Here is a 72,089-nt window from a genome sequence, read left to right as displayed (position 1 = left end):
ATATCATATTTGTGTGTGGATGATTTCCTACCTTTACTGTATGTTTGCCCTTTCTGGTGAGCTTTTTCATTTGTAATTTTCTGGTTTCTAGTTGTGGTCCTTTCTTTTCCACCTAGAGAAGTTCCTTTAACATTTGTTTCAAAGCTGGTCTGATGGTGCTGAATTCTTCTAGCTTTTCTTATCTGTAAATCTTTCGATTTATTCATCAAATGTAAATGAGAGCCTTGCTGGGTATGGCATTCTCAGTTGTAGGTTCTTTCCTTTCATCACTTTAAATAATCATGCCACTCCCTTTTGACCTGCAGAGTTTCTGTTGAGAAATCAGCTGATAATTTTATGGGAATTCCCTTGTATGCTATTTGTTGCTTTTCCCTTGTTGCTTTTAATATTTTATCTTTGTCTTTAATTTTTGTCAATTTGATTACTATGTGTCTTAGTGTGTTCCTCCTTGGGTTTATCCTCCCTGGGACTCTCTGTCCTTACTGTACTTGGATGACTGTTTCCTTTCCCATGTTAGGGAAGTTTTCAGTTATTATCTCTTCAAATATTTTCTCAGGACTTTTCTCTCTCTCTTCTCCTTCTAGGACCCATATAATGTGAATGTTGGTGTGTTTAATCTTGTCCCAGAGGTGTCTTAGACTATCTTCATTTCTTTTCATTTCTTTTTTCTTTATTCTGCTCCATGGCAGTGATTTCACCATTCTGTCTTCCAGCTCACTTATGCATTCTTCTGCCTCAGCTATTCTGCTATTGATTCCTTCTAGTGTATTTTTCATTTCAGTTATTTTATTCTTCATCTCTTTTTTTTGTTCTTTAGTTCTTCTAGGTCTTTGTTAAACATTTCTTTTATCTTCTAAATCTGTGCCTCCATTCTTTTTTCTGAGATCTTGGACAATCTTTACTTTCATTACTCTGAATTCTTTTTTTGGGAATTTTGCTCATCTCCACTTCAGTATGTTGTTCTTCTGGAGTTTTATCTTGTTCCTTCATCTGTTCATTCCTCTGCTGTCTCATTTTGTCTAACTTTCTGTGATTGCTATTTCCATTCCACAGGCTACAGTGTTGTAGTTCTTGCTTCTGCTGTCTGCCCCCTCATGGATAAGGCTGTCTAAGAGGCTTGTTCAAGCATCCTTATGGGAAGGACTGGTTCCTGCTTACTGGTGGGTGGATCTGGGTCTTGTCCCTCTGGTGGGCAAGACCATGTCAAGGTGTGTGTTTAGCAAATAGTTGTGTGCTTAAGAAGACCTTAAGGACCCTGTGTGTTGATGGGTGGGGCTGTGTTCCCGCCCTGTTGGTTGTTTGGCATGAGGTGTCCTAGCACTGGAGCCTACTGTCTGTTAGGTGCAGCCAGGTCTTGGTGAGAAAATGGCGGCCTCCAGGAGGGCTCACACCAATGAGTACTCCCCAGAAGTACCACTGCCAGTGTATTTGTCCTCACAGTGAGCCACAGCTGCCCTCCACCTCTCCAGAGCCTCCAATACCAGCCGGGAAGTCTGGCCCAAGCCCTAATGAGGTCACTGCTTTTTTCCCTGGGTCCTGGTGCACACAAGAACTTGTATATGCCTTTCAACAGTGGAGTTTCTGTTTCCTGTGGAATCCCTGTGGTCAAACCCTGCTAGTCTTCAAAGCCAGATTCTCTGGGGGCTCCTCCTCCCATTGCCAGACCCCCAGGCAGGGGAACCTGATGTGATGCTCAGAACTTTCACTCCTGTTGGAGAACTTCTGTGATATAATTATTTTCCAGTTTATGGGTTGCCCTTCTGGTGGGTATGGGATTTGATTTTATCACAGTTGCACCCCTCCTGCCATCCCATTGTGGCTTGTTCTTTGTCTTTCGATGTAGGATATCTTTTTGGTAGGTTACACTGGTTTTTTTTTGTTTGTTTGCTTTGTTTTTGTGGTATGCAGGCCTCTCACTGTTATGGCCTCTCCCATTGTAGAGCACCAGCTCCAGACGTGCAGGCTCAGTGGCCATGGCTCATGGGCCCAGCCACTCTGGGCATGTGGGATCTTCCTGGACCGGGGCATGAACCCATGTCCCCTGCATCGGCAGGCAGACTCTCAACCACTGTGCCACCAGGGACACCCTACAATGTTTTTTCGTCAATCATTGTTCAACAGTTAGCTGTGATTTGGGTGTTTTCATAAGAAGAGGTGAGCTCACATCCCTCTACTCTGCCATCTTGTGCTCTGGGCATTTATTTCTAATATTCCCAGTTTGAAATTCTGTCCTCTTGTCACATAAATAATTTCTAATTCTCATCATTAAGATCATAAATGTTATTTCCTTAATAGAGTCTTCATTGATTCTTCTAGACTATGGCATAAACACTTGACACCTCTAGACTCTATTCCTTCAGTATAGCACTCTCATATTTGCATTCAAATATCTATAATTCCAATTATATTACATATACAGGGAATGCAAGAGTAGGCTTTGTTTTATTGATCATTTATCTCTAGCATCTACCACAGATCCTGACATATATTTTTCATTCAGGAAATATTTGTTGTATAAACGAGGTTATGAATAAGGAAATGTTCATGCATTGCAGCAATAAGGTCTCTAGTTAAAACTATATGCACTCATCCATCTTGAGATTTGGTGTTTGCAAAAATAAACTCTAATTATTTTCGTTCTATGACCCCAGTTTTCATTAAAACAAGAAAAAAAGCAATTGCTTTATTGAGGGATCACAGACAAAATTACTGTATTTTTATATTTACAGCAAGTGAGGATTTTTTTCTTAGTAAGAATAATATGAATAATATAACATTGATATAAGAGAATCATGACACTGGATATTAGTTGATTTCTTACACTCAGTTTTTATTCAATGTCAACAATTTACTTTTCATATTCTACTTAATTTCTTTCCCACAAGTCAGGTTGAATGGTGAAGTTGCCTGCTAGTGAGCTCTAAAATCAATCTTCTGCCAAAACATATGCAAAAAACACTGGTTGAATGAGAGAATTTAAACTATAATGTAGAATTGTCTATGACCAGCAGCTATTATAAGAATGCAAGCCTCCTTCAAGATTATCTATCATGAAGTCACAGAACACAAAAGAGATAAAGATTGTAACCATCACTGATATTGTATTGCAATTACAGCCATAATGGTTGCTAAGAACAATGAAGAAATATGAAATCATTAACAGAGCATATCAACAGCCAGGATAAAAACTCCACAACATTAAGAAACATTCAGAGTCTTATTTGGAGTGCTACTAGTCAACAGAGTTGTAGAGAAACTAAGGGTTATGAGAACTACTCCATGTGGTACAGAAGATGGAAAACAAGAGCCAGTTGCCTGAGACTAATGCATTAAAGCATTATATTACACAAACGGTCTCATAAAAATTAAGATATCTTTGAATTTGGTAAGAATTAAAAGGCATGCCAATATTCAGTGTTAAGAAAATGATGCTAATGTACTGTATTTTTGAGTAATTAACTACTTTCATTTTTTCAAAACCATAAAAATAGGCATACTCCAGGCTCCTCAAATTAAAATCTAGGAATTTCTTCAATGGATGTGTGCAAAGCTTTTCCTATAGAAAATTTGCTGTGCCTCTACAATAGCAAGCAAAGCAAAATAAGTCAAAAAGGAACAAACAATATTTACAACCTAATGACCAATATTAGGAATACACTGAGTTTACTAATGTTGTACACAAGGATAGACAAATGAATAAGTGCATGGGTAGATATAAAATAGGTATCAAAAAATGTGAAAGATTATACTATAACAGTGGTTATTTCTGAATGGTGGGTATTTAGATTTTAATGAATTTTATTTTTATTTTATTTTCTAATTTAATATCTCTAATTTTAGTCTCCACCCCATATTGACAGCACCAAATTGACATAACACAATCTCAATGTTTTATGAGATAACTTCTAAGCTGAAAAATACTGTAATGATCTCCAACTCATTGTAAATTTAACCAGATGTAAATTTATTAATTGGAAAAAGTTATGAACCACTTATTATTTTCTCACTTTTGTAATAAAAGTATCATTTTTCTGTAATCTCATACATTCATTCAAATAAATCATTATTGAGGACCTGACAAGGCACTATCCTAAATTCAGGATATTTTCATTGATGAATGAGAAAGAGAAAATCTTTGCCTTCCTGACATTTATGGTCTAAGAAGTCTCTAACACTATAAATAACAACAAGATTTAGGGACAGTTATTACCAACACTGGAAACAAACTAAATGAAAATAAAGGTCCCAACCATACCTGGTTAACATAGCCCTGAAAACACAAATTCAAAATATTATAATATGCAGAATATAATTCAAAAAACAGTATCTTATTATAGCTTTTATAGTACAAATTGAAACTATTTTATTCCTTTCATGTACTGAATAAATATTTGTTGAATGACTTAGTGAATGGGAGAAAGGATACATCAATACATTTTTCTATTTATGTAGATACAGTGCTTAACCTCAGTCAGTGTGTTTCATCATCTGGAAATTAGTTATAATGCCTATCTCAAATATTTTTCTTAAAAATTACCTGAGATAATGTAAGGATTCTAATACAGTTGCCTTCTATAAATATTAGTTCCTTTACTTCATAATATACTTCTCTTTTTATGGAAACCAAGGATGAAATGGGAAGGAGATGTTTATATACACCCTAAAAAGCTTCTGACTGACAACTTTCAAGAGCATTAAATCGTTTCACCTCACTCTGAGAGTTGCTGTTAATCTTCAGGGCATGTTAAAATCTCATTGTGAAACTTGGCTTCAAGTGCATTGATTGCCCTAAAAATAAACTTGATATTACATTTCTGTACATAATTGGCTCTCAAGTTTGGTTGGAGTTTCAAATAGTATAGGAAAAGAGGAGTCTAAACTGCCAATGAGATCATATTCATAGGCTGAGGAATTATTTTACCACTTCCATCTGTGACCTCAGTTTCTATTTCATACTGTAGGTTCTGTGTAGCAAGAAGTAGAAAAGAAGAAACAGAATAATGTTTAGATGCATTGAATATTGCATTTATACCTGAAAAATTCTGTGATCACACAAGAACATTTTATACCTCAGTGAATCTCAGTATATTCCATTCTTAATTAAATTCTATTACTAAACAAACAATATGACTTCCTATATGATTATTATCAATCTACTCCAGAATGATATAGGGTATTTTAGCAATGAGATTGTTAGGTGAAAGCAAGAAAAATTTGTTTTGTATCTTTAAATACAAAAGAAATTTACTAGAGGATACTCAAAAAGTTTACAGAAATTTTGAACTTTCTAAAGAGCAGGTTTAAGGGTAAACTTTCAGGAAACATGCCATAAAACATTACAGATTGAGCCGGAGGAAAATACTGTCCTGCTGTTGCTCGGCAGTCAAGCTCTAGAGGAAGTTGCAGCCATGGCCTCCCCATGAATACCTTCTCTGCAAGGCATGAGGCTTTGCAAACTCTGATGCCCATTAATGCTCTATGCTCCTGCTGCCACTATAACCAGGAAAATGGATTAAGTCCCTTGTTTAATTCCCTCAGCTACTCACTTAAGGACTTAAAGACTCTAACAAGTAAGTCTTTTTGTTGTGTGTAGACTTATCTAACTGGGTACTACCTGTAAAGGACAGGAGTGAATTTCTGTTTTATCAAATGAGATCATGAACTTAAGAATTATTCAAATATGTGTAGGGTTTTAGAACATGTTAGGTAACCAGGAAACATGATAATGATTTTCTATTAATATTTCCAAAGAGTATTTATTTTGATAATATGGATTTTAAGCAGGAACTTGGTCAATTGAGGTGTGCCTTGTATTTATATTAGCAATTTACATTTTTGTCATATTTATCAAAAGCTAGGGCAAAAGGCTTCTACAATTCCTTAATTCAGGGTGCTTTGATGCTTGATATATCAAGAAGGACAATAACTGTGCATATTTTACCACTTAAAATTTGGCACAAAGTTAAACTATGCATTCATTAAGATAGCAGATCAAGAAATAAGATAGTATATAAGATATAGTTAATGAATTGAGAAATCAAATATTTTTAAAAATTATTTTGTTGAAGTATAGTTGGTTTACAATGTGTTAAATTTTTTTTTTCTTTTTTTTTGTGGTACGAGGGCCTCTCACTGTTGTGGCCTCTCCCGTTGCGGAGCATAGGCTCCGGATGTGCAGGCTCAGCAGCCATGGCTCACAGGCCCAGCTGCTCCACAGCATGTGGGATCCTCCTGGACCAGGTCAGAAACCCATGTCCCCTGCATCGGCAGGTGGACTCTCAACCACTGTGTCACCAGGGAAGCCCACAATGTCTTAATTTATACTGTACAACAAAGTAATTCAGTTATACATATATATACATTCTTTTCCATATTCTTTTCCATTATGGTTTATCACAGGATACTGAAAATAATTCCCTGTGTTATACAGTAGGACATCATTGTTTACCCTTTCTATATATGGTATCAATAGTCTGCATCTACTAATCCCAAACTACCTTTCCATCCCTCCCCCACCCCACTCTTTGCCTTAGCAACCACAAGTATATTCTCTGTGTCTGTGAGGCTATTTCTGTTTCATAGATAGGTTCATTTGTATCATATTTTAGATTCCATATTTAAGTGATATCATATGGTATTTGTCTTGCTTTTTCTGACTTACTTCACTTAATATGATAATGTGTAGGTTCATGCATGTTGCTGCAAATGGCATTATTTCATTCTTTTTTAAGGCTGAGTAGTATTCCATTGTATGTATGTACCACAACTTCTTTACACATCCATCTGTCAATGGACATTTAGGTTGCTTCCATGTCTTGGCTATCATAAATAATGCTGCAATTGACATTTGGATACATGTATCTTTTTATAGTTTTGTCTGAATGTTTGCCCAGGAGTGGGATTGCAGGATCATATGTTAATTCTATTTTTAGTTTTTTGAGGAGCCCCCATATTGTTCCCCACATGTTGAACCAATTAACATTCCCACCAACAGTGTAGGAGGGCTCCCTTTTCTCCATACCTTCTCCATCATTTGTTATTTGTAGACATTTTAATTATGGTCATTCTGATTGGTGTACCTAACCACATTGTAGTTTATATTTGTATCTCTCTAATAATTAGTGAAGTTGAGCATCTTATCATGTGCTTACTGGTCATCTGTATGTCTTCTTAGGTGAAATGTCTATTTAGGTCTTCTGCCCAGTTTTCTATTGGGTTTTTTGTTTTTTTGTTAGTCAGTTGTATGAGTTGTTTGTATATTTTGGAAATTGACCCCTTGTTGGTCACATTGTTTGCAAATATTTTCTCCAATTCTGTAGGCTGTATTTACTTTTTTAAAATGGTTTCCTTTGCTGTACAAAAGCTGGCAATTTTGATTAAGTCCTATTTGCTTATTTTTGCTTTTATTTCTATTTCTTTGGGAGACTGACCTAAGAAAATATTGGTATGATTTATGTTAGAGAATGCTTTCCCTATGATCTCTTTCAGGAGTTTTATGGTGTCGTGTCTTATGTTTAAGTCTTTAAGCCATTTTGAGTTCATTTTTGTGTATGGTGAGAGGGTGTGTTCTAACTTCAGTGATTTACATGCAACTGTCCAACTTTCCCAACACCACTTGCTAAAGAGAGAGTCTTTTTCCCAATGTATATTCTCGCTTCCTTTGTCAAAGATTAATTGATTTTAGGTGTGTGAGTTTATATCTGGGTTTATATTCTGTTCCATTGATACATATGTCTGTTTTTGTGCCAGTACCACACTGTTTTGCTTACTGTAGTTTTGTAGTATTGTCTGAAGTCTGGGAGGGTCATGCCTCCTGCTTTGTTCTTTTTCTTCAGGATTAATTTGGCAATTCTGGGTGTTTTATGGTTCCATATAAATTTTAGGATTATTTATTCTAGTTCTGTGAAAAATGTCATGGGTAATTTGATAGGGATCACATTCAGTCTTAGATTCTTTGGGTAGTATGGCCATTTTAACAATATTAATTCTTCCAGTCCAAGAGCATGGGATATCTTTCCATTTCTTTGAATCATTTTCAATTTCCTTTATTAATGTTTTATGGTCCTCATCATATAAGTCTTTCACCTCCTTGGTCAGGTTTATTCCTATTTTTTGATGTGATTTTAAAATGGATTATTATTTTTTTACATTCACTTTCTGATATTTCTTTGTTAGTATAAAGAAATGTGACCAATTTCTGTATGTTAATCTTGTATCCTACTTTGCTGAATCTGTTTATCAGTTCTAGTCATTTTTGTGTGGACTCTTTAGGGTTCCCTTCCAATTTGGATACCTTTTATTTTTCTTGTCTGATTGCTGTGACTAGGGACTTCCAATGCTATGTTGAATAGAAGAGGTGAGAGTGGTCATCCCCGTCTTGTTCTACATTTTAGTGGGAAGAAATCAAATATTATATTTTTCGAAAAATGGGTAGGATTTATTTATTTACTTATTTATATCTGAGTATAGTTGAATTACAACGTTCTGTTATTTTCAGGTGTCCATAAAAGTGAATCAGTTATACTTATACATATATCCACTCTTTTTTAGATTCTTTCCCATATAGGCCATTACAGAGTATTGAGTAGAGTTCCCTGTGCTATACACTAGGTCCTTATTAGTTATCTATTTTATATATAGTAGTGTGTATGTCAATTCCAACCTCCCAGTTTGTCCCTCCCTCTTATCCCTGGTAACCATCAGTTTGTTTTCTATATCTGTAACTCTATTACTGTTTTGTAGGTAAATACATTTGTACCCTTTTTTTACATTCCACATATAAGTGATAGCATGTGAAATTTGTCTTTCTCTGTCTGACTTACTTCACTCAGTATGACAATCTCTAGGTCCATCCATGTTGCTACAACTGGCATTATTTCATTCTATTTTATGGCTAAGTAATTTTCCACTGTATATATGTACTACATCTTCTTAATCTATTCCTCTGTTGATGGACATTTAGGTTGCTTCCATGTCCTGGCTATTATAAATAGTGCTGCAGTGAACATTGGGGTACATGTATCCTTTTGAATTATGGTTTTCCTGGATATATGCCCAAGAATGGGATTGCTGGATCATATGGTAGCTGTATCCTCAGTTTTTTCAGAAACGTCCATACTGTTATCCATAGTGGCTCTACCAATTTACATTCCCACCAACAGTGTAGGAGCGTTCCCTTTTCTCCACATCCTCTCCAGCATTTACTATTTGTAGATATTTTGATGATAGCTATTTTGACCAGTGTGAGGTATACTTCATTGGGGTTTTGATTTGCATTTCTCTAATAATTAGTGATGCTGAGCATCTTTTCATGTGCTTTTTAGCCATCTGTAGGTCTTCTTTGGAGAAATATCTATCTATTTAGATATTCTGTCCTTTTTTTGATTAGGTTGTAGGTTTTTGTTTGTTTGTTTCTTTGTGTTTTTGGTTTTTTTTTTTTGGCATTGAGCTGCATGAGCTGTTTGTATATTTTTGAGTTTAATCCCTTGTTGGTTACCTCATTTGCAAATATTTTCTCCCATTCTGATGGTTGTCTTTTCATTTTGTTTATTGTTTTCTTTGCTGTGTAAAAGTTTTTAAGTTTAATTACGTCCCAATTGTTAATTTTTGTTTTTATATTCATTACTCTAGGAGGTGGATCAAAAAGATCTGGCTGCGATTTATGTCATAGCATGCTCTGCTTATGTTTTCCTCTGAGAGTTTTATACTATCTGTCCTTACTTTTAGGTCTTTAATCCAATTTGAGGTTATCTTTGTGTGTGGTGTTAAGGAGTGTTCTAATTTCATTCATTCACATGTAGCTATCCAGTTTTCCCAGCACCATTTATTGAAAAGACTGTCTTTTCTCCATTGTATATTCTTGACTCTGTTGTCATGCATTAGGTGACCATAGGTGCCTGGACTTATCTCTGGACTTTCTCTCCTATTCCATTGATCAATATTTCTGTTTTTGTGCCAATACCATACTGTTTTGATTACTGTAGCTTTGTAGTACAGTCTTATGTCTGGGAGCCTAATTCCACTAGCTTTATTTTTCTTTGTCAAGATTGCCTTGGCTATTTGGGATCTTTTCTGTTTCTATACAAATTTTAAGATTTTTTTGTTCTAGTTCCATGAAAAATGCCATTGGTAATTTGATAGGGATTGCATTGAATCTATAGATTGCTTTGGGTAGTATAGTCATTTCCAGAATATTGATTCTTCCAATTGAAGAACATGGTATATATCTCCAACTGTTTGTGTCATCTTTTATTTCTTTCATCAATATCTTATATTTCTCTCATTACAGGTCTTTTGCCCCCTTACGTAGGTTTATTCCCATGTATTTTATTGTTTGATGAGATGGTTAATTGGATTGTTTTCTTTATTTCTATTTCTGATCTTTCCCAGTTAGTTTATAGGAATGCAAGAGATTTCTGTGTATTAACTTTGTAATCTGCAACTTTACCGAATTCATTGATGAGTTCTAGTAGTTTGCTGGTAGCATCTTTAGGATATTTTATGTAGAGTATCATGTCATTTGCAAACAGCGACAGCTTTACTTCTTCAATATGAACTCCTTTTGGTTTCTTTTTCTCTTCTGATGGCTAGGATTTCCAAAACTATGTTGAATAATAGTGGTGAGAGTGAGCATCCTTATTTTGTTCCTGATCTTAGAGGAAATGCTTTCAGCTTTTCAGCATTGAGTATGATGTTAGCCTTGGTTTGTCATATATAGCCTTTATTATGTTGAGGTAGGTATCCTGTATTCCTGGTTTCTGGAGAGTTTCTATTATAAAGAGTGTTGAATTTTTTCAGAACCTTTTCCTGCATCTACTGAGATGATCATATGTTTTTTATTCTTCAGGTTGTTGGTGTGGTGTATCACACTGATTTGTGGGTGTTGAAAAATAATTGCATCCCTGGATAAATTCCACTTGATCATGGTGTATGATCCTTTTAATGTGTTGTTCGATTTGGTTTGCTCATATTTTGTTGAGGATTTTTGTGTCTATGTTCCTCAGTGATATTGGCCTGTGCTTTTCTTTTTTGTGGTATCTTTGTCAGGTTTTGGTATCAGGGTGATGGTGGACTCACAGAATGCATTTGGGAGTATTCCTACCTCTGCAGTTTTTTGGAATAGTTTCAGAAGGGTAGGTTTTAAGTCTTCTCTAAATGTTTGATAGAATTCTCCTGTGAAGCCATCTGGTCCTGGACTTTGGTTTGCTGGAAGATTTTTAATCACAGTTTCAATTTCAGTACTTGTGATTGGTCTATTCATATTTTCCATTTATTCCTGGTTCAGTCTTGAAAGGTTGTATCTTTCTAATAACCTCTCCATTTCTGCTAAGTTGTCCATTATATTGGCGTATTGTTGCTTATAGTAGTCTCATGATACTTTGTATTTCTGTGGTGTCATTTGTAACTTCTCCTTTTTCATTTCTAATTTTATTGATTTGAGTCCTCTTCCTTTTTTTCTTGATGAGTCTGGCTAAAGGTTTATCAATTTTGTTTATCTTCTCAAAGAACCGGCTTTTAGTTTCACTGATCTTTGCTATTGTTTTCTTCATCTCTATTTCATTTATTTCTGCTCTGATCTTTATGATTTCTTTCCATCTTCTAACTTTGGGTATTGTTTGTTCCTCTTCCTCTAGTTGCTTTAGGTGTAAGTTTAGTTTGTTTGTTTGAGATTGTTTTTGTTCCCTGATGTAAGATTTTATTGCTATAAACTGCCCTCTTAGAACTACTTTTGCTGTGTCCCATAGGTTTTGGATCGTCATGTTTTCATTCTCATTTTTGTCTAGGTATTTTTTTGATTTCCTCTTTGATTTCTTCAGTGATCCATTGGTTATTTAGTAACATATTTCTTAGTCACCATGTGTATGTGTTTTTTAAAGGTATTTTTTCCTGTAATCAATTTCTAATCATAGTTTTATGGTCAGAAAAGATGCTTGAAATGATTTCAATTTTCATATGCTACATTTGTGACTCAAGCTGTGATCTATTCTGGAGAATGTTCCATGTGCACTAGAGAAGAAAGTGTATTCTGCTCTTTTCAGGTGGAATGTCCTGTAAATATTAAGTCTATCTGGTCTAATGTGTCATTTAAGGCTGGTGTTTCCGTATTGATTTTCTATCTGGATGGTCTGTCCGTTGGTGTGAGTGGGGTGTTAAAGTCCCCCCCCCCATTGTGTTACTGTTGATGTCCCCTTTTATGGCTGTTACCATTTGCCTTATGTATTGAGGTGCTCCTATGTTGGGGGCATATATATTTACAATTGTTATATCTTCTTCTTGGTTTGATCCCTTGATCATTATGTAGTGTCCTTCCTTGTCTCTTGTAACAGTCTTTAGTTTACTAAAGTCTGTTTTGCCTGATATGAGTGTTTCTACTTCAGCTTTCTTTTGACTTCCATTTGCATGGAATACCATTTTCCATATTCTCACTTTCAGTCTTTATGTGTCCCTAAGTCTGAAGTGGGTCTCTTCTTGTTTTTGTATCCATTCAGCCAGTCTATTTCTTTTGATTGGAGCATTTAATCTATTTACACTTAAGGTAATTATTGATATGTATGTTCCTAGTGCCATTTTCTTAACTATTTGGGGTTTGTTTTTGTAGGTCTTTTTTTCTTTCCTTCCTCTCTTGTTCTCTTGTGGTTTAATGACCATCTTTAGTGTTGTGTTTGTGTTGCTGTTTTCTTTCTTGTGTGTATCATCTATTGTAGTTTTGTGGTTTGCATTTCCCATTTCCCCTACCGAGAGAAGTTCCTTTAGCATTTGTTGTAAAACTGATTTGGTGGTGCTGAATTCTTTTAGCTTTTGCTTATCTGTCAATCTTTTGGTTTCTCTGTCAAATGTGAATGAGAGCCTTGCTGAGTAGAGTATTCTCAGGGTTTTTCCCTTTCATCACTTTAAATAATCACACTATTCCCTTCAGCACTTCTTTTGAAAAATCTGCTGAATACCTTATGGGGATTCCCTTGTATGTTAGTTGTTGCTTTTCCCTTGTTGCTTTTAATATTTTTTCTTTATATTTAATTTTTGTCACTTTGATTAATATGTGTCTTGGTGTGTTACTCCTTGGGTTTATACTGCCTGGACTCTCTGCACTTCCTAGAATTGTGTGACTATTTCCTTTCCCATATTAGGAAGTTTTTGTCTATAATCTGTTCAAATATTTTCTCACACCTTATTTTTCTTCTTCTTTTGAGACACCTATACTGCAAATGTGTTTAATGTTGTCCCAGAGGTCTCTTAGACTGTCTTAATTTCTTTTCATTCTTCTTTCTTTATTCTGTTCCATGGTAGTGATTTCCACCCCTCTGTCATCTTCCAGGTCACTTATCCATTCTTCTGTCTTAGTTATTCTTCTATTGATTCCTTCATTGTCTCGTTCATCTCTGTTTGTTTGTTCTTTAGTTCTTCTAGGTCTTAAACATTTCTTGTATTGTCTTGATCCATGCTTTCATTCTTTTTCCAAGAATTTGGATCATTTTTACTATCATTACTCTGAATTCTTTTTCAGGGAGATTGCCTTCACCTCTTCATTTAGTTGTTCTTGTAGGTTTTTATCTTGCTCCTTTGTCTGTACCACTTTTCTTTCATGTCTCATTTTGTCAGACTTACTGGTTTGTGGTCTCTTTTTCACAGGCTGAAGGATCATAGTTCTTCTTGCTTCTGGTTTCTGTCTCCTGTTGGGTGACATTGGTCCAGAGGCTTGTGCCTTTATCCCCTTGATAAGGGGTTTGAATGGTGGTGGTGTGACTAGAGCCTCTACTGAATATTGAACAGGGCCTCCTCTTTGCTCTGCAGTTGCCAGTACCCTGTATGTCAGGAGCAGGGCCTGCTCCCTAGTAATTGGAGTAGAGGTGCCCAGATCCACTGAGGTCAGGTACCAGGACTGCAGTAGTCATGAACCTGGACCCACTGTGGTAGCTATGGAGGCAGCTCAGACTCTATCCTGGCCCAAACCGCCTGTGTACAGTCCCACAAAGCCCACAGCTGCTAAAGCCAGACCCATCTCAGCTGCAGGAGCACTATTCCTTTCAGATGTTTCTCAGATGCTGAATTTAGGAAGCCATCAGCAGAGGTGTAACTCCATGGTTCACACAGTCATGAGGAGAGATTTCAACTCTTCTTCCTTAGTCAGTCACACTGCCCCTGGTGCTCAGCTGTAGTTTTAGCCCTACCTCTGCTTGTGTTCCTCCTACTGCAGGCTGCTCCAGAGGTTACTGGAACACACTAGCCTGTCAGGCAGGAAGGAGGTGAGTTGGCAATCTGGGCTAATAGGCCACCGAGGTGGGATGGTGCTGGGGTAGCTAATGGAATGCACAAGCCTGTCAGGTTATGATCAGGGCCAGTTGGTTACCCAGGTGAGTGGCGGGTAGAGGAGGCAATGGCTGGGGCTCATGAGCCGGCTCAGCTGGGAGCCTTCCTTAATGCCCGTGGGGGCAGTGTATGGCACATGAGGAGAGAGAGGCTGCAAGGTGGCCCTGCCCTTTGTGCATCACTCAACAATGGTGCTTTGCTTCTGTGGTGCTGCAGGTTTCCTCCAAGAGCATGGAGCTCCTCACTCCCTTCCCCTCAGGCTGTCTCCTCATAGCTAACAGCAGTCCCTTCCCCAGGTCAGCTCTCCAGCACCCAGCTCCCATGCATGCTGGTGGACATGCATCTCAGGTTGTGGTGTGCATGGCTGTGGCAGGGACAATCTGTTTAGGTCTTACTCTGTCCTGCCTGTCACTGACCAGTTAGTGGGCTCTCCTCTGAGCCCCTGAAGCATCCCTTCTGTCCCAGCTTATGTCTCCACTGGTGAGGGGGGCTTCCCCATATGTGGGAACCTCTCCTCACCTTCAGCTCCCTGCCAGCCATGCAGGTTCTGTCCTGCTTCCTGTCCTCTTCCTTTTTCCTTCTTTCTTTTATCCTACCTGGTTATGTGGGGATCTTGTTTGTCCATTTAGGTGTCCAAGGTCCTCTGTTAGTGTTCAGCAGGTGCTCTGTGAGAACTGTTCCATTTGTTGATGTATTCCTGATGTGTATGTGGGGAGAGATGAACTCCCTGTCCTCCTACTTCTCTGCCATCTTGGAAAGCCCAGAAATCAAATATTTATTATTAATGAGTCATTTAATTAATATTAACAGTGTATTTAGAGAGCAGATCAAGACAGTGGACAGTAGGACAGGAAGCTTACATTCTCCCACAAATACATCAAAAATACATCTACGTGAGGGAGAAGCAAGAACTACAGTCTGGCAGCCTGCAAAATGGAAAACACAGAAATTTAGACAAAATGAAACAGCAGAGGAATATATCCCAGATGAAGGAACAAGATAAAACCCGAGAAAAACAACTAAGTGAAGTGGCTATAGGCAACCTTCTGGAAAAAATAATTCAAAACATTGATAGCAAAGATGATCCAGGAATGCAGAAAAAGAATTGAGGCAAGGATCGAGAAGATACAAGAAATGTTTAACAAAACCTAGAAGAATTAAAGAACAAACAAACAGAGATGAACAATACAATAACTGAAATGAAAAATACACTAGAAAAAAAAGGCAGCAGAATAACTGAGGCAGAAGAACGGATGAGTGACCTGGAAGACAGAATGGTGGAAATCACTGATGATGTGGAAAGAAAACTTCCTTAACATGGGGAAGGAAACAATCACAGAAGTCCAGGAAGTGAAGAGAGTCTCAGGCAGGATAAACCCAAGGAGGAACACACCAAGACACATAGTAATCAAATTGACAAAGACAAAGGAAAAATGTTAAAAGCAACAAAGGAAAAACAACAAATACCATGACAAGGAACTCTCATAAGGTTATCAGCTGATAGCTCACAGGAAACACTGAAGACCAGAAGGGAGTGGCATGCTATATTTCAAGTGATGAAAGGGAAGAACCTACAACCAAGAACACTCCACCCAGCAAGATTCTCATTCATATTGGATGGAGAAATCAAAACATTTACAGACAAGCAAAAGCTAAGAGAATTGAGCACCACCAGCCCAGCTTTATACCAAATGCTAAATGAACTTCTCTAGGTGGAAAAGAGACCAGAAACATAAAACAAACTAGTACATATATAGACTGCTATATCAATACCACATGGGACCCATGAGCAAACCCCAAAACTACAAAAGATACACACACAAAAAAGAAAAAGCAACCCACTAAAGACAGTCATCAAACCACAATAGATGAGCAGACGAGAGGAAGGCAAGAAGAAAGGTCTACAAAAACAAACCCCAAACAACTAAGAAAATGGCAATAGGAACATACATATCAGTAATTACCATAAATGTAAAGGTATTAAATGCCCCAACCAAAAGACATAGAGTGGCTGCATGGATGCAAAACAAGACCCATATTTATATGTTGTTTACAAGAGAAACACTTCAGATCTAGGTACACATAGAGAATGAAAGTGAGGGGATGGAAAAAGGTATTCCATGCAAATGGAAACCAAAAAAAGCTGGAGTAGCAATACTCATATGAGACAAAATAGACTTTAAAATAAAGACTGTTATAAGAGACACAGAAGGACTCTACATAATTATCAAGGGATCAATCCAAGAAGAAGATATAACAATTGTAAATATATATTCACCCAACATAGGAGCACCTCAATACATAAGGCAAATACTAACAGCCATAAAAGGAGAAATCAACAGTAAACAATAATAGTGGGGGACTTTTAAACCCCACTTTCATCAATGGACAGATCATCGAGACAGAAAGTCAATAAGGAAACACAGGCCTTAAATGATACATCAGACCAGATAGACGATATTTATAGAGCATTCTATCCAAAAGCAGAAGAATATACATTCTTTTCATGTGCACTTGGAACATTCTCTAGGATTGACTAGATGCTGGGCCACAAAGTGAATCTTGGTAAATTTTTAAAAATTGAAATTATATCAAGCGTCTTTTCCAACCACAGTTTATGAGTTTAAATTACAGAAAAAGAAATAAACTGTAAAAATCACAAACACGTGGGGTCTAAAAAATATGCTATGTAACAACCAATGGATCACCCAATGGATCACTGAAAAAATCAAAGAGGAAATCAAAAAATATCTACAGACAAATGAAAATGAAAGCAACAAGATATATAACCTGTGGAATGCAGCAAAAGCAGTTCTAAGAGGGAAGTTTCTAGCAATAGAAACTTACATCAGGAAACAAGAACAATCTCAAACAAGCTAACCTTAAACCCAAAGCAACTAGAGAAAGAAGAACAAAAATACCCCAAAGTAAGTAACAAAAAAACCCCAAAGTAAGTAAGTAGAAGGAAAAAAATCATAAAAATGAGACAGAAAGAAATGATATAGAGATGGAGAAAACAATAGATGAATGAAACAACAAAAAAAAAAGCTAGTTCTTTGAGAAGATAAGCAAAATTGATGAAACTTTAGCCAGACTCATCACGAAAAAAAGGGAGAGGACTCAAATCAATGAAATTAGAAATGAAAAAGAAGAAGTTACAACTGACACCACAGAAATACAAAGGATCATAAGAGACTAGTACAAACAATTGTATGCTGTATGTCAATAAAATGGGCAACCTGGAAGAAATGGACAGATTCTTAGAAAGTTACAGTCTCCAAACCTGAACCAGGAAGAAATAGAAAATATGAGCAGAGAAATCACAAGTAATGAAATTGAAACTCTGTTTAAAAAACTCCCAACAAACAGAAGTCCAGGACCAGATGGCTTCACGGGTGAATTCTATCAAAAAATTAGAGAAAAGCTAACACCTTTCCTTCCAAAAAATTGTAGAGGAATTAAAAGTAGCAAATGCATTCTGTGAGGCCACTATCACCCTGATATCAAAACCAGACAGATACCAAAAAAGAAGAAAATTACAGGCCAATATTACTGATGAACATAGATGTAAAAATCCTCAACGAAATATTAGCAATCTGTATCAATCAAAACATTAAAAGGATAGTCACCATGATCAAGTGGGATTTACCTCAGGGATGCAAGGATTTTTCAATATCTACAAATCAATCAGCGTGATACACCACATCAACAAATTGAAGAATAAAAACCATAAGATCATCTCAATAGATGCAGGAAAAGATTTTGACAAAATTCAATACCCATTTATGACAAAATGTCTCTAGAAAGTCAGCATACAGGGAAGCTTCCTCAACATAATAAAGGCCATATATGACAAACATACAGCTAACATCATTCTCAATGGTGAAAAGCTGAAAACATTTCCTCTAAGGTCAGGAAAAAGATAAGGATATCCACTCTCACTACTTTTATTCAACATAGTTTTGGAAGTCCTAGCTATAGCAGTCAGAGAAGTAAAGAAGTAAAAGAATTCAAATTGGAGAAGCAGGAAAACTGTCACTGTTTGCAGATGACATGGTACTATAAATAGAAAATCCTAAAGATGCTACTACAAAACTACTAGAGCTCATCAATGAATCTGGTAAAGTTGCAGGTTATAAAATTAATACACAGAAATCTGTTACATTTCTATACACTAACAACAAAAGATCAGAAAGAGAAATTCAAGAATCAATCCCATTTACCATCACAATAAAAAGAATAAAATAACTAGGAATAAACCTACCTAAGGAGACAAAAGACATTTACTCTGAAAATTATAAGATGCTGATGAAAGAAACTGAAGATGACACAAACAGATGGAAAGATATACCATGTTCTTGGATTGGAAGAATCAATATTATCAAAATGACTATACTACCCAAGGCAATGTACAGATTCAATGCAATCCCTATCAAGTTACCAACAGTATTTTTCACAGAACTAGAACAAAAGATGTTAAAATTTGTATGGAGACAAAAAACACTCCGAATAGCCAAAGCAATCTTGAGAAAGAAAAACTGAGCTGGAGCAATGAGGCTCGCTGACTTCTGACTATGCTAAAAATCTATAGTCATCAAGACAGTATGGTACTGGTAAAAAAAATAGAAATATAGATCAATGGAACAGGATAGAAAGCCCAGAAATAAGTCCAAATACCTCTGGTCAATCAATCTATGACAAAGGAGGCAAGACCATACAATGGAGGAAAGACAGTCTCTTTAATAAATGGTTCTGGGCAAACTGGACAGCTACCTGTAAAAAATGTAATTAGAAAATTCTTTAACACCATACACACAAAAAACTCCAAATTGATTAAAGTTCTAAATGTGAGACCGGACACTATAAAACTTTTAGAGGAAAACATAGGCAGAACACTCTCTGACATAAATATCTTTTTCAGTCTGTCTCCCAGAGTAATGGAAATAAAAACAAAAATAAAAAAGTAGAACTTAATTAAGTTCAAAAGCTTCTGCACAGCAAAGGAAACCATAACAAAATGAAAAGACAACCCACAGAATTGGAGAAGAGATTTGCAACTGATGTGACTGACAAGGGATTAGTGTCCAAAATTTACAAACAACCCATGGGGCTTAATATCATCAAAACAAACAACACAATCAAAAAATCAGCAGAAGACCTAACTAGTCATTTCTCCAAAGAAGAAATAGAGATGGCCAAGAGGCACATGAAAAGATGTTCATCATCAGTAATTATTAGAGAATTGCAAATCAAAACTACAATGAGATATTACCTCACACCAGTATCATCAAAAAATCCACAAACAATATATGCTGGAGAGGGTGTAGAGGGAAGGAACCCTTTTACATTGTTGGTGGGAAGGTAAATTGGTACAGTCACTGTGGAGAACAGTATTGAGGATCCTTAAAAAACTAAAAATAGAGCTAGCACACAATATTGAAACCCCATTCCTGAACATAAATCTGGAGAAAAACATGATCCAAAAGTATACATGCACCCCAGTGTTCATTACAGCACTGTTTACAATAGCCATAGCCAAGACATGGAAGCAACCTAAGTGTTTATCAACAGAGGAATGGATAAAGAAGATATGGTACATATATACACCTGGAATATTACTCAGCCATTAAAAAGAATGAAATAATGCCATTTGCAGCAACATGGATTGACTTAGAGACCGTCATACTGAGTGAAGTAAATCTGACAAAGAAAGAGAAATACGGTATGATATTGTTTATATACAGAATCTAAAAAAAATTGATACAAATGAATTTATTTACAAAACAGAAGCAGACTCACAGATTTAGAGAATGAACTTATGGTTATCAGTGGGAAGGTGGTGGGGAGGGATAGTTAGGGAGTTTGGGATTGACATGTACACACTGCTATATTTAAAATGGATAACCAACAAGGACCTACTGTATAGCACAGGGAATTCTGCTTAAGGTTATGTAACAGACTAAATGGGAAAAGAATTTGAAAAAGAATAGATACATATATATGTATAACTGAATCACTTTGCCGTACACCTGACACTAACACAACATTGTTAATCAACTATAGTCCAATATAAAATGAAAAGTTAAAGAAAATGCATCTACATGTCGATCGATTCTTACAGAATATCTACTGAACCCTGGCAGAAGACTTCAGGCTGCTAAAAGGGCAAGAAAATCTCTATGTAACCAGGTATGAAAAAGAAAAAAAAAAAAAAAAAACAAGAAAGTAATCGGGACAGGACCTGTGCCCTTAGGAGTGAGCTGTGAAAGAGGAAATGTTCCTGCACTCTGGGAAGCCCCCTCACTGGTGGGGAGATCAGCCGGGATAGAAGGGGATCTTCAGAGCTTCAGAGGAGAGCACAGAAACCAGTTTGTAGCAACCGGAGAGGAGGAAGGACTGCACAAATGATCAGTGCCACCACCCTGCTCTCCCCAGCCTGAGACATGTCCACCAGTTCGGAGAGGGGCTGGATGCTGGAACATGCACTTTGGAGATAAGAATGAGGTTGGCTTTGCAGAAACGGCCTGGGAGGGGGGCTGGAATCCAGTGCAACCACAATTGAGGGTGTATGCAGAGGAAGCCTGTGCCACATTGGAGGCCACTTGCCATTGTTTTGGGGGTGTGTGAGGAGAGGGGCTGGATCTGGCTGTAAGCCTTTTTCCCTATGTGTGTGCTCCCAGAGGGCAGGGCACTGCACACACAGGCTCCAGGGGCAGTTGTAAACCTTTTCTGCCTCCCTCCTGGACCTCAGGAATAATTTCAAGCCCCCTTCCACCTACCTCCTGGAACCCTGGACCTCAGGAATTGTTACAAGCAGATGATGCCTCCCACCTGGATGCCAGGAGTGGTCACAAGCTGCTGCTGCCACCACCATCCCAGACTCCAGGAGTCATCGTGAGCTGCCTATGCTCCCATCACATACTTCAGGGGTGCACCCACGCCACCACTGCTGCCACCAAGAACCTCAGGACCGGGTACCAGCCACTGCATGTGCACACCCCCTTTCCAGGGGATAACAACCAACACACACTGAGGAAAGAGGCAACAGGCATCCATATTATAGTCAGCCCTTGCAGAAAACATATTAAACCCACATGAGCTACACAAGGATGCTCCCAAATATAAATAGCCTTCCAAGACCACAGTACATAATTGTTTCTCCTAAACTCACAGAGTAAAAGAAATATAAGTAAAATGAAGAAGCAGAGGAACCACTACCAGTTAAAAGACAAAGAGAATTCCCCTGAAAGAACAAACAATAAAACAGATCTCTTGAGTCTAACAGGTACTGATTTCAGAAAGGAGAGAATGAAAATACTGAAAGAATTAAGAAAGGCTATCCACAGAAATGCAGAGTACTGTAAAAAGCAGCTAGAAACTATAAAGAGGAGCCAAGAAAAATTAGAAAACTTATTTGCAGAGACGAAAGCTGAGCTAAAGGCAATGAATAGACATTTCTCCAAAGAAGACATACAGATGGCCAAGAAACATATGAAAAGATGCTCAACATAACTAATTATTAGAGAAATGCAAATCAAAACTACAATGAGGTATTGTATCACAGTGGTCAGAATGGCCATCATCAAAAAATCTACAAACAATAAATGCTGGAGAGTCTGTGGAGAAAAGGGAACCCTTTTATACTGTTGGTGGGAATGTAAATTGATACAGCCACTATGGAAAACAGTATGGAGTTTCCTTAGAAAACTAAAATTAGAACTACCATATGACCCAGCAATCCCACTACTGGTCACATACTCAGAGAAAACCATAATTTGAAAAGATACATGCACCCCAATATTCATAGCAGCACTTTTCACAATAACCAAGACATGGAAGCAACTTAAATGTCCATCAACAGAGGAATGGATAAAGAAGATGTGGTACATATATACAATGGAATATTACTCAGCCATAAAAAGGAACAAAATTGGGTCATTTGTAGAGACATGGATGGACCTAGAGAGTGTCATACAGAGTGAAGTAAGTCAGAAAGAGAAAAACAAATATGTGTCAATGCATATATGTGGAATCCAGAAAAATGGTATAGATGACCTTATTTGCCAAGCAGAAATAGAGACACAGACATAGAGAACAAATGTATGGATACCAAGGGGAAAAGGGGTGGGGTGTGAGGATTTGGGAAATAGGGATTGACACATATACACTGTTGAGACTATGTATAAAATAGAGAACTGATGAGAACATACTGTATAGCACAGGGACCTCTACTTAATGCACTGTGGTGTCCTAAATGGGAGGGAAATCCAAAAGGAAGAGGATATATGTATATGTATGGTTGATTCATTTTGCTGTGCAGTAGAAGCTAACACAACATTTTAAAGCAACATACTCCAATAAAAAGAAAATTAAGGCAATGAATAGCAGAATGAATAATGCAGAAAAATAAGTGACCTGGAAGATAGGATAATGGAAATCACCCAATCAGGAGAGTAGACAGAAAGCCAAATTAAAAAAAAAAAAAAAGGAAGCAATGTGACCTATTGGATAATATAAAGCCTGTCAATCTATGCAGAATAGGGATTCCAGAAGAGGAAGAAAGAGAAAAGAGTATCAAAAATGTATTTGAAGAAATTATGGCTGAAAACTGCCCTAACCTAAAGAAGGGAACAGATATCCAGCTACAGGAAGCACAGAGGGCCCCAAACAATCTAAACCCAAACAGATCTACACCAAGGCATTATAATAAAAATGGCAAAAGTTTAAGAGAGGATTCTAAAGGCATCAAGAGAAAAACAAATAGTTTAGTAGAGGAGAACCCCCATAAGATTATCAGATGATTTCTCTACAGAAACGTTGCAGGCCAAAAGGTAGTGGCAAGATATATTCAAAGTACAGAAAGGGGAAAATCTGCAAGCTAGGATGCTCTACCCAACAAGATTATCATTTAGAATAGAAGGAGGGATAAAGAATTTCTCAGGCAAGCAAAAACTAAAAGAACACAGCAATACTAAACCTATCCTAAAAGAAATATTGAAAGGTCATCTCTAAATAGAAAAGATGCAAGAAGAAACAGGAAAGAGAAAATCACAACTGGAAAGTAAATCACTTAAATAAGCCAGTACACAGATCAAACAAACAAACAAACAAACAAAATATTCCTCCGGAAGTGATGATAACCACAATGAACAACAAATGGTGGAACATAAAGATGTAAAAGAGGACATCAAAATCATAAAATGTGGGAGAAGAGAGTAAGAAAATGTAGACTTTTTTCCCCCTAGAATGTGTTTGAGCCTATGTGGCTGTCTCTCTAAGGCAAATAGTTATAGGAGGGGGTTAACATACTTGAAAAACAGGGTAACCACAATTCAAAAATATACAATAGATTCACAAAAACCAGAAAGAAAAAATAAGTATAATATAAAAGAAAATCATCAAATCACAAAAGGAAAAACAAAAGGAAAGGGACAAAGAAGACATGTAAAATCAATGGGAAAACAAGGTTTAAAATGGCAATAAATACATATCAATAATTACCTTAAATGTCAATGGACTAAATGCTCCAATCAAAAGACAGAGTGGCAGATTGGATTCAAAAACAAGAGCCTACAATTTGCTGACTACAACAGACCCACTTTAGGGCAAAGGACACACATAGATTGAAAGTGAAGGGATGAAAAAAGATATTTCATGCAGACGGAAATGACAAGAGAACAAGGGTCACAATATTCATATCAGACAAAATAGACTTTAAAACAAAGGCCATAAAGAAAGATAAGGACACTATATAATGATAAAAGGATCAATACAAGAAGAGGATTTTACACTCATATTAGGGCATACACTACATGCCCTAATATAGGAACACCCAAATACATAAAATAAATAAAGACATAAAGGGAGATAGTGACAGGAGTACGATAGTAGTAGAATTTAACACCCTGCTTACATCAATGGAGAGATCTTCTAGACAGAGAATGAATAAGGCAACAGTGATCTTAAATGATATAATAGAACAGTTTAGACTTAATTGATATTTTCAGGGTATTACATAAAAAAAAAAACAGAATACACCATCTTTTTAAGTGCACGTGGAACATTCTCTAGGACTGACCACATAGTAGGGCAAAAAACAAGCCTCAATGAACTTAAGAGGATAGAATTTCTCTAAAGCATCATTTCTGACCACAATGGCATGAAACTAGAAACTAACCACAGAAAAAGAAATGAGGAAAAAATGATTACGTGGAGACTAAACTACATGCTACTAAAAAACCAATGGGTCAATGACAAAATCAAAGAGGTAATTAAAAACTACCTTGAGACAAATGACAGTAAAAACAAGACCATACAACATCTCTGGGATGCAGCAAAAGCAGTTCTTAGAGGGAAGTTCATAGTGATACAGGCCTTCCACAAAAAAAACAAACAAACCTCAAAATAACAACCTAACCTACCACTTAAAGAATTAGAAAAATAAGAACAAAACCTAAAGTCAGCAGAAGGAAGGAAATAATAAAGATCAGAGAGGAAATAAATAGAATAGAGATTAGAAAAAAAAGTAGAAAAAAAATCAATAAAACCATGAGCTTGTTCTTTGAAAGGATAAACGAGATTGACAAACCTCTGGCCAGGCCCACCAAGAAGAGATAGAACCAAAATAGAATAAGAAATGAAAAAGGATACATAACAACTGATACTGCAGAAATACAAAAAGCCATAAGGGAATACTATAAACAATTATATGCCAACAAATTTGACAACCTAGAAGAAATGGACAAGTTTCTAGAAATACACAGCTCACTAAAACTGAATCAAGAAGAAACAGATAATTTGAACAAACTTATCACTAAAAGTGAAATAGAATCTGTAATTTTAAAACTCCCTGCAAAGAAAAGTCCAGGACAAGATGGCTTCACAGGTGAATTCTACCAAACATACAAAGAAGAACTTATACCAATCCATCTCAAACTCTTCCAAAAATTGAAGAGGAGGAAACACTCCCAAAGACATTCTATGAAGCCACCATCACCCTGAGACAAAAACCAGACAAAGATACTACCAAAAAAGATAATTTCAGGCCAATATCTTTGATGAATATAGATGAAAAAATTCTCAAAAAAAAATGTTAGCCAACGAAATCCAGCAACACATAAAAAAGATCATACACCATGAGCAAGTGGGATCCATCCCACATTCACAAGAATAGTTCAACATATGCAAATCAATAATGTGATACAACACATAAACAAAATAAAAAACGAAAACCACATGATCATCTCAATAGATGCAGAAAAAGCATTTGAAAAATTCAACATCCATTCATGATTAAAAAAAAAAAAAACCTCTTACCCAAGTAGGTATAGAGGGAACATATCTCAAGATAATAAAAACTATTTATGATAAACCCACAACCAACATAATACTCAATGGTGAAAAGCTGAAAGCCTTCCCACTAAAATCTGGAACAAGATGATTCCCACTCTCACCTCTTCTATTCAACATAGTATTGGAAGTCTTAGCCACAGCAATCAGACAAGAAAACTAAATAAAATGTATCCAAATTGGAAGGGAAGAGGTAACTTTTTCATCATATTCACATGATATGATAGTATACATAGAAAACCCTAAAGAGTCTACACAAAAATAACTAGAACTGATAAACAAATTCAGCAAAGTAGGATACAAGATTAACATACAGGAATTGGTTGCATTTCTTTATACTAACAATGAAACATCAGAAAGTGAATGTAAAAAATAATAATAATCCATTTTAAAATCACATCAAAAAATACTTAGGAATAAACTTGACCAAGGAGGTGAAAGACTTATATGATGAGGACCATAAAACATTAATAAAGGAAATTGAAAATGATCCAAAGAAATGGAAAGATATTCCATGCTTTTGGATTGGAAGAATTAATATTGTTAAAATGGCCATACCACCTAAAGCAATCTAAGATTGAGTGTGATTCCTATAGAATTACCCATGACATTTTTCACAGAACTAGAATGAATAATCCTAAAATTTATATGGAACCATAAAATACCCAGAATTGCCAAAGTAATCCTGAAGAAAAAGAACAAAGCAGGAGGCATAACCCTCCCAGACTTCAGACAATACTAGAAAGCTACAGTAAGCAAAACAGCATGGTATTGGAACAAAAACAGACATATGTATCCATGGAACAGAATAGAGGTCCCAGATATAAACCCATACACCTACAATCAATTAATCTTTGACAAAGGAGGCAGGAATATACAATGGGAAAAAGACTGTCTCTTTAGCAAGTGATGTTGGGAAAGTTGGACAGTTGTATGTAAATCACTGAAGTTAGAACACACCCTCTCACCATACACAAAAATGAACTCAAAATGGCTGAAAGACTTAAAACATAAGACATGACAACATAAAACTCCTGGAAGAGATCATAGTGAAAGCATTCTCTGATATAAATCATACCAATGTTTTCAGTCTCCCAAGGCAATTGAAATAAAAGTAAAAATAAACAAATGTGACCTTATCAAACTTACAAGCTTTTGTACAGCAAAGGAAACCATAAACAAAATGAAAAGACAGCCGACAGAATGGGAGAAAATATTTACAAATGATACAACCAACAAGGGGTTAATTTCCAAAATATACAAACAGCTCTTACAACTCACTAACAAAAACAAACAAAAACCCAATAGAAAACTGGGCAGAAGACTTAAATAGACATTTCTCCAAAGAACGCATACAGTTGGCCAACAGGCACATGAAAAGATGCTCAACATCACTAATTTTTGGAGAAATGCAAAACAAAACTACAGTAAGGTACCACCTCACACCAGTCAGAATGGCCGTCATTAAAATGTCTACATATAACAAATGCTGGAGAGGGTGTGGAGAAAAGGGAACTCTCCTACACTCTTGGTGGGAACGTGAATTGGTACAGCCACTATGGAGAACAGTATGGAGGTTCCTCAGGAAACTAAAAATAGAATTAACATATGATCCATCAATCCCACTCCTGGGCATATATCCAGACAAAAATATAATTCAAAAAGACACATGTACCCCTATGTTCATAGCGGCACTAATCACAATAGCCAAGACATGGAAAGAACCTAAATGTCCATCGACAGCTGAACGGATAAAAATGTTGTACATATATACAATGGAAAACTACTACTCAACCATAAATAATGAAATAATGCCATTTGCAGCAACATGGATGCAACTAGAGATTTTCATACTAAATGAAGTAAATCAGAAAGAGAAAGACAAATACCATATGCTATCACTTATATGTGGAATCTAAAATATGACACAAACGAACCTATCTATGAAGCAGAAACAGACTCACAGACGTAGAGAACAGACTGGTGCTTGCCAAGGTTGCGGGGGCTGGGGGAGGGATGGAGTGGGAGGTTGGCATTAGCAGATGTAAGCTTTTATATACAGAGCAGATAAACAACAAGGTCCTACTGTATAACACAGAGAACTATATTCAATATCCTATGATAAACCATAATGGAAAAGAATATAAAGACTGTATATGTACGTATAACTGAATCACTTTGTTGTACAGCAGTAGTTAACACAACATTGTAAATCAACTATACTTCAATTAAAAAAAGGATATTTAATTAGGGGCTTCCCTGGTGGTACAGTGGTTGGTAGTCTGCCTGCCGATGCAGGGGACACGGTTTTGTGCCCTGGTCCCGGAAGATCCCACATGCCGTGGAGTGGCTGGGCCCATGAACCATGGCCGCTGAGCCTGCGCGTCCGGAGCCTGTGCTTCACAACGGGAGAGGCCACAGCAGTGAAAGGCCCACATGCCGCAAAAAAAAAAAAAAAAAAAAAAAATGCACATTTAATTAAAATTAGAACAATAAGGTCCAGTTGAAAATTTACTACTTGAGTTTATAGACAAAGTAAGTGATATACAATTGACTTTCAACAAGTTGGCCAAAACAGTTCAATGTGGGAATATTAATCAGTCTTTTCAACAAATGATTCTAGGACAACTTGATATCCACATGCAAAAGAATGAACTGAGCTCTCTTTCTGTCAGTGTACACAAAAATTATCTCCAATGATTAACAGAGACACACTACAATGTATAAAATAGATTAAAAACAAAGACCTACTGTATAACACAGGGAACTATATTCAATATCTTGTAATAACCTATGATGGAAAAGAATGTGAAAAAGAATATATATGTATATAAAATCTGAATTACTTTGTTGTACACCTGAAACTAACATAATGTTGTTGTAAATCAACTATTCTTCAATAAAAAAAATTAACTCCAAGTTGACCTTAGACCAACATACAAAAACTGAAATTATGAGACAGTTAAAAGAAAAGCATAGAGTAAATCTTTGTGACCTTGGGTTAGGCAAAGCCTTGTTAGATGTAGCATCTAAAGCATAACCAGGGAAATAAAAATAGGTAAGTTGGAATTCAACAAAATTAAAAACACTTGTGCTTTAAAGGACAACAAGAAAGTGAAGACAATTTACAGAATGTAAGAGAATGTTTGGAAAATTTTTATCTGATAAGGGACTTGTATCCATATTATTTAAAGACCCTTACAATACAATAATAAAAAGACAAATAACCCAATTTTTAAATGTACAAAAGATAGGAACAGACATTTCTCCAAAGAATATATACAAATGTTCAATAAGTACATGAAAAGAAGCACAAATTCATTACTCACTTGGTAAATGCAAATCAAATCCACCATGGGACACTATTTCACACTTACTTGTTTGGCTACAACAAAAAGACAGATAATATCAAGTGTTTGTGAGAATTAGAGAAATTGGAGCTATCATACATTGCAGATAGGAACATGAAATGGTGAAGCCACTTTGGACGGTATTTTGGAATTCCTCATAATGATAAAACATAGAATCACCATGTGATCCAGCAATTCTATTCCTAGGCATTTACCCAAGAAAATTAAAAAGATATGTCCACACAGAAACTTGTGCACAGTTGTTCATAGCAACATTGTTTCTAAAAATCGCCAAAAATTATGACCACTCAAATGTCAATCAGCTGAGGAATAGATAAATAAAATGTTGTCAATGTATACAATGAACTATTATTCAGCAATTAAAATCAATGAAGTACTTATAAACTCTGCAATATATAAATGGAGACTGAAAACATGTTAAGTCAAAGAATCTGGTCACAAATGACTATGTATTGTATGATTACATTAAATGAAACATCTAGAATAAGTGACAGAAAGTAGAATAGCGATTTCTTAGGGATAGGGGCCTTTGAGGTAAATGAGACATGATTGTTAATGGATGTAGAGTTATTTGAGTTATGAAACGTTCTAAAATTGTGGCAATAGTTGCATAATTCTGTGAAAATACTAAAAACTACTGAATTGTTTACTTTGAGTGCATTGTATGGTATGTGAATTACATATCAATAAGGCTTTAAAATAAGTGTATACTTATTTTTTCTTTATAAAAATATAAAAACCTGGGTACTACTCTGGGTATTTTTCTTAAATATACTGTTAGTCAAAATATTTGTGGATAAATGCCAGAGAAAATCATGTGTTATTTATTCAGACATTCCTCAAGTGCATAAAATTTCATCAAGTACAAATATATAGCAACAGTATTACACCTGAACCCCTGTTTTAATTTCCAAGGAGTGGAGAACACTAAGGAGATTATTGTACTTAACTGCTGCCAACAGATTAAAGTACTTATAACAGAGAATTTACCAGAAAAGTACCCAAATATAATAAAAGTTTAAAAAGTTATATAAGTGTTGGTGTTCCCTTAAAAAACCTATAGCATCTAAACAAAAATGGAAAGTTTTAAAAACCTTAAATGTGGTATATATATCCAGTGGAATATTAGGCATAAAAAGAATGAAATCTTGCCACTTGCACAACAACATGGGTGAATACGGGATGGATATTATGCCAAGTGAAATAAGTCAGACAGAAAAAGACAAATATTGTATGATTTCACTTATACATGGAATCTAAAACACAAAACAAATGAACAAACATAACAAAACAGAAACAATTTTATAGATACAGAGAACAAACAGGGGCTTGCCAGAGGGGAGGGGAGGAAAGAAGTAGGTGAGGGAGATTAAGAGGTACAAACTTCCAGTTGCAAAATAAATAAGTCATGAGTATGAAACGTACAGTGTGGGGAATATAGTCAATAACTATAAAAAAAACCCAACAACAGCAAAAGGAACGTTTTACTGTTAATTTACACTAGAACCTTGTTTTTAGATATCAAGAAAGCAGTAACACTCAAAGTTTTCCTTCAATATTTTAATTATCATTTGTGTTACAAGAGAAATAAAATTGTTGACTCCCATAAAAATGTTTCTGTAACTGGAATCAATCCTCCCAAGGACTTAATAAGAATTAAGCACTAGTAGACATTCTTATTAAGCACTAGTGGATCTGTACAAATGCCTTTCCAGGAATCATTAGCTTCCAGAAATGTAAGGATTTAAAGAGCTGATATTTATACATTTGTGAGAATTGTTGAAATAACAATGGCATCCCTGATAAGCAATCACCCATTCTGGTTTGGTCCATGAAATATTAAGGCCACTTTGTTACTTTTACCATTCTGCTTCATGAACCTAGATAACAGAAATCTACTTGCTGAGTTTCCACTAATAAATCAAGGGCATATGTCATGAGTGAATATACCATGAGCACAACAGTGTGTGTATTTACCTATGAGGTCTCTGAAGAAAGTATATATTGAATATATTGCTTAGAATGTCTCATTGTGTTAGAAAGGGTAATGTGTAATGTATTTTATTTTAACACCATGGAAATTATTAGATAAGACAGTTACAATTAAATTAAGACAAGGTGTTTTATACATCTATTATTTTCATGGTACAGTGGTAAGGACAGAATTAATACTTTAGAATGTATAAGAATATTACACCATTAGTTTAACAAACATAACCAAGTAATTCATATTATATATAATGGCTTATATACAATGTTTTACATTTTTCTATAAGGGGGATTCTATTGTAGGACAGATTCATATAACACACCCAAAGGGAACTCAACTTATTAGTTAGAAGGAGAAGTCTGTACTGTAAGAACATTATCTACTAGTAACAACTAAAAAATACCATACATTAAACATTCTTCAGAGTAGACTACATACTAGAGGCATACAAAGTATGCTTTTACCAAATACCAACATCAGAAAGAAATCTGGGAAATCCACAAATATCTGGAAATTAAAGAACATACTACTAAACAACTCATGAGTCAAAGAATACCTCTCCAAGTTAAATTGAACAATATTTTGAAATGAATAAAAATGTAAATACTGCATTTCAAAACTATGGAATGCAATTAAAACAATATTTAGAAGAAAATTAATACCTTTAAATGCCTATATTAGAAATGTCTCAAATATATAACCTAAGCATCCATATTAAAAAATTAGAGACAAAGAGTAAATACAAAACAAGCAGAAGAAAGAAAATTTTTATGATTAGAGCAGTAATTACTGAAATAGAAAACAGAAAAACAATAGAAAAAATAAATGAAACAAAATGGGCTTTTTGAAAGATGAACAAAACTGATAAACATTTTGTCTTACTGACCAAGAAAAAAGATGTGTGATAAAAATTACAAAAATCAAGAATAAGAGAGAGTACATCAGTACCCTTTAATATAGTGGAAAAATTTCTAGAAAGATACAAAATACCAAACCTGATTCCAGAAGAACATAAAAATATGAATAGGTCATTAACTAGTAAAGAAATTGCGTTAGTAATTAAAACTATATACATAAGGAAAAGCCAGGCCTAGATAGTTTTATTGGTGAATTTTCTCAAATATTTAAAGAAAAAATAATACCAATACTTCAGAAATTCTTTCAGGGAATAGAGAAGGAGGGAGCATTTCCAAACTCATTCTATGATGTCATGCTTATCTATATACCAAAACCAGATAAAGACATCATGAGGAAAGTAAACTAAAGGCTAAATTCTTCATGAACATCAATGTAAAAATTTTCAAAAAGAGTTCAGAAACATTTACAGCATGACCCCTTTGTGGAATTAACATAGTAAATCAATTAATGTGTCATAATAATAGAAAGGAAAGTTTACAAAAAAGGATTATCTCAATGGATATAGAAAAATGATTTGACAAAACTCAGCAATGTATAAAAACCCTCAATAAACTATAACTAGGAAAGAACCTCCTCAATGCAAAACCCACACCTACAACCATACGTAATGATGAAAAGGAAAATGCTGTCAAGCCCTTAAGAAATGGAACAAAACAAGGATGTCCATTTTGCCTGTTCTATTGAACATACTACTAGAAGTTCTAGGCACTACAATAAGGTTCCTGCACATGCAAGAAACAGGAGAGGAGGTAAAGAAAGATTAGAATTAGGAAGAGGAGAGTAAGACTACCTTTTTTTTTTGCAAATCACATGATTGAGTAGGAAGATAATCCAAGGAATGCACACACACACACACAAATATTTTAGACATACACAAAAATACCTTAGAAATAATAAATCAGTCTACTTAGCTTGCAGAATATAAATCAATATTAAAAATAAACAAATGGGACCTAATGAAACTTCCAAGCTTTTGCACAGCAAAGGAAACCATAAACAAGACAGAAAGACAACCTTCAGAATGGGAGAAAATATTTGTAAATGAAGCAACTGACAAAGGATTAATCTCAAAAATTTACAAGCAGCTCATGCAGCTCAATATCAAAAAAACAAACAACCCAATCCAAAAATGGGCAGAAGACCTAAATAGACATTTTTCCAAAGAAGACATACAGATAGCCAACAAACACATGAAAGAATGCTCAACATCACTAATCATTAGAGAAATGCAAATCGAAACTACAATGAGGTATCACCTCACACCGGGTCAGAATGGCCATCAACAAAAAATCTACAAACAATAAGTGCTGGAGAGGGTGTGGAGAAAAGGGAACCCTCTTGCACTGTTGGTGGGAATGTCAATTGATACAGCCACTATGGAGAACAGTATGGAGGTTCCTTAAAAAATCTAAAAATAGAACTACCATATGACCCAGCAATCCCACTACTGGGCATATACCCTGAGAAAACCATAATTCAGAAAGACACGTTCACCCTAATGTTCATTGCAACACTATTTACAATAGCCAGGACATAGAAGCAACCTAAGTGTCCAATGACAGATGAATGAATAAAGAAGATGTGCCACATATATACAGTGGAATATTAGCCTTAAAAAGAAATGAAATTGAGTTGTTTGTAGTGAGGTGGATGGAGATAGAATCTGTCATACAGAGTGAAGTAAGTCAGAAAGAGAAAAACAAATGTCGTCTGCTAACACATATATGTGGAATCTAAAAAAAAAAACAAAAACAAACAAGCAAACAAAAAAGCTTATGAAGAACCTAGGGGCAGGACAGGAATAAATATGCAGACGTAGAGACTTGAGGACACGGGGATGGGGAAGGTTAAGCTGGGATGAAGTGAGAGAGTGATATGGACTTATATATACTACCAAATGTAAAACAAATAGCTAGTGGGAAGCAGCCCCATAGCAAAGCGAGATCGGCTCAGTGCTTTGTGACCTCCTAGAGGGGTGGGATAGGGAGGTTGGGAGGGATATGCAAGAGGAAGGAGATATGGGGATATATGTATATGTATAGCTGATTCACTTTGTTATAAAGCAGAAACTAACACACCATTGTAAAGCAATTATACTCCAATAAAGATGTTAAAAAATATCTTTTGTAATTCTAAATCCTAGCAAGAAAATATCTGAAAATGAAATTAAGAAAAAAATCCTAGTAGTATCACAGAGGATTAAAATACTTAGGAATGTATTTAGCAAAAGAAGTTTAAGATTTTTACACTGAATTCAATAAAACAATTCAGAGAGAAATTAAAGAAGATCTAAATAAATGGAGATACACTCTATTTTATAAATTGCAAGATATATTCAAGATGACAATTCCCTCTAAATCAATCTATTAATTCATTGCAATTCTTTCCAAAATTCTAGCAGGCTTATTTTATAGAAATATATGAGCTGTTCTTCAAATTTGTATGGAAATGAAAGTGGCCTAAAATAGCCAAAGATGGAGAACTGACTTATTCTTCAATTTCAAAACTTATTATGAATCCACACTAATAAAAAGCAGTATGCTACCGGCATAAGAATAGAAACAGAAATTATCAAGCAGAATTGAGGGTCCAGAAATAAATTCTTACATTTATGGTTGATTTCAAAAAAACTCAAGACAAGTCAATTGGAAAAATACTATTTACAGCAAATGATGCTGGGAAAATTGGATATGCATTCACAAAAAGAGAATCTAGACCCTTATCCCATAGTATACAGAAAAATTAATATTATGACCTAACTTATGAGTAAAAATATAAATTTACATTAAAACATAGGAGAAAATCTTCATGAAATTTGGCCAGTCAAGTACTCTTAGATATGGTACCAAAAACAAGATCCTTAAGGGAAAAAATATAAGTGACTTCATCATAATTAAAAACTTTTGCATTTTAAAAGACATAATCAACAAAATTAAAAGACAAGCTAGAGACTTGGAAAATTATTTGTAAATTATACATCTGATGAAGAATTTGAATTCAGAAAATATGAACAATTAACACTATAGTGAGACAAATAGTCTTTTAAAAAATATTCAAGTTAAAGATAGATTTTAATAAGAAGAAATGAGAATAGCTAATAAGCACAAGAAAAATTGTTCAAAATTCTTAGCCATTAGAGAAATAAGATGCTTCTTCACACACACTAGAAAACCTATAATAAACATAAACAGTAGCAAGTGTTGGCAAGGATGTGGAGAAACTGGAACCTTTGTAGCTTGCTGGGGATAATGTTAAATTGTACAGCCACTTTAGAAAATAGTTCAGCAGTTTCTTAAAATGTTAAACATGAGTTTTTCATATGATCCAGTAATTTTGCTCCTAGGAGTCTAACCAAGAAAAAAATATGTATTGATATATGTGTCCACAAAAGATTTGTACATAAATGTTCATAGCAGCATTGTTCACAATAGCTAAACCAGGAAATAATCCAAATATTCATCAGATTCTGCATAGATAAACAAATGTGGTATATCCATACAATAGAACAACTTATCAATAAAAGGAAACAAACTATTTATATATGCCACAACACGAATGAATATCAAACATCAAACAAACAAAAAACATTTTATCAGTAAAAGAAGCCAGATGCAAAAGACCACAAGTTGCTTGATTCCAATCATGTGAAATATCCAGAAAAGGCAAATTTATTTTATCTAGAAAGCAGATTAGTGGTAATCTAGGGATAACCTAGAGAGAAGGGATTAACTGCATACAGGGTGGTGGTGGTGGGTTGGTGGAAATGTTCTAACAGATGTTAGAACAATTTGATAGTTTTATAAAAAATCATTGAATTGTACACTTACAGTGCAAAATACGTTTTACAGTACATAAATTATCGCTCAATTAAATTGTGGGGGAAGGGGAAACAACTGCAGTGTGAAAAACTCTTTGTATTTTACTCCTAGAAATTCGAGGATTACCTTTCATAAGCTCAATTCTTACACGTCCATTCCTGAAATAATTCCTGTGGTTAAAGGGAAGAACTAAAAGCCAAAATATTAGTAGCCAGTAATCAGTACCAGAACCAAAGAGAAGTAGAGATGTCATCATTAGGTCTGAAATCTTCGCATTGGATGTAGTGAGAAGACTGGGTACCTGGACTTCTCATCATTGCTTACAGGTCTTGGAGCACAGGTCAGTCTGTTCCTAGGCTGGGCATCTCTAGCTCTAGCACGATCCACAGTCCTGGCATGAAAACTATCACTGGAAAATTTCTTACTCTTTAAGTTAAGATAAAAATAGCCTCTAATGTTGAAGGCAGGCAGAGAGAAAATGTAGTTATATTTTATCTTTAATTGTAGTTGAACATCACTTAACCTTGTTCTCTTTAAGGGTAGCTGAAGTAAATTCCAATACTCTAATATGTGCTTGTCTTACAAATGACTAAAGAACCTCATTAGATGTTTTTTCAGGGCAAAGTTGAAAAATAAGTCAGTGAATTAGAGGAGATCATTTCTAGATTCTGACTCTGCAATGTGCTAACTCTGTTATGGCACTAACATGCCATTTAATGTATCTGAGCTTTAGTTTTCTTATTATAAAGTTATGAATAGTAATAGCTTTTCTACCCTCTTTACAAGAAGTAAGAGACTATATGAAACCACTCAGTAAATCACAGTTCTTTAGAAATTGAAGTTATATTTTAATTTTATTAACTTGAACATAAATCAATAAATTTATTCTCCCTAGAAAGCATATGCTAACTTCTAAGCATACATTTCAATACCTCTGAAACAGCCTCTAAATATACAGTATAGAAATCCTGCTTAAAAATGCCAAGTATTTTGGTATAGAGTTTAGAAAATTCTTTTTTTTTTTTTGCGGTACGCGGGCCTCTCACTGCTGTGACCTTTCCCGCTGCGGAGCACAAGCTCCGGACGCGCAGGCCCAGCGGCCATGGCTCACGGGCCCAGCCACTCCGTGGCATGTGGGATCTTCCCAGACTGGGGCATGAACCCGTGTCCCCTGCGTCGGCAGGCAGAACTCTCAACCACTGCGCCACCCGGAAAGCCCCCTAGAAAATTCTTGATTGTCCAATTGATATGTAGATATTTTTACAATCTGCCTGTCAAAACAGATTTCTTAAAGGTATTTTAGATTACTAAAGTTTTTATTTTAGTAACATTGCAAAAATAGTACAGAGAGTTCCCATATAGACCACATGTAGTTTCCTCTATTTTTAGCATCTTATATTAGTATGGTATATTTGCTACAATCAACTAGTATTGGTTCAGTATTGTTAATTAAAGTCCATACTTATTCAGATTTCCTTAGTTTTTACCCAGTATCCCTTTTATGTTCTAAGAACTCATCCAGGATTCATATTACATTTAGTCATCTGGTCTTCTTGTTTTTAATAACTTTGGCAGTAAGGAATACTGATCAGATATTTTGTAGAATGTCTCTCATTGGGATTTCTCTGTTGTTTTTCTCATAACTTCATTGGGGTATGAGTTTGGAAAAGCAAGACCACAAACTAACATGCCATTTTCATCATATCATATCAAGTGTACATACTATCAATGTGACTTACCGTTATTGATACTAATCTTGATAAACTGGCAGATGTAGTATTTGCCAGCTTTCTCTATTATATAGTTACTCTTGTAGCCCTTTTCCAAACTGCAATCTTTGGAAGTAAGTCACTATGTGTAGCTCAAGCTTAAAGAATGAGTAATGGGACTTCCCTGGTGGCGCAGTGGTTGAGAGTCTAACTGCCAATGCAGGGGACACTGGTTCGAGCCCTGGTCTGGGAAGATTCCACATGCTGTGGAGTGGCTGAGCCCTCATGCCACAACTACTGGGCCCCGCATGCCTAGAGCCCATGCTCTACAACGCGAGAAGACACTGCAATGAGAAGCTCACTCACCGCAACTAGAGAAAGCCCGTGCACAGCAACGAGGACCCAATGCCAGCCAAAAATAAATGAAATAAATAAAAAAAAAAGAATGAGTAATGACACTTCACCTCCTTGAGGATGAAATAATTCCATAAATTATTTAAAATTCTTTGGCTTGGGAGATTTGTCTCATATCCTCTATGTATTTATTTATTCAATCATTTATATCAGTTGGAATTTAAATATTTATTTTATACTTTGAGCTATAATCCAATAATATTTTACTTATTTTGTTGAACAAACTATTCCATCTTTGGCCATCTGGAAGCTCTTTCAGTGGATCTTGTGTCCCTTTGACATAACTCCATCATTATAGAGTTTGTTTGCTTTGAACACTTCCTTACTTTCCAGCACTACAAAATGTTTTAGGCACATCTTGTATATTTCCTGCCCTAGAACTAGAAACAACCATTTCTCCAAGGAGTCCTGATTCTTTTATTGAAGAATGGTATTAAAATCTCAGGGTGCTCTTCACTGCTTTGAGTTCTTGTTTTAGGGCCTCTCAGTTCTGACAAAGCAAGGAAATGTGTGTATACTCACCAATGTATATACATATCTCTATAAATATTTCTGTATGTAACCAGCTATATTTATATAAAGCTGAACATGAGTTCATACTGATGTCTACACCTCTAATCCATTACCACATGAATCATTCCAGCCTCCTTCCTTTGCTGAAATATAACCTCCTATGCCACAGTGAGAAATCTGAATTCCATCATTTGCCATACATTTACTAAGTTGTTCAATCTCAGTATAAACATAACTACCCTAGGGTCCCCCAACCTCCTAAGTGAATTTTTTAAGTTTGCATTATTAAGTTTTACTCTTTATGATGTTGAGTTCTATGGGTTTTGACAGATTTTTAAAAAATTTTGATAATTTTATTAATCTTGTTCTTTTAATCTTGCTTTTAATTCATCTTTATTTTTGTCTTAGCCACTGTCTTTGAAAATTATCTTTTTCAATATTCTTTCTTAAAAATTTTCTATTGAAATAAAATAGACCCACAGATATAGAAAACAAATTTATGGTTACCAAAGGTGAAAGGGGGTGGAGAGGGATAAATTAGGAGTTTGGGATTAACATATACACACTACTATATATAAAAGAGATACCCAACAAGGAACTACTGTATAGCACAGGGTGCTATACTCAATATTTTGTAATAACCTATAAGGGAAAATAATCTGAAAAAATAGATATATATGTACGTATAACTGAATCACTTTGCTGTACACCTGAAACTAACACAACATGTCAATCAACTAATTTCAATAAATTTTTTAATTTTCAAAAGATTCACACACATGATTTCATATTATCCCATAATAACCCTATTTCCCCCTACCCCTATGTTGTTCCTTCCCCTTCCCTCTCCCCACTGGTATCCACTAGTTTGTTCTCTACATCTGTGAGTCTGTTTTTTTCTTTTATTCACTAGTTTGTATTTTTTAGTTTCCACATATAACTGATATCATACATTATTTGTCTTTCTCTGTCTGACTTATTTCAGTTATCATGATGCCCTCTAAGTCCATCCATATTATTGGAAATGGCAAAATTTCATTCTTTTTTGTGGCTGAGTAGTATTCCATTGTGTGTGTGTGTGTGTGTGTATATCTCACATCTTCTTTAACCATTTATCTGCTGATGGACACTTAGGTTGCTTCCATACCTTGGCAATTATAACTAATGCTATTATGAACATTGGGGTGCATGTATTTTTTCAAATTAGTATTTATATTTCTGTTGGATATATACCCAGGATTGCTGAATCATATGGTAGTTCTATTTTTAGGTTTTTGAGAAACCTCCATACTGTTTACCACAGTGGCTGTACCAATGTACATTTTCACCAACAGTGCAGGAGGGTTCCCTTTCTCCACATCCATGGCCAGCATTTTTTTTATTATTATTATATATCATGCTTTAATACAAACTTAAAAAATTCTGGAACAATATAAACTGTACAGATTTGATCAATCTTTTTGTTTTGTTTTTAAACTAAATCTCTAAACACACCAATGCTCCATTCCAAAATATTACACAACATTCTGAATACAAAACGCTTGATTGTATTCCTCCTTCACTAAAGAAAACAAATTCATTACCCTGATCCCCCAAACTCTTCTCCATGTTGCCTCAGTGCCCCCCTTCCCATCCCCAGGGGTCAAATTAATAATTAGGGATGTTGAGCATCTTTTCATGTGCCTGTTGGCCATTTGCATTTCCTCTTTGGAAAAGTGCTATTCAGTTCTTCTGCCCATTTTTTAGTCAGGTTGTTTTTTGTGATGTTGAGCTGTATGAGCTGTTTATATATGTTGGATATTAACCCATATTGGTCATATCAGTTACAAATATCTTATCCTATCCAGTAGGTTGTCTTTTGGTTTTGTCAATAGTTTCCTTTTCTATGCAAAAGCTTTTAAGTTTAATTAGGGCCCATGTGTTTATTTTTGCTTTTGTTTCCTTTGCTTTAGAAGGTGAGTCCAAAAAAATATATTGCTGTGATTTACATCAAAGGGTGTTCTGCCTAGTTTTCTTCTAGGGGTTTTATGGTATCTTGTCTTACACTTAGGTCTCTAGTCCATTTTGAATTTATTTTTGTATATGGTGTTATAGAATGTTCCAACTTTATTCTTCTACATGTAGCTGTCTAGTTTTCCCAGCACCACTTATTGAAGAGACTGTCTTTTCTCTGTTGTATATTCTTGCCTCCTTTGTCATCGATTAATTGACCATAAGTTTGTGAGTATATTTCTGGGCTCTCTAGTCTGTTCCATTGATCTATGTGCCTGTTTTTGTCACAGTACCATACTGTTTTGATTACTGTAACTTTGTAATATAGTCTGAAGTCAGGGAGCATGATTCCTCCAGCTTTGTTCTTCTTTTCACATAGCAAGTACTGTGGCCAAGAAATATAAGGACCAAGATTCCAACTTTCTTCTTTGGCTCTGGGATTGATCTAAAATAAGTAAAATTATAAATTTCATAAAAGTGGGCAGCAGAGAGTAACAGAGAATTAAGGAGGCATCTAGAGGAGAAGGGGTACTGAGAATCAGTACACTGAAAGAGAAAATGGGAATACAGGTTTAGCTGTCAATTTAATAGACTTTATAGGACACACTTTAAAATTTTACCAGGTAAGACAGGATGGAATGAGCCCAAAGCAAAGTCAATTTACCAAGTGAGGTTCAAATTTGGTTCCAGGCCTCTCTTATCAGAATTAAACATCAGGAGGACTAAGCTTCTATTGTCCCCCAGACAACATTAGACTGGAAGCTAAAGATATATAAATTCTAAATGCAATTTTGCTTATAATGTGCTGGGTGATTTCTTGTTGCATTATATGTGTGGGAAATCTATGGGATGCATGCACTTCATGTAGTGCTGTATAAAGGAGACAGGTTCATTTTTAGATAGCAATACTTGAATTAACCTGAAAAAAAAAGAATCTTGAGTTAGAGGCTCATGAAATTCATAAACCTATTAATTAAATTTTTGTCATAAATCCATGTTTGTTTGTGTTTTTTTGCAGTACGTGGGCCTCTCACTGTTGTGGCCTCTCCCGTTGCGGAGCATAGGCTCCGGACGTGCAGGCTCAGTGGCCATGGCTCACGGGCCCAGCCATTCTGCAGCATGTAGGATCCTCCCAGAACAGGGCACGAACCCATGTTCCCTGCATCGGCAGGTGGACTCTCAACTACTGCGCCACCAGGGAAGCCCTAAATCCATGTTTTGTATCTAATAATTATATCACATTGCAGAAGGTAAAATTTCATGGATAGGTAAACATTATAAAATGTGCACTCAATTAGTTCAGCCAAAACAAGCAAACCACACTTATAATTGAGTAACATATTTTTATATGGAAAAGCGCTGAGTAAACTCTAAGAGGAGCTAGTTGGCTTAACTACTAAAAGAATTAATTTGTTGGAAAAACTAAATGAATTATGATAAAGCTAAAGACAAATCTTAAGTTTCAGTAACAGTGAAATACAGGAGAGAAGGAAATAAAGTGAACTGAAAAAGAATATGAGTCATTTTGAAAATATGCTTTTACTGATGCAACATTAAAAAAACCACAGTCTCTGCTCAAAATTGTTATCCTCTTTTGGTGTTACAGTAAAGTGATTTTGGATTTAACATTTGTTTTCTTTATTCAAAATTTACAATACCACTACTACTACTAATTTATTGAGCACTTACTATGAGTCAGGCATTGTGTTAATCTCTTTCTAGACATTACTTCATTAAGTCCTCCTGTGGATTTTGGGAGGCTGGTATAATTATCTCCAGACATTTGTGAACACAGACATCAATGCTTTAAAAGCTTCTATGTTTGCTGTTCATAATCACACATGTAGAAAATTCAGATTCAGTATTTAAACCGAAGTTTTACTTACAAAAATCACTTCTAAATACTGTATTCAAAACATCTTACTTTGAATTTGAGAAAAAATAATGTCATAGACTCCTAGGCTACATAGATTTGTTAACCTAACCCACAAAGAAGATAAAATTTCCAAAGGATCAGAAAACATGGATATTACCATCATGTCCTTGGTAGTGTCCATGTAATCTGCATGGCATATGCCACATAAAGAAAGATAATGTTGAGCACATGACCACAGTAGACATTGGTCTATATGGGGGTAGTGTGCATATGCACACACACATGTGTGTGTTGTGTGTGCCTCGTGATATTGGTGAGGAATTCTCTTCCTCATCAAAGTTTTAATCACTGGGGATGAAAATATTTCTGGCAAATTTCTCAAAATTTAGGTTTTGGGAAAGATTTCAGACTCATGTTACATCCTATAGTATATTGGTGATGATGAATAGGTAAAACCATGTGTGAATAGGTAGAGATGGTTTGAGAGTGTTTTCTTTCACATGGAAACTTTTGGACAGCCATAAATATATAAAAAGAATGCTATGACACTATATATACTTCTGATACTTCTTATGGTATATAATTTGAAGCTATCTGCATTCCAAATAATCATTGCCTGTAACATGTTTAAAAATGTTTTGTCATGTTAAGACATATGGTACACAAAATTTTTATATAAGTATATTCTCTTAATTTGAAGGAATACAATGATAAAGAAAAATAAATTTGTCTTCTATTTCTCTATGGCCAAATAATTATACTTCAATTTATATTTTATTAAACATTGTAAATTAATAGCAGCTGTTTGCAGTGACCTTTTATAATCCATAGAGGGAGAGAGTTTCAGTGGAACTTGGAACCACATAATTGCAATATTTCTTTGGCTTTGACTCCATTCAATATTGTGAGACCTCCCAGAACTCTAATATTCCACACACATTAGAAATTCCCTGACACAATTTCACACAGGGTTGCATGTAGTGTTAGCCATTCTTTTTCATACTCCCTGATGTCCTCTGTTGTAAAGCTGAAAATGCCAATGATGATATCTAAGCACTGTAAATAATTGCAGCTATTGACCTTGTAATGGTACCAGACTGCCACACCCTATTCAGGCACTAATACTGGATATTCCAGCTCTAAGTCACTGCAGTAACTTTATGGTCCTAGTGCTTTATAAATATTTTAATACAAGTTTGATTCTGCTACCTGCTCTCCTAAATCCACACAGTTGAGTCAGTGGTGCAGAGGATGAGGTCAATCTGAATGATCACCCCTGACTTCCCTTTAGTATCACCCACCTGTGGTCATAGCCTGTTCTCTTGGGAAGAGCTCTTCCAACTGAGGCTTCTTTATCTCTTTTGCTCATTGTCACCTGACTGTCTTGTTCTGCAGACTTCCCATGCAAACATGACCCTTCCTCTAACCATCATCCCAAACATATGAGAGGAATACCACTGGTACCATAGATAAAATATTACCATAGTACTGAGAAGCTGACCCTTCTGTGAGTAAGAGTGAATTCCTCCTAACTGACTGCTTTGGGCTGCCACATCATTTTTTCCTGCTTTTAGATTGGACCTATGCCATTGGCTTGCCTATATCTCCACCTTGCATACTGCAAATCTTAGGACTTAGCCTCCATATTCTTTTGAGCCAATTATTTATAATAAATTAAAAAAATAAATATATCTTTTCTTCCTCTCTTTATACACACACACACACATTCACTTTATATATATATATATATATATATATATGTACTACTCTTTAACTGTTCCATATATATACTGGTTCTATTACTATTTCTCTGGAGAACCCTGACTAATACAATATATAATTATTAAATAGTCTAAATAAATATGATAATAAATATATAACTATAAAAGGCCTAAATGCTGTAAAGCAGAGTTCTATGTTGATGACTACAAATGACACATGAGATACAATATGAGGATAAATTAGGAAGTAACTAGGCAAAGGAAGGTGAGGAAAAGAAAGAGAATGTCAGACATAGAATGACACATGCAAATGGCCTGCAATATGAAAGAAGGTGGCGTGTTCCACGGAGGGAAGAAAAGTTAGTTCTCTGAAGGACAGAGAGCAAGGAGGGAAAGGTAACAAGATGATTCTCCAAAGTTAGAGGGTAGTCTCTATATGCCTTGGTTGTCATTTTAAGGGTGTTCATTTCTAGGACAATGAGATAAACCAGAGGTGTCTTAAAAGGGAAGTAACACGATCAGATTTGCATTTTGAAAAGATCACTAAGTGAAGTAAGATAAGAACTGATAAAATATATTTAGATTTAGTGTCATAGAAGTTATAGTGCTATTACCGTGATCTATTTTGGTGCAAGCAATCTACAGTTTTTAGATGGATTTGAGTATAGCACAATTATGAAAAGCATACCTGGATGCTTCTGCTAGGAGAGGGGAAGCAGAGAAAAGGAGTCCACCGGGTCTGCATTATAATGGTGTTTGTAGTGAGCCTTACTACTCCTGTGTAGCTTATTTAGGAATCACTTAAATATTTAATCTATTTTTTAGGCAGATTTAACATACTTTTTTAATAAGCTATTTGATTTTTAATTTTTATTTTTCATAGAAAATTGAGAAAATCACACAAAAATGGTCTTTGCCACTTTACTACCACTTAGAAAACAGCCCATTCATAAAGTTTACAAGATAACTTACCCATACTTGAAGAGCTCTGCAGAGAAATAGATTAATGTTTAAAATTACCCTTTATGTTCAGAACATCTATATTTTCTCCTTTCTGTGATTATATTTCAATAGGAGAAATCCAGAAATTTGACTGAAAAAGGTTATTCTGCTGAATATATGTTAAAAAACAGAAATGTATATAAATAAACGGTCACACCATCTATCTGGAATTCTAATAAAGCTGATAACATTTAAATCTCCCTCTTTACTGCAACCTGAGTATAACTTCGATACTGTTTTTTGTCACATGAATTAGCCACATATTTTAATGTTGATAAGTACTGAGGACTAGAGCTATAAAACTAAAAGAACCCTTGTGTTTATTTATGAATATCAAAAATGAAAGAGCATCTATCCGATGTGTACAAACTGCATAAAATATCATTTCAAAATGTAAAATAAATTTTAAAAATTTAAAATAAGACTTTGTACTTGATGTAAGAACTCCAACATACCAATCTCAATGACTTTTTGAATTGTTTTCCCTGTATTACACCAAAACATCTTTGGAATCTCAGTTTTACTTAATGTAGGTCACATTTTTCTTCCAGTTTTAGAAAGTCAACATGGCAAACTGTTGGAGCCATTTCCAACTGTTTAAGCTAGCACACTGAATTCAAAAATTATCATCTGATAGGTGTACCCACAGTGATAAATTTGCCCCAATCTTATGTTCTTTCCAACATGGTTTAACAGATTTGGAATTCATTCTAAAACATATTCTGCAATATTTATATTTCTGCCAATGTAAATAAAAAAAAACTCACATCTTTTTGACATGTAATCCATGTCATAGTTAGACTTTGTCCCTGAAACGTGCTGCAACCTCATTATAAGCTTGGAGGATATGCGGGTTGGTAGGAAAAGATCATGGGTAAAATTTTCATCTCCTTGAAAGATAAATGATCAAAGCTGGCATTCTATGCTCTTCATACAAATCAGGAATAGACTCAGTAGATGGGGAAAAACGTTACTTCTACAACAGCAGTAAGAGAATACACATATTCAGACTTATCTAAATCCACCATAATTTTTCTACTCCAATATTCAGATCCCCACTCTTTTTCCAATCCAGTTCCCAGATTCAACACCAGAAACCTGCTGAGACTGTGACATTAACTTATTTAATACTGTAAACCACCGAATCAAACTCAGTATCTGGTTTTCAACTTCATGGACTCAAGAAGAGGTAGGTACCTTATAAAGGGTACCAGGTCACCGACATTAAGAAAAAAACAGCATTCATTGATTTATTCCACAAACATAAATAAATAGCAGCTGTTAACACTTACTATGTGCTGAGCATTTTATGTACATTATCTCCGCTAACTCTCTCTCCAACAGATGGGGAAATTGAGATTCAAAGAGGTTAATGTGTTCACCAGAGTTACACAGTGATTAAGTAGGAGAAGCTTGACTTACAAGCTTATTACAAGACTGGACTGTCTCATGCACAAGCTCGGTGCTGTGGACATAGAGATTGGAAGATGTAGTCCCTTCCATAAAGTCAATATTCATTAGGAAGACGAGCTTGTCACTAGAAATGTGTTGTTACTGAAGTCAATGCATAGAATCAGCTCTTGAAGCACTTTGAAGAGGCTAGAAAAAATATCAATTTGCCCCTAAACATACTGAGCTGAGAATTAATATATGAATTGGGGAGATAAAGGGACTAAGGGCATTGTATTGGTTGGCTATAACTTGTTACTGCATAACAAGTAATTCACTCAAAAATTTAGTGGATTAAAACAATAATCATTTATTCTTGCTCACAGGTCTGCAGGTCAGCTGGATATTGTCACCTAGGCTGGGCTCAGCTAAGTGGCTCTGCCTGATGCTGTAGACCCAGTTGCCATTGGCTCCATGCTGCAGGCTCTCTATGTATTCTTCCAGTACTCAGGTAGAGGGGTAGCAACTGCCTGGGGAAAGCTCTTCTCACAGAGATGAAAGCAGTGATATCTTTTAAGGTCCAAGCGCAGAAATGGCACTTGGTAACTGCCCCCTGATCTTATTGGCCAAAACAAGTAACAGCCAGTGGAAAACTCTGCCTTTTGTGTGAGGGGATGCAAAGTTACATGGTAAAGGGAAAGAATAAAGAATTGAGGCCAGTAATTCCATCTACCAAAGATAATTTTTTTTATTTTGATGGTTAGTGGCTGACATAGAGGGGGTGGAGTGAGTAGAGAATCTATAAAATACCACTAACTTTTAAAAGATTTGCCAGGAAAATTCGCCTATGAATACAATACCACATTTCTTCATTTCTCCAACTGAGACAATGAAAGACAAACCCTCCCAACCTACTATTTTCCTTTTCCATTTCTTAAAAAGTATACAAAATTGTAGGATGCCAGAATATTAGTTAGACAAGCCTGACTAAAAAGAGATATCCCTCCAGTCTCAAGTTTCAACCACCTATAAAAGTAGTGTTTGGGAAATGGCTCTGAAAAAATATGTTCTTCTGCATTTAGGTCTCAGAGTCCCCATTTGATTGTTGATCTACACCCCTGTAATCTACAAACATACAGACACCAGCCTAACTGGCTGACAAATAGGAACAAACATGCTAATAAAACAAAAAGGAAAGACTCTAGGAAATAAATAAAAGGAGACAAGAATATACAATGGAGAAAAGATAAACTCTTCAATAAGTGGTGCTGGGAAAACTGGACAGTTACATGTAAAAGAATAAAATGAGAACATTTTCTAATACCATATACAAAAATAGGCTCAAAATGGGTTAAAGACCTAAATGTAAGACTGGAAACCATAAAACTCATAGAAGAAAACATAGGCAGAACATTCTGACATAAATCGTAGTGATATTTTTTAAATCTGTCTCCTACAGCAAAGGAAACAAAAGCAAAAATAAACAAATGGGACCTAATTAAACTTAAAACTTTTGCATAGCAAAGGAAACCATCAACAAAACAAAAAGACAACCTACTGAATGGGAGAATATATTTGCAAATTATATGACCAATAAGGGATTAACATTCAGAATGTATCAATATAAACAGCTCATACAACTCCATATAAAAAAAAAACAAACTACCCAATTTAAAAATGGGCAGAAGAACTGATTAGACATTTTTCCAAAGAAAACATACAGATGGCCAGCAGGCATATGAAAAGATGCTCAATGTCACTAATTATTAGAGAAATGCAAATCAAAACAACCATGACATATCACTTCACACCTGTCAGAATGGCTATCATCAAAAAGACCACAAAATGGGAGAAAATATTTACAAATCATATATCTGATAAGGGACTAGTATCCAGAATATATAAAGAATTCTTAGAATGCAATAAAAGACAAATAACCCAATATAGAAATGGGCAAAAAGATCTGAATAGACTTTTTTTTGCAAAGAAAGTATACAGATAGCAAAAAGCACATGAAAAGATGTTCAACTTCATCAGTTATTAGGGAAATGTCAATCAAAACCACAGAGACACCATTTCACATCCACTACAATGGCTATAATCAAAATGACAGATGAGAACAAGTGCTTACAAGGAGAAATTGAAACCCTCATACACTGCTGGTAGGAATGTAAAATGGTACAGCCACTTTGGAAAAACAATTTGGCAGTTCCTCAAAATATTAAACATAGAGATACTATATGACCTAGCAATTCTACTCCTAGGTATCTATCCAAGAGTAATGAGAACATATATCCACACAAAAACTCATACACAAATGTTCATAGTAGCATTACTCATAATAAGTGGCCAAAAAGTAGAAACAACCTAAATGCCCATGAACTGAGTGATGGATAAATAAAATGTGGTATATCCATCCAAAGGAATATCATTTAGCTATAACCAGGAATAAGTACCGATACGTGTTATTTACAACATAATGAAATTTTAAAACATCATGCTTAAGTCATAAGAGACCATATAATGTACAATTCCACTTATATAAAATGTCCAGAATAGGCAAATCTATAGAGACAGAAAGTAGATTAGTCTTTGCCTAGAGCTCTGGGTGGAAGGGTCGAGGGAGGTGGAGAGTGACTGCTAATGGCACAGGGTTTCTTTTAGGGAGGCTGAAATATTCTAAAATTAGATGGTTGTATAATCCTGTAAATACACTAAAAAACACTGAATTATATACCTTACATAGATGAATTATATAGTTTGTGGATTATATATAAACAAACAAAGACCACAAATAACAAATGCTGGCAAGGATGTGGAGAAAAAGTAACCCTCATACACTGTTGGTGGGAATGTAAATTGGTGCAGCCACTATGGAAAACAGTATGGAGGCTCCTCAAAAATACTAAAAATATAACTAACCTATGATCCAGCTATTCCACTCCTGGGTGTATATCTGAAGAATCAGAAGAAAACAAAAACATTAATTCAAAAAGATATATACACCCTTATGTTTACTGGAGCATTATTTACAATAACCAAGATATGGAAACAACCTAAATGTGCATGAACAAATGAATGGATAAAGAAGATGTGTGTGTGTATACACACACACACACACACACACACACACACACACATAATGGAATACTACTCAGCCATAAAAAATAACGAAATATTGCTGTTTGCAACAACTTGAATGTACTTGGAGCATATTATACTCAGTGAAATAAGTCAGTCAGAGAAAGACAAATACTGTATGATATCACTTGTAGGTGGAATCTAAAAAATATAACAAAATAGAGACTATAACAAAGAAAAACATACTCACAGATATAGAGAACAAACTAGTTGTTACCAGTGGGGGGTGAAGGGGGAGGGGTAAAACAGTGGTAGAGGATTAAGAGGTACTAACTACTATGTAAAAAATAAAAATGCTACAAGGATATAGTACAGCACAAGGAACATAGCCTATAGTTTATAATAACTATAAATGGAATATAGCCTTTAAAAGTTGTGAATCTGTTGTACACCTGAAATGTATATAAAATTGTAAATCAACTGTACCACAATACAAAATTTAAAAATAGGTATTTCAAACCACTGAGGGAAGATTAACAATTTAATAAATAAAAGGTTTTAGCATAACTAATCTGCATTTTTAACTAAATAATGATAAAGTTAAATTCAAGTTACTTACCATGTAAAAATGAAATCCAGACAGATTAAAGAGCTAAGTGCAAAAAAAAAAAAAGAAAATACAGAATAACTTCATTCAATAATTTTGGAATAAGGTATGTAGACATAATATAGAAAATATTAGCACTAGTTTGAAGTTGATAGGAAAATAAATAATTTGAAATTATATTACACAATATTTGTATCTATTGTTGAGGTCATTTAGACAAGCAGACATCAATTTAATGGACAAATGAGCAAAAAATATAACAGAAAATTAATGCAAATGGAAAATTAACACATGATAAGAAACAATTTAATTAGTAATTAGCAAAATTCAAATTTAAACAAAATTGAGATACTATTTTTTGTAAACATTAAAATATTTTATAATAGTTATCTGTTTTTGCCAGAAGTATGAATTGGTACAATTTAGGGGGAAGCAAGCTGTATAATCCCAGCAATGCTGTTTTCCATATATGTCTTACAGAAAATTTTCCCCCTGTATACATGGATAAGTGTATGTGTTCAGTAAAGAATATTTTTAGAAAATCAAAAATAGAAAATTGTGAAACCAATTTGTGGAAATTCTTTACATAAACACTATAAACATATATCCACACATGTAATACACATTTTATATGTGTGTATATGTTAGCGTGTGTGTGTGTGTGTGTTTAGGGAGAGAGAATGAAAAAGAAATCCTTAAACTAAAATAGATATCTTACTCTTTCTGTCTGTCTTTCTTTTAGCCTACATTGCAGTTGTATAGTTGGAGTTCTAGCAACTATCTTTGACCAGGAGTTGATCTTGTGAATGGAATTTGGTGTTAGGATACTTGAGTAGTAATACAGTGAGAGTCTGTGTCCTCAGTGGCTCCCTGATAACAATTCAGAACTAATCAAGTCATTTGTATTTACACCAAAAAGGCACAAATGGGATCCATGAATCATTGTAGATTCTGTGTAATCTTAAGATTTGTGTTCTCCATGAAGAGCATGAACACATCCTGTGTTGCTCAGGATAGTCCCAGTTCATGCTTGTTCTCTGTGTTCCCTGATGTAGCTATTCTTTTTCTAATGTCTGGGGACACAACAGGCATACAGTGTACTTCCAACAGCTTTCCCAGTTTGGGAAGCCTAAAAGTTGGCAAGCCACCCCACTCCTGCCCAGCACCCACATGCTCCAGCGTACACATTTAAAAGTTTCAAGGCATCCTCACCACTCATGAAAGAAGCTTATTATCCAGCCACAGAGGAAATCCAAGCCAACTAATTGGAACATTAAACTAATATATGCATAAACAACTGAATATTGACTGGTAATTAGGAAAGCCATCAACTACAGAGAGAAGGACCCAAAAAGAAAAAAGAAAATCCATCCCTACAGGGAGAAATAATTAATGAAAATAATCTGAAAATTGAAAAGAAATCTAGTCTTTGAGTGTATTCAGAGAAATTAGAAAAGTTGTTATATTTCACAAATTATATCTATTAAGATGCTATCTAAAAAAGTTTGAGAACTTCAAGGAAAGGCCAGAGAGTAGCCAACTAATAGATGACATTTCTCCATGTGAGCATATTTTCAAGTTATCTTTTCATTGTCTATCTCTCCAGTATGAACTGATAGCTGAGGGTCATCAGGCATTTGACGGGGGGCCCTGTGTGGTCACCAAGGGTCATAGGGCCAGAAGGGCTGAACTGAGTGCCAGGTCTTAGATTCCGAAGGCAGACCTGCACCTACTCCTCACACCTCACATCCACAGGAACTCAAGTAGATCTGAGTCAATTTCTTCAGACTAACTTTGTAAACATGGATGCTCTAATGTGGATGTGCAGATTGCTTATGAAACACCTAACATCCAGTCCTCCTTTTCCACAGTTCACTAACATATTCAAATAATTAGACAATGACTAGTATCTAGTTAATGCTTTTCTTCTGTTTTACATGCAAACCTTATATTTAGTCCCTTGTTTCACTCTTCTGAAGGCTCATTTTAATGCCCATGTCAGAAAATATCATAGTGAAGTGTGGAATAGTATCTAAGAATGATTGATATTTTTGCCTTCTAATTAAACCCACATTGGATTTTTCACTGTTAACTTGATACTGTTGGTGGCAAATGGTAGCCAGGAAAAAGAACAGGTTTCAAAGGAAAAGCAGTACTTCTTAAAATGTTGGCTTGATTTTAAACTTATAACAGTGTCAATATCTTTATTCTCCCTTTAGTACTAACCAAGATGCTTTGAACTACTTTAATATGTATCATTTCAATCTAAAACAGTGTCATATTCTGAGTTACATATACTTAAAGTCTATTTTATGTCATTCCAAAAATATATATTTTGCACATGTACTTTAAGTGATTTAGAAAATGCTGACTTTTTCCATGTCATTTTGTGCTTTTAATTCTATTTTATGAATGTTTACTTTTAATATTCTCCCCTTTTTCCCCCTTAGGCCCATGTTGCTGAGTTTATTGCTGAATAAGATTTCCTCTATCTATATAAATTCCCAATTCACCTATCTATGTTTTTGTTATTCTTTCTTTCTTCCTCTCCTATGCTCTGAATGCTTCCACCTCTTTTTCCATACCACTGTTTTAAATTCCTCACCAAAATTTTAAGCCACTATATGACTCAAAAATGAAATTGTACCCATTTACTATTTTCATTAGTTAATAATAAACTTGAGAACAAAAATATATTTAGATGAAAAAACATACTTTGTATAGAGATCACACAAATATAATGGACAATATCAAATTGCATATATTTGCAACATGGCTTGAGAAATTACCTTGAAAATACAATGGTTTTCTGGAGAGCTTTCTCTTTGTGAGTAAACATGGTAAATAAAATGGGGGAATATATGGCTATTAATTTTTGTTAGAAAATAAAAGGTTTAGGGCTTCCCTGGTGGCGCAGTGGTTGAGAGTCTTCCTGCTGATGCAGGGGACACGGGTTCGTGCCCCGGTCCAGGAGGATCCCACATGCCGTGGAGTGGCTGGGCCCGTGAGCCATGGCCACTGAGCCTGCGTGTCCGGAGCCTGTGCTCCAGCATGGTAGAGGCCACGGCAGTGAGAGGCCCGCATACCGCAAAAAAAAAAAAAAAAAAAAAAAAAAGGAAAAGAAAAGAGAAGGTTTATAAAGTGATCTGAAGTATTAAAAGAATAGGGAAGATAATTTATGGAGTGGAAGTCCCTCTAGCGAACTTTTATTACTCCTAGTTTTGTCCTCTTGAATGCAAATATCACTGGTATGATATCTAAAATACAATATAAAAAACAAGTATAATACATAAAATACAATTTCTGTCATTAGTTAACTGCTTGATCCTCACCAACAATCGAACCTTATTCTAGATATTTCCACACATATTTTCTGGATTTAATCCTCACTTGATTCTATTCTCCTTGAACTGCAGAATCAATAGTTCTGCACTGCCTACAGGATAGTCAGATTTCTTTAGCTGAGAATCAAGGACCTTCTGGTTCTCTACTTATTTCCTTGTCATGCTTATTTTTCAGATCTTCTTGACACAAACACTCACACTGTTTTCCAATATGCCTTGCTCCCCTCAACCTCCTTGCCTATGGTAATGTCATTTGTCACATTTATTTTCTGCCTGCCAGTTCACATAATCTCCTTTATTCAAACTTCAGTCTATATCTATCTCCATAATAAAGCTTTTATTATCCTGTTGCATTTATTATTTTCCTTTGAACTGTGATTGAGTTTATTCACTAATTTATAGATAACTGGCATTTTTGATGTTCCAAATTAACATAGTACATTTCATTGCACATTGTAGGTGTTCCTAAGAATTTCCTAATTCCTTAATTCTCAATAAAACTTCTTGAATGTGAGTCCATTACATTTATCTAAAATTTGAATGTATGTACTTATATACAGCCTCAGTTCTCTATAATATCTAATTCTAGATGAACATAAAATAACCACAGTTATTTCTGAATTTATTATGTTGAGGAAACACTTAAGATTTAGTAGAATTGGGTTCATATTCATTTAGGCCCACAGTCTCATTGCAATATGTGTAGGAAACCAGTATGAGGGTTGTAATTTTATGTTTTGATTTTAATAACATGAAAATTATTTGTAAGAACTGATCCTGTGCAACTCCTAAGATTTTTCACATATACAAGATAAAAATTTTTTAAGTGGGAGGTCATTTTTAATGTGAAGAAGACATTAGAGCTTAGTATTAGAACATGTTTGGATATTTGTTAATTATGAAGATTTTGATGGGAAATAATGTGATTATGCTCTATGCATAAAATATTTAGAATGCTGCAATGAATAACTATAGGGGGCACAACTTACATGGACTGTGATGAGAGTGGATCACTTAAGTTTGTATAATGGATATCCAAGATAACTATATATAGTATTCCTGTATACATCACACTTGAGTACAGAGTGTATTAACAATCCATTTTTTTAAGTTGATGTAAGTTTGTCAGATTAAAGCACTACAATCTGATACAATATCAAATGTTTTATTTTTGCACATATGAGCAGCTTGCTCATATCAAATCAAAGAACAAACATTTCGGAGCAAAGTGTTATTTATCTAAAAAAGTTTACACAAATATTTATAGAAGTGACATATTAATGTTAGATTATTTTAAATCTTTAAAAAAGTTTTGAATAGACAGAAACCACTTTTTATATCTTATAGGTAAAATGTTTAAATGCATTCCCCTCCAATGAAGTTAAAATCAATTAAGCTAATATGGCTAATATTTAGTATGTGGCTCCCATTCTGAGGGTTGTCTTTTCATTTTGTTTATGGTTTCCTTTGCTATGCAAAAGCTTTTAAGTTTAATTAGGTCCCATTTGTGTATTTTTGTTTTTATTTTCATTACTCTAGGAGGTGGATCAAAAATTACCTTAAAAAGAGTGTATAGGTCTTCCCTGGTGGCGCAGTGGTTGAGAGTCCACCTGCCGATGCAGGGGACACGGGTTCGTGCCCCAGTCCTGGAGGATCCCACATGCTGCGGAGCCGCTGAGCCCGTGAGCCATGGCCGCTGAGCCTGCGTGTCCAGAGCCTGTGCTCCGCAATGGGAGAGGCCACAACAGTGAGAGGCCCACATACTGCAAACAAACAAACAAACAAGAGTGTATATAAATACATGTACAACTGATTCACTTTGCTGTACACCTGAAGCTAACACAACATTGTAAATCAACTATGCTCCAATAAAAATTATATATATATATATATATATATATATATATATATATATATATATTTATTTATAATGTGGTAAGCACTTTTGAAAATTTTTTCCATTGAGGATAATGGAATAAAGTGCATTAGTCTTACAGGTACAATGTGATCAGACATAAAACATTTCTAACACTCAAGAAGTGTCCCTCATGTTCTATCCCTGTTAATATCTACCCAGGCCCTGACTCCTCTCAGCATCCCCAGGAGAGATAACTATTCTGACTTTATCATTATAAAGTTATTTTTTCTGTTCTAAAATAAAATTATTTTGTATGTACAGTAAATAGGCATTTGTGCCTCATTTTTCTACAAAATATAATTTCTGTGAGATTCATCCTTGTGGTCACTTCCATAATTCATTCTTTGTTATTGCCATGTAATATTCCACTATATGTATACCATATTCATTCTAATGTTTTTGAAAGTGAATATGAAATGCGAACTCCTAGAAAAATATGTGAACCTCAAAATGATATACACTTTTAATTTCACTAAGAATAAATATGGTTTTCTGTTTACAATGTAATGTAACTAAGAATTCAGTATGAATATCTTCATTCTTCTTTTGATGAGTAAAATTTTATATCTTTTAAAACTCTAGACCTGAGAAGTTATTCTGTATGGTCTAATGATGACAAAACTACTATACACCATATATGTGAATTCTAGAAGAGTGTGTGTGTGTGTGTGTGTATGTGTGCATGTGTGTTGATGACCTAGGAAGTAAAAACCTAATTAAAATGAAGTCAGATGTATATTTCATAGTCTGTAGTTATTAAGCATATAGAACATATTATGATTTGGTTTAGAAATCATCACTGGCTCTACTTATGGGTGAAATTCTCGCTATGACTTTTAACTAAACTCTACAGCATGTCTGTACTAACACTTCACTAACACACCATTTTCCTTATGTCATTCTAATTATTTTATTTGACCACATTGTTCACATGAAATTAACATAGCAAGATTGCCAGTGTTGTAAGAAAAAAACTATGAACTCACCATCCTCTTGCACACAACCCAATAGTCTAGAAATATCTTAAAGTTTATCAATAGAACTTCAGAAATCACTTTATTTCCTTATTAATTATGATCAAACAGATGGTCCCAACTTTGTGGAAAGAAGGCAATTTTTTTTCACTGCAACACTTAATTCATTGTGAAAACATACAGTCTTTGTTTGCATTCACTACCATAGTTACCATTTCATTTCACTAATCTACCATAGAACAAATGGACTTTTTCTTTAATATGTCAGAAACATATTTTTGAATGAACTTTAAAAACTGGAATACTTCCGTTTTCAACAACTAATATTTACTTAATAAAGTGACTATTTATTGAGGTCCTACTATAAACCTGGCAACTATGTAGAAAGTTGGTGATACAAACCTGAAATGCACGACAGTCCCTATCTTCAAAGGTCTTCTTACCTCACACATTGGTATGACTTCAGCATACAGAGTGGTGTTGACAACTTACATATACAAGTTTTAAGTGATGGACTATCTTTTTGCTGAAATAAGATATAGATTAACACTTGCATGTAAGCTTACTTTGTCAGTTCATGCCACTTGTCCAAGTATAATGATACTAAGTCAGAAAATAAAATAAAAAATTCAGTAACAATATAAAATCATATTTTTTTTCCTTTTTGGTCTCTTCTACTTTTTATCATTTTAATATATTCATTACTTTGCTATTAAAATTGTAGGAAAGCAGGTAATTTTTATTAACAAAGTTTATTTATTTAATATCATTCTATTATTCTCTTCATTTTCTATATTGGTATGAAGATTATGGAATATAAGAGGAGTAAAGGGAGTGTTTGTCAGAGTAGAGGTGCATACCAAAGGTGAAGAGAAAGAGATAAACTTTCCATTGTTAATCAGATGAATCCTTTCTCTTTTCTGTACCCATCTACCACTATGCAAAATATAATTGTATACTAAAACTTGTAAACACACTAAGTTATAAACAGTGACCAAGTGTGGACAATAATTAATTTCATATTCATTCCACTGTACATATATGTGTGTGTACTAAAAGAATGAATTCTCATAAATCGTTGTAAACTTGGTGTTTATCATCATGTATCAAATGCTTATAAAGTATTTCAAAAGTGAATCCAAGCAAATAAAATATTATACTGTAATATTTTTCTTTCTTTGTAAATATGATTGATTCTCATTATTCATGGATTCTGTATTTATGGATTTGCTTATTCACCAAAATTTATTTTTAACCCCAATCAATACTTCTGGATCCTTTACGGTCATTTGCAGACATGTGTAGAACAGTGAAAAATTTGAGCCATCTGATGTGCACATTCCATCTGAGGTCAAACAAGGTAACATTCTGACTTGTTATTTTAGCTCTTGTATTTAAACAAATGTTCTTCTTGTGGTCTACATGGCACATTTTTTTTTACTTTGCCTTTGTATGCTTTTGTCAATGATTTCACTGTTTAAATGACCCTCAAGCATAGTGATGAACTGCTGTCTAGGGTTTGTAAGCACAAGCAGTCAGTGCTGTGTCTTACACAGAAGATACATGTTAGATAAACTTCATTCAGGCTTGATTTATACTGCTGTGGACCATGAGTTCAATGTTAATGAATCAATAATAGGGTACATCCAGAGAAAGAAAAAGCAAATTTGTATATCTGTATGTGAGGTCACTCCAGAAATGCTAAGTAACATCTGCAATGTGGGATGAAGCTATGAAAAGAATGAAAAAGAAGCTAAATTTGTGGATTCATGAGATGATGACTAATAATAAAAGTGCAGGGGACAACATTGTTGTGAAGCTGAAAGCCAAAGAAATTTACAGTCACTTTATCCAGGGTCATGAAAATGTTAAAACTTCTTGGTTAGTGTTGACTGACTTGCACATTTCAAAAGGTGATATGGCTTGAAAAATGTTAAACTTGCAGACAAGGCTGATTCTCACATCAGGAGGCTGTAGAAAGATTTTTTTTAAAATACCTATTAAGTGTTATACAAGTGATGAGTTAAGAGCAGACTGTTAAAGCTGGTGAGATTGACTTGTTTATAAAAGCATTGGTAAATAAATCTATATAACACACATGGCCCCCAAAAGCTCTTACTTTATTTCAGTACCATGAAATTAATTACTTCTAAGAAATATATATTAAATAATATGTCTTTAAACAGAACACACATAATACAAGGTTATCTATTGATCAGTTGACAAAAATGTTATGGCTAAATGGAACCTAACCCTGTAATTCGTTTTGGAGCAATGATTCTGTATTTGCTAATTCAGAATCAACTTTATAGAACATAACTCCTGTGAATAAAGAGAAATCAGTATATTCTTTTTAGTGGCCACCTAATAGTACACTTTGTAAATGTAGCATAAACACTGTTATAGGCTGAGTATTTGTGTCCCCTTAAAAATTATGTTGAAATATAATCCCCAGTGTGATCATATTTTGAAGTGGTGTTATGGGGAGGTAATTAGGTCATGAGTCTGTATCCCTCATCAGTGAGATCAGGGCCCTTATAAAGCGCTCACCCCTCCATCCACATGAGAGCACAGAGAGAAGATGGCCGTCTGTGAACCAGGAAGCTGGTTCTCATTAAACACTGAATCTGCTGGCACCTTGATCCTGGACTTCATAACCTTCAGCACTGTGAGAAATATCTTCTATTTATAAGTCACCCTGATATAGTTGATGATATTTTGTTATAGCAGCCTGAACAGACTAAGACAAAACTTAGTACTGTGAAGTGGGGTGCTGCTGTAACAAATACCAACTAATGTAGAAGCGGTTTTGGAACTAGGTAACAAGTAGAGGCTGGAAGATTTGTGAAGTGCATGCTAGAAATATGGACATTGAGGATGATTCTAGAGACAGATGAGAAAGAAAAGAGGAGAGCTAGAGAGAAAGCCTCATCTTCTTAGAGAATACCTAAGTCATCATGAACAGAATATTGGTAGAAATATGTCTGGTAAGGGTCATTCTGTTGAGGTCTCAGATGGAAATGAGAAACATGTTACTGGAAACTGGAGAAAAGTTGATCCTCGTTATAAAGTAGTAAAGAACTTGGCTGATTTGTGTTCATGTTCTAGTGTTTTGTGGAAGGCAATGAAATTGGATATTTAGCTGAGGAGAACTCTAAGCAAAGTGTTGAAGCAGTGACTTGGTTCCTCCTAACTGCTTATTATAAACTGCTCAAAGAGAGAAATGATTTGAAGATGGAATTACTAAGTAAAAAGGAACCAAAATTTACAGATTTGGAAAATTCTCAGCTTATCCATACTGCAATAAATTTAGAAAAGATGTTCAGAAGAGACACCTGCCCAGGGAAAAAAAACTATTTCGATGGCTGAGGCCACCCCTCTGGTGCAGGTGGTCCAGGATGTCTCTGCCTAGGTGTCTCATGCCTGTGACCCCATCAAGAGCTGCAGAGTGGTTTACAGCCAGTGCAGTGGAACCATGGCATAGATGGGGCCCTGGCAAAGAGTCACAGTGTGGGCAACACCCCTCCAAATTGTTGGGAGACTTTGACACCCCAGTGGGTACGGAAGGCCAAAGAGCATCAAGCCAAAGAGGATTATTACCAAAGTTTAGAGGCCTCATGGAATTTGCCCAATTAGGTTTTGAAGTTACTTTGGACCTGTCACTCTTTTCTTCCTTCCTATTTCTCCCTTTTGGAATGCAAATATCTATCTTATGCCAGTCCTACCATTGAATTTTAGAAGCACATAAGTTGTTTGGTTTCACAGGTTCTCAGCTGGAGAGAAATTTTGCCTCAGGATAAATCGTACCGCATTTCTTACCCATAGATGACATTTAGATGAGACCATGCACTTTAGACTTTTAAAGTTGATGCTTAAGCAAGTTAAGAATTTTGGGAATGTTGGGATGGAATGAACATATTTTGCATGTGAGAAAGGCATGGATTTGGTGACGGGAAAGGGCTAGAATGCTATAGGCTGAATATTTGAGTCTCTCCAAAACTCATATGTTGAAATTTAGTCCCCATTGTGGCGGTACTAGAAAATGGGGCCTTGGGGAGGTAATTAGATCATGAGAGCTCCACCCTCATGAATAGAATTAGTGCCCTTATAGAAGAGGCCCAGGAGAGCTCCCTTGCTCCTTCTTCAAAGAGAGGAAGGGCATCTATAAGCCAGGAAGAAGGTTCTTACCAGACACAGAATTTGTTAGTGCCTTGATCTTGGTTTTCTCAGCCTCTAGAACTGTGAGAAAAAAATTTTCTCTTGTTTATACATCACACTGCAAACAGTATTCCATTATAGCATCCCAAATGGACTAAGATAACAGCTGATGTAATCTTCCCACTATAAATCCAGCACTTTGACCACACTTACTGTCATGATAATCTTCTCTGGGATGTCTTCAGCCTTATTCTGATTTGTTCTCATTTCTCCCCCTAGAAAAACTCAGTTTTGGTCTTGTCTGTTTGTATTTGTAATCAGGGAGTATAACTAAATCCTGTTTGTTAATTTTGGTACTCTCTCTGTTGTCTAAGATTGGGAATGGAAATAATGTAGGCTAAAATGACTATAAACTAAAATACATCAGAGATATTTATTTCTTTTATAGCAAATACTTTATATTTGACAAGGGATCAGCCAATTATGACTCACAGACTAAATGCAGCCCACCACCTGTTTTTATAAATAAAGTTTTATTAGAACAAAACCATACCATTTACTTATGTACTATTTATAGTTGGTTTTATACTGCAGTGACTGTGTTTTACAGTTATAACTGAATTTTTATTGCCCTCAAAACCTAAAATATTTACTATCTAAAACTTTACAGAAAACGTTTGCTCATCTCTGATAAGACTACATAAAAAAAGATGACATTTCACCTCTCTCTGTCATCTAGTACATATCTACTCATTAATTTCTTATATAAATATATTCATTTAAGTATTATTAGCAGTAGTAGTAACATCTTCAATCCTATATTTGTAAAAATTAGGTTATAAAATGATTTCAGGTATTACCTTACCTAATTTTTGATTTTCCTATAGGTAGATAGTGTGAATATAAAAGAGCATTAAAGTCTCAGTATCAAATCCCATTTTCTTTACCTAACAATCAGTTTTATAGCCCTAAATTAATCCTTATTGTTCTTTGTTTTCTTCACCTTGGTAGCACAATGACTTTGAACAAGGAACATAAACCATCTGAGCCTGAGTAAAATAAATTATCAACTGCTTGGTGCTATGCTAAGTTTGAGGAGAGTTTTTAGTACATGGCAGAATGTCATAAATGACTGCCATCACTATCACCATTCTATATTTAGAGCTTCAGCTCTGAAGCCATACTTCCTGAATTTAATTTTCAAGTACTCCACTTAGACAAGAAAATTAACTCTCCATATCTATTGCTGTGTAACAAATTAACCCCAAATTTAATGGCTTAAAATAATAAACATTTATTATCTCACATTTTCTGTGGGTCTGGTTGAGGGTTTCTTCATAATTCCAGTCAAGGTGTTAGTCAAGGTTGCCCTTATCTGAAGGCTTGACTGGGGCCAGATAATTCTTTTCCAAGTTCACACTCATGGCTGTTGGCAGAAGGCCTCAGTTCTTGGCTATCTGTTGGCTAGAGGCCTTAGTTACTCACCACATGGGCCTCTTCTCAGGGCTGCTTGGGAAATCTCACACCATGGTTGGTGGCTTCCCTTAGAGCAACTGATCTGACAGACAGATCAAAGTGGAAGCAACAGTGTCTTGTATGAAAGAGTCTTATAAGTCACACACTGCATTTTAACCACATTCTATACATAATAAGCAAGGCACCAAGTCCAACCCACACTCAAGAGAAGAGAGTTAGATTTCACATTTTGAAGGAAGGAATACCAAGGAATATGTGGATAAATAGTGGATCCTTGAACAACTCCAGGGGTCAGGGGCACCAATCCTCAGCACAGTCAAAAATTCGTATATAACTTATAGTTGGCCCTCCTACACATAGTTCCTCTGTATCCACAGCTCTTCATCTGAGGACTCAACCAATCATGGATTGTGAAGCACTCTACTAGTTACTACTCAAAAAGTTCGACATATAACTGGATCCATGCAGTTCAAACCCATGTTGTTCAAGGATCAACTGTACACTAAAATTGCCTCACTCAATTTACCTCAATTTCCCCATCTGTAAAATGAATATACATAATGGTAAAATGAAGATTATTGTTTTGAGATTCAAAACATGTATATCACTGAGACAAGATCCTCCCACATGTAAGCAATCTATAAATATTAGCTAATATTAGAGATTTGCATGCAATTGTACTCTTTTCTATTTTATTCTTTACAGAAGTGGTCCCCAAACTTTTTGGCACCAGGGACTGGTTTCGTGGAAGACAATTTCTTTTCTATGAACCAGTGGTGGGGAGGGTGGGGGAAGGTTCAGGTGGTAATGTGAGTGATGCGGAGCAGCAGATGTAGCTTTGCTCACTTGCTGCTCACCTCCTGCTGTGCGGCCTGGTTCCTAACAGGCCATGGACCAGTACCGGTTCATGGCCCAGGGGTTGGGGAACCCCTGCTTTACAGAGCAATTAAATATTTAATTTGAACTATAATTGACATATAACATTAATATTAGTTTCAGGTATACAACATGACTCAATATTTGTATACAGTGTAAAATAATCACAATAAGTCTAGTTAACATTTTTATTTTATGTAATTCGTGTTTCTCTGTTTCTTAATTATTTTGTTATTTATTTATTTATTTTACAGATTTATTTATTTATTTACTTGGCTGCACTGGGTCTTAGTTGCAGCTCAAGAGATCTTCATTGCTGTGTGCGGGATCTTTTATTTATTTTTGCATGCGGGATCTAGTTCCCTGATCAGGGATCAAACCTGGACCCCCTGCACTGGGAGTGCAAAGTCTTAGCCACTGGCCCACTAGGGAAGTCCCTATTATTTCTTTTTCATTTTCTGAAATTTTACTCTATCTCCTTAGATTCAGAGTATCACAAGCTACCATGTTTGTAGTATGGTCTCATTCTATGAAATATTAAGCAAGAGACCATATAATGCCTCTTTGGGATGATTATAAAATTATGAACACACACACACACACACACACACAGCAGGCAAGCCAAATTGTCTAGCTCTGTCCTCCTGCAGTAAGTATAAGAGCAGTTGAATATATACCACTTAAAATGCATTTTTGGGGAGCTACCACGTTCGCTCATTTTATACCTTATTTAATTGCTTAACACTATTTGTTTCATTAGGTTCTGGACCAAAAGTCCCAATGTAAGAATATAGTCAATGTCTATAACATTTCTAACAAGTATGACTTGGTGGGTAGAAAAGGTTTTCATTGCGATTGAGAAAAACTGAAAAGGGATCACAGTTTACAATTTGTAGCAGTTCTCAGCCTTAACCTCATTCTCTCCAGGGACATGTCTCTGACTGTCTTAGACTGGGCAAGGTTTCATTGGATTTCATCTCACAGCACTCTATTTTTTCCTTATCAAAGCACTTACCATACATTATTGTATTTGAAGCTTCTATTGTCTGAATTTCAGTAAAAGCTCTAAATGATATGCTAGCAAGGCACAGTGGATTCTTTACACACTACTGTATTTTCAATGTTTTGCACAATATTTGGGACAAAATAGGACTGGAGTATATGTTTTGGAAGAAATGTTGAATAAAAGAGATAGTTTTAAAGTTACGATGATGTTTACAATATGGCTAGGAAGGATGTGATCTCCTAAGAACTCCCCTCCTTCCAACCATACCCTGACCACCCAAAAATATTTGGTAGACTTTGACAAGGATTCTGGAAGAATCTAAATTCATTAATATATCATGAAAATATAATTAATAAATAATGGAATTTGGGATGATTACCATAAGTAAATTCCTATTTTTTGAGGCTGGCAATAGGAAACTGAATAACAAGCTCTACTGCAACTATTGTCACTATCAGAAACAGAGTATTAGGCTACATACGACAGAGGTATAGCTTATTACACTCTTTCTCATTTTGTATTATATTCATAAGTATCTATAGGATTATAATCAGCTTATATGGAGGTGAAGTGGAGAATAAGATATATGCAAAATGATTTCTTATTTAACTGCACAGAATCTTCCAAAGGGTAGGTGTTAATTGTTAATAAAGCTTAAATACTATAGCTGGTATTTAATAGCTACTGTATTTCAGGCACTATATTTGGCATTTTACGAATGTTACCTTATGTAACCCAGAAAACCAAGCCGTGAAGCACTGGAGATATTACCTTGAAATTAGATTTGAATTCAAATCATGAGTTTGCTACTTATACATACCTGTGTGCTCATAAGCAAGTTAGATATTGTCTGTAAGTATCAGTTTTCTCATCTGTTAAAATAGAGAAAATACTGTTTCCCTGTATCTATCATACATTAATAATTAATGGTAGTTTTTATTATATTTGTACATGTACAGAACTAGCAAGCAGCAGATATCAGTCTACATTTTTCCATAGATTGTATATGTACCAGTTTTTTTCTATTTATCAATCTATTTATTGAGGTGTAGTTGACATATAACATTATATTAGTTTCAGGTGTGCAACATAATGATTTGATATTTGTATATATTGCAAAATGATCACCACAATAAGTCTACTTAAGATCCATCACCACACATACTTATGATATGTGTCAGTTTTAAACATTTTTTGTATCTTCTATTTAATTTAAAATCATCCATGGTAATTTACTCACCACTAAGCAGACCAGACATGTTTTGTTTCATTTCAGTTTCAATGGCATATCCGTGCTACTTCCCAATCTTGGGAAATCTTTCCCAATGTATATACTTGTGTGTGTGCCTCTGTGTGTCTGTGTGTTCTCTGTGTTCACAAAAACATATATACACAGCTGGTAGCACTTACTGTTGTGTTTTTTTTTAAAGGTACAGTAGAAGATTATAAAAGGTTTGTAAACACTTGCCCCTCCTTAGGTGATCCAGTAAATAATACTATGAAGACTTTAATAGAGATGCTTGTGGTCCCCTGGAGTAGTTCAAAGTCTACCTCTCAGTTCAGAACTTTTTGTAAGTATCACTTATACAATTTGTCATAAATAAAATTCAGGTCATTATGGTTCTCACAGAAATCAGTTTAAGTTTTCCCACTGAAGCCAATTTAGTTATCACATTTTCCTCTATTTACTTCCAACATATGATTATCTATGGGACTGAATATATCTTCTAAGAGAATTACATATCATTCATAATGTTCAAAATGTAAATAATTTAAGCATAAAAATGCAGGGTATAAATTTGTCAGGTTAGAAGGGATTCATGAAGTAATTCAGTTGCCAAAACAATTTCCAAGCATTTAAGTTTTTCTTAAAATTGTCAATTATGTCCCATAGTTTAGAATTTTGAAACTCTGCAAGAATTTTAAGGATTGTAATTTATATTCTCAAATAATGGGCCTATAATTTATTACTCTCTACATATAATATGTAATGAACTTATTGGCCATAATATTTTTCATAGCTGATTAGGCATCTCTTGTGGCTGAGACCACATGCCATATGTATTCATTGTACTTTATATAGTTCTCTAGGTACCTTCTATAAATTATATTCTAAAATTAAACTGGACATGACAGAATATTCCAAACAATCTACTTAAAATGATCAAAAAGTAATATGAAATTCAAAGCTGATTTTAAATTGAATCACTGGACACACTATCTTCATAATAAATTACCTGTCTATATTAAACTATTTAGTAACTTAAAGATTCTATCATTATGTCTAATTTACCTACAACATTTCATTGTAAAAAAACTGTTGACTAACTTAAATTGATTCAAGAAACAATGTGAGTTGGGTTTCTAATAAAGTTATACAACTCAGTAGATATTCTGTGAAGAGAATGAGCCGGAACATCGTATTAGACTTGTAAATGTAAATTTTAAATGGAAACATTTTTTTGAATATGAGAGCAGTTTATAGCCTTATCCTGGCACAAAGTAACATAATAAACTGCTAGAATTTTAATTTAAAGCAAAGTTTAAAGGCTATTGTGGTTTGCCAAGGTTATCCTTCATAAAAATTTCTTGAATGTTTATTTGTCAACAACTTATGTAATTACCTCAAATTAATGTGAAGCCAGAAGTGAAACCAACACTTGAAAATACTTTTGGAAAGCAAGAAACTTTTTTTTCCATTTAGTTACGCTTTAATGGCCAAGCCAATAAAGTAAAGGAATCTGAATTAAATAAGGAGACTGGGGGTGGGTAATGAGGAGAAAGCAAGTCAGCTTTTGCAGTGAAAACTCTATTCACAAATTTAAATAGATATTATTTTATTTCTAGATTTTCAAAAAACTTTGTGGGAGTCAATTAGAGGTGTCTCTTTGCTTTCAAGATTTTATCATTGATACTAATTTTACATTGGGGAAACTGTTTCAGACTTTTGATATTTCTTTATCCTCTAGAAAGATGACTTTTGTTAGAAATCTTATTTTTCAGATGGACTTTTATCATACATCAGCCAGAGATTGAGTCAAGTGAGGGTCAATAACTCATATACCTCTTTATCGCAGTACAGACTGAAATCAGTAGCATATGTCTTCTTTCTAAAACTCAGATGTCTCAAAAGTCAACATCTTTCCTATGTGTCTGTGTACATACACATATATGTAATAGATACAGACATAGATGTAGCCTACAGTGCTCTGGAAACTATACCATGTTTGGTGAGGCTTTCAAAGATACATAAAATGCAATGCTTTGTGTACCATAAAATCGAGAATGGCAGAATAGTATGTGGAATAAGCTATAACAACAGCCTGAATATGAAATATACCCTGATGATAGTTCAGTCTGGTAGAAGAATCAGGACCTAAAGTTTCTTCAAGCCTTAGGAGACACAGAGAACATAGTGAATAAAAATGTGTGTATTACTCTCTTTCTGTGTATAAGAGAGAGGGAATTAGACAATTATCCAATGGTTGTCACATCATTATATGTACTAAAACAAACAGTCAAAATCTGACTACAAAGGCAACTTGGATTTATTGGAAAAGTAACAAGGATTGAGAAGGAAGATTTGAGTTTCTACTGTTTGGAATTCAGTCATCAAGTTGAATCGATCTGCCTCTCAATGTGTGTCTCTCTCTCTTGTCTGTGAAAATTGGGGAAAAAACATTGACCTATCTAATATAGTATTGATACCTGTCTGGCTAAACTGCTTCAAGATCAAAGGAATCCACTTGAGATATATCCCTAACAGTAACCATCACAGTCATTAATTGTTTGATTTTAAAATAGATTTTTAGGAGGCCATTGGTTTAATAAGAGCTTTTCAGGGAAAAGCATTCATTCAGACTTCAGAGCGTTTCAGTTCTGCAAAAGTCACTCATACTTTACTGTCACGACTGCGTAGTGTGTTGTGCACACTGTGGGGATCAATACAGATTAAACTGGAGAAACTAAAACTGAAACTCACAACTCTGAAAACTAATGAATATGTTTCTGATAAATAAGAAATTACTGACTACTGACGTGGTTTTAAGAGTTTTGTACTGAGTGGTAAGGACAAATTGAAATGTTAACACAATAAAGTGGAAAAGCCTTTGTTAATTACAATTGTTTACCTGGCAGTCTCTGTTAAGCAGTCACACAAAGGCCACAGAGCAAATGCCTTATATATGCTCTAATAGTTTAGCAGTAAAAACAATTAGGACTCATAAAATTTATTCTCCTTTTTACATATGTGCATTTGAGGTCTGGATCTTTTAACTTATACCAGAATAGCCTTTGTAGTGCAGTGACAGTTTAAGTGGGAGAAGTTTTCCAGAATGTAAAGTAGATAAAAGCAAACCTGCAGTGATTAAAGTACATTTGGGGAACTCAAAACATGGCTTACTTGGCCCTCCACTCACCCTCCCTCACCAATGTTGATGGGCTTATGTATCTCTAGAACTCTGATGGTGTGGAGAACACCCCTTCAAAAACACTACCTGGAAAAATAAAATGCATTTCTTTCTCTCTTCAGCTATCCAAATGATTTGGTATGGTAGAAGAATCCATTGGCACACATGAGTAAAATATTTCAGTAATTTCAATGGCATTTAACAAGTTTACAAGGCACCTGCTATGGCTGGACCGTCATGCTTACTTAGCATAGGCTTTAAACTTCTGGAACACTTAAAATTTTATAAAATGTGTGTGTGGGGAAATAGGCATAACTATGGGATGATGTCTGGGTCTTTTCCTAGGTTATCATTTTCAGGGATGTTTGCATAGATTTCTTTAGACCATTTTGTGAATTTTGCCCTCAAGAAGGAGCAGATATTGTATATTTTCATTCAAACTCTGCTTTCACTAACTCTTTAAATATGTCAGACAATGCTTTAGTCAAGGTTTTGGGGATATGACTTAAAATATAGTCACTGGTAAAAATACTTTTTCATTGTTCTACGTGTGGTCATAATCTTAACAGTCAAACATTGCCCACCTGAATGCTGTTTGTGAATAATTTAAAGAAAGTCTATATTCTATAAATGCCATGTATATGATGTTATGATCTGCCTTGGCTCCCCTGGTGGACTGTTTATTATATTCCCGCTTGATATATCAAACACATTGCAGAGAGTTTGAAACAGTCAAGTCTTGGCAAAATCCATGAAAATTACAAGTTTTCCTCATTAATGGTGTGCAGGCCTTTGTCTTCTACTCACTCCACCCCACCTTCATTTTACAACTTCCAGGATTCATGAGATTGTACATATTTCCTCGAATTAGTGATGAATTAGAGATTACCCCTGGAAATCAATGACTAAAATGGAGGAGGCAAATCGGAATTACAAATCCATAAGGAAAGAAACCTCTAGTCTTTAAAAGTCAGAAAATAGAGTAGGCAAAAGCCAGGGATACTCTGAAATATGGGGTTAATTGTGGCTGAGTTAGGAAAGCATAGCAGGGAAAAGAAAGCCAGTGATGTGGCTAAAAGTGAAATGAGTAAAGAACTTGGACACCTAATATGTCCTTTCGTTGTATCACTTGGAGCTTTTTCTCTTGTTGTGGATGATTTGCTGCCAGAAGCATTTCTCATATAATGTGTACTTTCACCGTTTCCCTCCATCCTAGTCCATGCTAAGTGTCCCTTATAGTTTAAGGCTGAAACCTAACAGGATCTGCTACAAATTCCTTTTACACTTTGCCCTGAGAATATGGAATGTGCTTTCCCTTCACTTCTCTGCCATGGGAATTAATTACCTGCAGTTTTCAACACAGTGTGAAAATCTTATCTGCTTTCTTTGGCAGTAAAATATTACTGCAAAGCTTTAAACTAGTTTTGAAGTTTTATTGTCTTTTGCCCCCCTAGGTTTTATTTATGGATGTTTAAAATATTTTATGTCAGTAGGTAATCTCAGAGCTATTATGGTAAAAAAAAACAATGAAAATAATCAGACTGAATTAAACTATGAAGATAAAACTTTATACACAAGGATGGGCAAGCTTTTAAAGACCATTGTTTTACTGGGTGCTACAGAATTTTAGTGATTTGTGTAAAGAAGAATCAATATTATTTACTAATAGGCCAAAAAGTGGATTATTTTCCAAAACTGGGTATCCATTACATTTAATCAGATCCAGATGATAATACTAATATTTATGATGGATCCGAACCTCAGAACATAACATGAGAAAGGGAAGAAATAATGATTCAAATCTTACAGTTCCATGGATCAGTACATGTTCCTGGTTTCAGGGGGAAATTAAAGTTGTAATATAAGTTGGGAAGAGTGAGAAAGACAGACAAACATTTTATGTTCCAAGAGTATTCTTTACTTCTTTTGGTCATAGTTTAAGTAGTGTGATAATATTTTTTAAAATTTAAAGCAAATAAACACATTTAAATGAATAAATTTAAAAAAGTTATATAGTATGCTTCCAAATAAACTAAATATTCAAATACATTAAACTTTATGAAAATTCATTTTTAGTTTATAAAAAAGCCAGTGATAAAACCCAGAATGTACAAGTCTAATTACTGACCTGCAAGAACTTTAAATATTTCCATTTATCATTTATACATTTCACCTTTTTTTATGGTCTACTGACCTCATATTCAATTGTGCATAAATCTTTTGATTGGATATTTTAAACTAAACGTATTCTAAATTTCTTTCTGTAGTCAATCTATAGAGTACATATTCAATCCAACTTAGAAAATGTGGTATAATATTATGTTTGGTAGCAATAAAATATACTCAAACATATTTCTGCTGAATGAATTAGATAACAAGATGAAAATCCAACATGGAGAGAATATTTTTAAGATTGCCATACCTTTTTAGTGTTTGAGACTCTGTGTAATTATTGTTTTCTTTGAGAGCAACTTCAGTCTTGCTTAGACGTGCGTAGTTGATATTTGCCTTATTCACACCCAGTGAAATAGTCCTATTCATAAAGAATACTAATACATAAAAATAAATTTCACCCAGTCCACATATTTTAAAATAATATACCTTTGAAAAAGTATTTACTTATTTTATTTTTATTTCCCTCAACATATATAACTTAAAAATCAATAAAGAAAATTAATTAATATATAATAAAAACAAACTTTGCCTGAAATTAATGAAGAATTTTCCCATTTTCTATTATTATTTCAAAATTTGGAACTTTTCCTATCTTTCTGTTATTAGCAATACGGACAGGGTAAACTTCTGTTTCTTCCACTTACATATTTAATATGGTCTTGCTTTGTTTTCAATCCTTACAAACTATATATTATTAAATATTTCCTTTTAAGCTGCTTTAAATAATTATACTATTGTAATGAACATAATTTTCTTATGAAAGAAAGGAGAAAGGAAATAAAAAGAAAAGATTATATGTGTTTGACTCTTCAGAGGTGGAACTGAAATATAATTATTTCATGGTAATTCATTAAAGTTTTATTCTTTATCCAAAAAACTCATAAAGTATATTTGTTTATACAGTTAAAGTATATTTGTTTTATCACTTTCATTAATAATTTTACTCTTCCTTAATGTGAAAAAGTCTTCTAGATTCTTAAAACTCATAGTCTCATTGAGAGAATAAATAGTCAACAGTAGAGCACAATATTCAGTTGTTCCATTATCTATATAATATAGTATATAAACATCACTCTGATTTGTCTCCTGTGGTTATGTCAACAGAGCCAGAGAGGGTGCCAGAATGAATATGCTACACCTGAACAGGGAAAGTGCCTGCTAAAATAAATATTTAAATAGAACCAAATATCTTCCAACATAATATTCAAATTATACATTATACAATTAAAAATACTTTGTCATGTCAAGAACCAAGAAAATCACAAATTAAGTGCTGAAATTCAATCAACTGACACCAGTAGTTAATGAATCAGTTACTGGAATTATCTGACAAGATTTTAGAGCAGAAATCTTAAAATAGATTCAACAAGTAATTATCATTTATTTGAGACAATGGGAAAATATAGAAAATATTAGCAGAGAACTAAAATTTATAAAAATAAGCCAAAAGGAAATACAGAACTGAACAATGCAATAACTAAATTAAAAACTTATATTGGAAGATGTCAATAGTGGAGTGGCAATGATGTAGAATCAGTGAAAGTGAGGACAGATCGATAAAATTTATTCAATTTGAAAACAGAAATAAATAGACTGGGAAAAAAAAAGAAAAAGAAAAAAGGCTCTTTGGGACCAGGGGGAAATGACAAAATAGCTAGTGACTGTATCTTTGGAGTCCCAGAAGGTAAAGAGAAAG

The 72,089-nt window shown here is 34.8% G+C and overlaps 1 long non-coding RNA gene across 1 annotated transcript; it reads right to left on the bottom strand.

Annotated features, from left to right (window-relative positions):
- Positions 1–28,983: 28,983 nt before the first annotated feature.
- LOC308621889 lies at positions 28,984–55,170 on the bottom strand. Its single transcript, XR_014016534.1, has 3 exons — positions 54,960–55,170; positions 50,070–50,102; positions 28,984–29,041 (listed from the first exon to the last, which is right to left on the bottom strand). It is a non-coding gene; the product is annotated as an uncharacterized lncRNA (long non-coding RNA).
- Positions 55,171–72,089: the final 16,919 nt, after the last annotated feature.

The sequence above is a fragment of the Mesoplodon bidens genome, assembly GCF_964165515.1.
Source record: "Mesoplodon bidens genome assembly, chromosome: 1".
NCBI lineage: Eukaryota > Metazoa > Chordata > Mammalia > Artiodactyla > Ziphiidae > Mesoplodon > Mesoplodon bidens.
The sequence above is the reverse complement of the archived record's forward strand: the minus strand, read 5'-3'. Positions and strand labels throughout refer to the sequence as shown.